This window comes from Stegastes partitus, unplaced genomic scaffold (assembly GCF_000690725.1).
Source record: "Stegastes partitus isolate 25-593 unplaced genomic scaffold, Stegastes_partitus-1.0.2 Scaffold710, whole genome shotgun sequence".
Lineage (NCBI taxonomy): Eukaryota > Metazoa > Chordata > Actinopteri > Pomacentridae > Stegastes > Stegastes partitus.
Window position 1 is genome coordinate 133,148 of NW_007578441.1, and position 64,651 is coordinate 197,798.

Here is a 64,651-nt window from a genome sequence, read left to right on the forward strand (position 1 = left end):
GCAGCTAAGATCCATCCATCCATTATCTGTCCATCCATCCATCCATTATCTATACACCACTTAATCCTCACGAGGAGTCTATCCCAGCTGACTTAGGGCGAAGGCAGTGGACACCCTGGACAGCTCGCCAGTCTATCACAGGGCTACACTTTGCAGCTAAGATGACCTACTGAATATCTGTATATGGGCATAAAAGCTACTAACTAATTTTAAAAAAGCCTGCCCCACTGGGAAAATTTTCAAACTTTCCGATGTATTTTGCGTCTGACGTACAATTTTGTGTTTTGATGGAAGAGCACCTCCCTGCTGTTACAACTAATTTTCTAACTTAACATTAGGAAACAGAAGAGCCAAAGAAAAAGAAAGACACACGTACAGTAAGGGTAAAATTCTGAAAATGCAGCCTACAAGGCAGCCTCTGTCTTTCACACACACACACACACACACACACACACACACACACACACACACACACACACACACACAGACACTCACCACAGCGGCGGCATCAGCCACTCCGAAGGCGGCCTTCTGTCTCCGTCCTGTGATGTAGCTGCTGTTCTCCTGTACCTTCTCCAACAGCTGGCGCACCGGCTTGGAGTAATTGGCCACTTTGCATTCCTTCAGGAATGCTTTCAGCTGCAGGAACATGGAGGGGTGGGGGCATGAGAAAAGAAGGAAACAGCAAAAAGGATGATCCTGTCCGCCCATGTGATGCATTCAGGCAGAGCAGGAGGGGGTTTGTGGTCGTTTCCCCTGAGGGAAGCGGATTTAGCGACATCCACACTAGAACGTTTTCATTTTAGATGTAATTTTGCTATGTTTATGCCTAGAATCCACTCTAACCAGGCGACTGAGGACCCTTAAACAGAGACTTCTGGAAACACTGCTGACCACATTTAAGGTGGAAATTGCATTTTAGTCTGGACAGACAGAAACTGTGACTTTTGGAAATGATGACGCAAACACCCACATTCTCTTCCTGATTGGATTGTATTAGTCTAACTGTCCTTCCGTGATTGACCACATCCCTATTACACAACCACGACTCTCAGTCTGTTCCCTCTTGTCGTCAGTCCAAGCAAAGAAATTTCTGGTCTTACTTATTGCCATCAGTGTTTTCCTTCAAGAGTATTTTCTATGTTCTGTTTATGTAAATGGTTGTGTGACATGCATAATCAGGTGTGTTGGTATGGACAGAATGTATTTCAGACATAAAGCGCCCATCTAGATGAAGATCGCTTTTACATTCAAATGGTGTTTTAAAACAAAAATGTACTCATGCGAACATAATCTGAGTCTAGCAAATCCTGAATCATCTGTTCAGGATTTAAACTCTGGGATTGAGTGTCACTGATTCTTTATTTTACCTCTGCACCAGTCAGTCAATTTAATTCCAACAATTGCGTTTATCCTGTAAAATTTTAGCGATACGATGAAGCTCAAGTAATTTAATTTCTACAGGTCTAAAACACTTGAGTCCATTCCCAGATCAGCTTAATGGTTGCATTACCTGAATAATGGTGGGCAGAGCGAGTTCAGGGAAGCCGATGGAGTTGGCCTGAGTGTGGAAGTATTCGAGTATCAGGTCATACAGCTGGTCGATCAATCCGTCCTAAAATGCGGCAGAACAGCAAGATTTACAAACAACGTTCACACATTACACTGATGTCTAAAAGCCAGGTTATCGTTTTCCTTTTTGCTGAATTAAGAGACCAGTGCACATCAAGGACAACAACTGCAGCAACATCTAGCTTGGTAACAGCTTAGGAGAGCCTGCTACAGACATCTGAATCTCTGCTAGGGATTAATATATTATCAGCTATTTTAATTCATGTATGATTTCGGTCCATGCGTCAGATTTGGGGAAAAAATGTACAATTAACAGCCACAGCAAAGTCTGCATACACCGATAATGGCATTTCTGGGACGGACACATTACTTGCTACTTATGGTCAAAAACAAAATAAAATAACTCTTGGTCCCAAACACTTGTGTTAAATGATGTCAAACTAAATGAATGAAGAGAAACAAAAAGGGAAATTCAGTGTGATTACTAGACTAAGGTTAGTCTCGCTAAACAGGTGATTCATAGACGACAAAGTCAAACTCAGGCCTGGTAAACATTCTACACCCAAAACCTCACTTTTCTTTAATTCCCTCCACGGTATAATATCTATCAACAAACATTAAAAGAACACTGTGGTGCCAACTAAGGATGTATTTATACAGCCAAAACACATAGTACAAGTACCACAACTTGGCAGTATATAACAGTAATTGGCAGTATTAGAACGGTGCAATTTAACCCTTAATATAAATGTAATTAAAAAAAAACAAAAACCCATTGGCCAGAAGAAGTGAACGTGCCATGTACAGTGCTAGGAATTCAGCTGCCTCTCTTCGTCAGTACAAATGCAAACTTTTCTAGCCTCTGTGAACTAATAAGTGTTCAGGTTTCAGGCAGATCAGTCGGTTGGGCCTGCAGAGACTTTACGAGGCAGGGGATCATGGCAGCTGCCCAGGTGACAGCAGTGAAAACAGTCCTAGCGAGCGGAGTGCGGGGGATAATCCCAGAGAGCCGTGCTACAATCCTCTTGGCTGCAGCACTGAGCGTGGCGACTCAGGGCCAGTTTTAGAGTCCCGACAAGGGGCTTTCAGCGCTGCCCTCAATCCCCTTATGCACACACGCCAGCTAACGCACAGTGTCACAGGGCGCCATGAAAATAACTAAGACTTGAACCACTCATCTGATCAGCTGCTCCTTCTCAGTGCAATAAAGACACAAACAGCAGTACACACCATGTGCTCTTTTCCCAGCTCGAAAGGAAATCATCTACACCTACACCAATGTTCACGGTGAAACGTACCTTGTAAGCTTTCTCCATAAGGTTGACCTTGTTGAGCTTCAGGATGACCGCAAAGTTGATGGGTTTCTTGCTCATCCGTCCAGGTTTCTTGTTGAAGTCCACCTGCTGGAAGATCTGTAAAAGAGAGGCATAAAATGGCAACGCTGAACTCTGATCCTATTGGTGCAACAGTGCAATATTATTCAAAACACCAGAACGGTAGATGGAGCAGAACTCAAAGCAAGTTAAAATGGTTATTTATTAATAATATATCAACAATATTTTATATCTTATTAAATTTTTTTATTTTTTTGGTTTGCATTTAACCCTCTGAACCCCAAAGCGATGCCTGAGGGATTTTTGCTCCCGTCACTTTTTTTCTCAATGTGGGCTAATATTTTAACTGCTATATGAACTCGTGCACTTCTATGGAAGCAGCACAACCTTCGCTAAAAGTAGAGGGAACTCAAAAACGCCTCATGTTCAATATAATGAAGCTAGAATGCCATATATCAATTAAAAAAGAAAAAAAAAAAAGTTGAATTTCTTTGATTATTCATTCTACAAAAATTTAAAACATCATGTGCAAGTGTTACAACTACAGAAAAAAAAGGGGACTCTACATACTATAGATATTTCACAACTTAGATTTTTAATTAATTCCCATGCTTGTCTCCTATCTGCTCTACGTAAACACAGCCTGCAGTTCAGCCTAAAAGTGAAGTTAAAAGTCTCTAAATTGTTGTTACATGACTGTTAGTGACAGCTGAGTTAGTCATGGCTTCACATTTGTGCTGAAAAACACTGAATTTAAGACTGATTGATTTATTTTTACAAAATCTGATTTAAGTAAATGGTTAATTTTTTGGCAAATATTTAAATTATGTGATTTAGATGAAATATACTGACTTTAAGTGTCGATCTGGTTAACCTTCCCTGTGGAAAAGTCGGTCACAGGTCATTACTTCAAGGACTATCTTTCTGATTTTACAGCTTCTGGCCCTGATACATAGTGGGATTATGGTGATTTATTTATTTATTTATTTTACAAATAACATGCCTTGCAAACCTGCTTGCAGTGTTTGGGTTTCAGAGGGTTAAGAAGAGCTAGTTTTTTGGATGAAAGTCATTACCATCTACCTGTTGCCCAATTATCACATCAAAACACACCCCATACTGGTGGAATCTACAAAAAAAAAGGTCAAGCTGATGGTCTACAAATGCCAAAACCCATCAGTAGGTAACAAGCTATCTAATTAACAAACTTTTGCATCAAATCTGTTGCCTATATGCGAGTGTCTTATGTTGTATTTTGTATACATTGAATTATTCTATATCCATCTTCCTAATTCTTCAAAGACTTCACAGCCACAGAACACATTTCATCTGCCAAACGTTGACAGTGTTTTGACAATTACCATTAGACACAGCTCATTTTAAATACTGCAGTGCTACTGAGATGACACATTTCTATCTTAGTCTGTGAAAGTACATTCTAGCCAACGTGTGGGCTATTTGTCTACAAGCTTTAGCTTTCACATCTGCCCACAGTGCGCAAGTGAATTTCTGCCTTGTATTTGTGTATCAAGCTATTTCTGACTCTCCGTATCTCTGTGCGTTTGTGCGTGTGTGTGTGTGTGTGTGTGTGTGTGTGTGTGTGTGTGTGTGTGTGTGTGTGTGTGTGGTCGTTAATGTTCTCTGTGTGCGAAGCTCAGCAACGCTCCTGGCCGGTGCTGTCTGTACAAACATAGGATGTGGTGGCGGTCTGTGGGGGAGCCAGGGGGAAGTGGGAAGGCATGGGCCAACCCTGGTGCGCACACACACGCTCGCTCGCTCGCTCGCTCGCACACACACACACACACACAACATGCACAGCTACTGAAGCAGGAAGCTCCAAATCATACACCCCCCTCGGAGATACGAGAACACACACAGGCACAGACACACAGGAGGAAGGGGCTGTTTCTGCCGCTCTAATTAAAACAGTAGCAGCGTACCTCAGCCTGCCTTTAACAAGAGGAACAGTAAAGGAGAAAAAACACAGGAAGTATTGTGCGTCACAAATAAACACAGCTTGCTGTTGGGGGTTCGGGGGAGGGGGCTCACAGTGGGGAAAAATAAAAAAAATTTTTTAAAAAAGAGGTGGGGAGTGGGCCATAGGCAGAGAGGATGTGGTCTGCACAGCGTGTTAGGACCAGAGTGTAAACCACAACCGTGCCTTTATCGCTTTGGTCAAACTGCTGCAAGCACACGCAAACACACACACACACACACACACACATATATATATATATATAAACACATGCATGCACTGGCCACTCCCAGCCGGCCGAACCAGTCGCTGTCGCCAGCACAATGCTCTCCTCCAGCAAACCACAACAAAGCCGCACAGCATGCATAAACACTTGCACACGTTCACACATAAAAGACACACAAACACACAGACTGCACAAACACGTGATTAACACCTGACCCAGAGTAAATGTTGTCAGTTGGTGACCTGTGATTGGTCTGATAACAAAAAGGTGTCTCTCGCACACCCTTCGATATGTTTCCTCCTGAGCTCCTACAGTTGTGGCCGTTGAGACCAAAATGCATCTCATGTGCCACTGATGTTTTTCCACAGCAAACCACCGACGGAACATTTCATCACATCTACCTTTGCGCCGTTTCCATTTGTGGCGAAGTCAACCAACTGACTGTTGTTTGCAGAAATTTTTAAACTATTTGAGGGCTTCCAGCTGTGTGCATTGGTGTGAAAGATTTCAGATTGCAGCTGCTGGAAACTTAACTCTCTTCTAGCTGCACTGATTCCGTCAGCGCGACATGGTGGTAACTCGAGATGACACCAAGTCTTACCTCCACGAGGAAGGGCAGAACAGGGACAAATGTTTTGGTGCTGCTAGACAGCAGGGTGAGGGCTCTGCAACAGTGCATCCTCAGAGGGTAGTATCTTGCTGTGGGCACCAATCTGAAAGACAAAACAGTGGTCAATGTCTCCACCTGCTGTTGGTAACATGCACCGCGTCGTGGTTCGTTTCACACAAATACACACAATGTTAGAAAGCACATTCTAAAACAAATGCCAACTAGCAACCTCAACTTTCTCTGAAGCTGGTTTGGAAGGTAACAAATCATAAACAACTGAATGATTCAGATTTTTTGTTCATAACACCACAACCATTAATTCAGAATCCAAAGATTCAGGTAACTACATACAGCAATGCCCAACATGTGTTTTAAATACAGCCAGCAGCTATGCAAATTTTAGCAATCATATAAAAATGAGTGGTAATGTAGTTACAACAGTATAGCGATAAAGACATGCACTGCAGGTTCAGTCCTATTATTTTTTTTGTATACCAGACAAATAACTTTGTAGATAAAGTTCTATATTACTTAAAAGCTCTTTTTCCAGCTTTCTGTTCTCTATAATGCATTTTTAATATGTCATACTCTTACTCAGCATCGATATATCTGCTTACTTTTATCATCATCTACTCCAATCGACCAACTCTTAGCACTGCTGCAGTCCTGAGTGTGCAACATCTTATTTGTCACCTTTTGCCACCACTCCTTATGTCATTTAAATTGTGTTGTTAAAACATGAGACCCATTATTCTCAATTCTTCTCAGTCCATTTGACAGTTCAGACCAAAAACATCTGTTTTAAAAAGCACTTTCACTGCCAACAAGATCTTCTAATGTCACTAAACCTGACCGATTTAAGCTTTTAAAACTTTGATTTTGTAGAAGGAGGTACAGGAGGAACTGATGTCATAACATTAAATCGATAGGTATACTTTGCCTTTCAAATGAACTTGCATCTTTATCACAATAACCCTCAACTTATTAATATTAATTACTGTAAATGTAGAACTTTCAATCAAAAACTGCATTACCAGACAGCCCGGTACCAGACGTCATGGTAAATACTTTGTAATGGATTATGTGCCTGAGGTGGTAGAAGGATGAACCAAGAATCTGAAATTTTTGTACATTTTTCCTGCATGTGGTCCAACATGTGCTGAAAGTTACGTAATAAAAATTGCACACTCACTTGATAGTGCCAATTATAACTTGGCAGAGCGGATAGATCAGAGGTTGGAGTACATCACTCGGGTGCAGGGTGCTGAGGACTCGACACCACAGGTACAGACAGTGGATGTACTGCCAGTTATACACCGACTGGTATGTTTCCTATCAGCAATCAAGCACAACACAAATTATATATAATCAAACAAGCATCAGGCTGGTGTACTGAAAACTCAGGTATCAGCTTTGTGCTGTATTTTAACTTTAGTGGCACAGCCACTATAGATGTTAAGGTCAATTTTAGCTATGCAAAAAAATACTCCTTTTGTTATTCAAATAACAAGCATTAAGTGTATAAAATTATTGTCTTCTATTTATCCAGTCATATATCCCAGCCGCCTCTGCATGTACACCCATAAAGCAAACATCCACTTATATTTTACATAATTAAGAGAACAGTCCTTGAAATTAAAAAGCAAAATAAGCACACAGTATTCCAACAGCTGTCTCCCCATCCATTTATTTGTATGCCTCTTTAAAAGCACATAAGAAGGTCATGTCTGTAAGCAAATACACTTAGTCAAACACCAACCTTTTTCTTCATTGTCATGGCATTTCTGAGGTGGATGGCGAGCTGTCGGATGTACATGAAGGAGTGCTGATAAGTGGCCTGTGTGTCCAGCGCGTACATCTCTGAGAGAGTTCTCTGCATGAAGTTGATCATGGGCAGCACGTTGGGAGATGTGAACTTGCAGTTCTGCACGTAGGAAATGTACATTTGCTGCAAACAGAAAGAAAATCAGTCGTAAAAGAGGAGCACAATGCTGTAGAGAAAAGCAACTTGGTGTTGTCTATATAGGCTGGATGTGGATTTGAATGACCAATACAAAAAAGCTGTTACACTCCAGCTCCTTGTGCGATTGTGATTTGACTTAACCAAGCAAATACCCTCTTCTATTCAATTTTACATCCAGGTTCTACTCTTTCATTCAAGCAGCTCACCTTGAGAATAGGGTTAAGATACGTTTCCTGCTTGTGTCTGCAGATTTTGTTGAGGGCCAAGAAGGCGAGAACCCGACTTGTCTCTTCCCCTGTGCTCCACTGCTTCAGAAGTTGCTAGACACAAAAATATGAAGAGCGTTATTAAAAAAAGACTCGCACTAACACGGCCTCTTTATTCCATGATGTTATTTTGGATTCAGATCTTACCTTTACCAGGTGACGACACTGTTTGGGTAGACAAAGGTAATAAGGTACAAGCTGGTTGGTGTGCTGCAGGACGGCGGTGATGACTGTAGCTTCTGTTAGACAGGATAACAGCTACAGGTGGAGAGGATTGTATTCAGGATGAAAAGATGGAAGAGGAAGAAAACGTTAGGGCAGCTCTCTCAAAGAGAAAACATCTGTATTATAATTACTGTGTCTCATGATATCTGCTTCGTAAGGAAACACAAAGTACAGAGACAGAAAACCAACCTGAACAACTCCACTGAGATACATCTTTATGTCAAGCTGATTCCTCTGCCATTTTGGACTCGATGAAGGGAACACCAATCTGAGATCAAAGCAGAGGAAGTAACAAGCAGGGAGTGAACAGATTGAAGACAGCTACACTGAAACTATGAGCAAGAGATGAGACCTGCCGATAAAATGTTGATTTCATACTTTTTCTGGTCTTTATCCGGCTTCAGGTTGAGCATCCTCTGCATGGTCACATGAATATCTCTGATACAGAACAGGACCAAAGCGTTGAACACTGCACAAAGGACAGAAAACAAAAGATTTAGGTATATTCACAAAGAGTGCAACTTGCTGCAATACATCTTACATGATATTGTGTATAATATCATATTACAAAGTTTTCATACAAAAAACCAAAACCCCCCAAAATATTTACTGGAAAGATTCGATCTTTTCTGTAACATATATCAGATTCTATATTTGTGAGTTTGTAAGTCACTTTTGTAACTTATATTCTTTTATTTGTCATTATTATGAGGCACACAGAGAAGTGATAGTTTAAAACAATAACAAAACCTTTTTTGGATTAAAAAAAAAAATAAAATAAATGTTCCTTTTAGTTGAAAGATTCCCTGTTGTTTTTTTTTTGTAAAACATCTTCACAGTCAGTGTTACTCACCAAAACATTTTTTTTGTGTATATTTGAGATTTAACAAACATGCTGAACTTTTAGTTAATTAATGGTATTACATTTATATTGTAATAATTATTAGTATCAGTATTAGTATTAGTAATTATTAGTAACATGAAACTGGCCAAAACCTTACTGTTTTTTCAGTTTATATCAAGGATTATCACGTATAATAGCCTTTTTTTTCTTCAATCAATCCAGTCGAAAAGTCAGGAAATACTGAATGCCTCTGATAGTTTCTCTAAAGTCAAAGTGATGTCCTTGAATTGTTCGATTTGTCCAAACCACAGTCAAAAACCTCCAAATAATCAATTCACAGTGAAAAATAAAAGCACATGGCAAATCCTCACAATTTAAAAGCTGGAATCAGAGAACATTTAGCCTGTCTGGGTTTATCCTGGATCAGAATGGTTCTTTGGGAGTGACTACATTAAATAGTGAGATCAGTTAATGCCTAGCAAAGGCATTGAGTGTATTATTTGTTTTTATTTGGTGCTGCCTAAAAGCTCTGGGGGGCACCAAAAACTGTTCTATGTAGGATGTTTTTGTTTGTTTTGATAAAGTAGTATTTGGCTAACTAACTGATAAATCAATTTACCATTAGAGCATTAGGATGACGTACTGGAAACTACAATCAAGTATCTGGCCAGATTTATGATGATGTTGTCTCACATCTTAGCTATCATTTCTCTGTACCATTTTATTTAGCCAAATTGTCTGTATGGTTGCTTGCATTTACACAAAGTAACACACAGCAACTATGTCTCTTTGTGAATAAAATGTATAAAGAAAAAGTTTTGTAGAGAAACCTGCAGGGATATCTTAAAAGGCAGATGTACCCAAATACAATGCAAGCAGAGAGCTAGGTGAATAAATTACCATCAGCTCTCTAAACATACACATAACACCTTTGTCACCAAACAAATTAGGTACTACAATCATACTAGAATTGAACATTTTCAGACAATATCCTTTTCCCAAAAGACACAAATATGTGACAAAAAAACATGTGTAAATGATAAAATTACCAATGGCAAATATTATTCTACTGTCACACTGTAATAGCCTCCTGGGATACTTCAATAGAACAGAGCCATTGTTACTGTTACTACTAACACCTGTGTTGTTGTTTTTTTTTTTTACTGGAACAAGCCATTAAAAGTCAACAACACGTTGTGGCTAAGATATAAGCTATGCCCTGAACATTGCAGCTGAAAAATTACAACACCTTTAAGTAAAATGCCAAAAAAAACAGCACAGTGCCAATATGACACTAAATAAAACCACGATGTGCTCTCATTTAATTCAGTTTAGATTTTAAACATTCATATACAGCAAAAGCAATGGCAACTTAATTCTTCCATCAGAATGGTAACGACTGAACACATGTAAACACCTAACAAGTCTGGCTCATGAGATGTAGACTGCAGGTACAAGCTTACCATTTCACTCGACTCTCTACACGCCTCTGGCTATGTGCATGTTACCGTTTTCAAAAACAGCTTCACTAATGAAGCAACAACAACCACCAAGCTACTAACCCACCACACTCAAGAGTTCATGTTTTGCCAAAGCATGATGTTACATGCAAATATTCCACCAAAACAATTCCCCCGTCACCAGCACTGCATCCTTTGCTTGGCTCCACTAAACACAACTGTCACTTGTTCAAAGAAATAGAAACAAACCAAGCTTTTCCCCACTATAGCAGAATGATAATAAGGTGCAGCCGGACCATTGTGCACAGTGCCGTGTCTGTGAGAGAGGACGGTCTGTCTAAGTGAGACCAGGACCTACCTGAACTGTCAGCTACTTTGTATCGACACTGACCACCGCCTTCCCCCTTCGTCGTGGCGACAGCAGCCTTAAAGGCCTGAGTGACTTCTCTGAAGAGACGAGGAGTGGGCTCTTTCTTCAAAGCAGTTTTCCAGTCTTCAATCATTTTTTCCGTGACTTTGATAGCCTCCACTGCCTGCTTGGATTTCTTCGAACTTTTCTGACCGTCTTCATCATCGTCGTCATCATCATCGTCACCAGAGCTGGGCTCCTATATGCAAACCATTTGAGCATTTACATCTTCATGTTCCAACAGGACTAATTATGAACACACACACCGGCAGCCGTCTTACCTCCAGTGTAGATGGTAATTTGTGGTATCTTTTCTCATCCTCATCCTCAGAGCTGTCGGTGTCGTCGAAATTTAGCAGCGTTTGGTCGTTGGCTTGCAGAAACTTGTAGAACTCTGGATCTTTGCTCTTTAATCTGGACAGCTGCTCCTTGTGCTCAGAGGCCTTGCCTTTCTTCTTATCCTCTCTATAAATAAAAACATACACAAGAGTTACAATTCTGTCCTTGAGAGGTTTGGTGTCAATATCATCATCATCATCATCATCACCACAACAGCAAAGTGTGTTGTTATCCAGTAACAAAGGACTCACATTTGAGAAGCTGCAGAGTCCAACTTTTTCTTGTTCTTGGGCCCCTTCTGTTTGGGAGTCTCTTCTTCAGATTCACCTTCATCTGCAGAGTCAAACCCTGAGAGAAGGAACTCATCGACACTGAGTTCTTCTAGTTTCCTACAAAAAAAGGCAACAGTTCAACAGTTGAAATAAGTTAGCCAACATGTGTGTGGTCAACATGTTCTACAATACACAGCATTACCTCAAACGTGTAACTGTTTAGCTCCCTGCTTAGCTGCAAATATCTCATTTAACAATTGTAAACAGTAGGTTTATGACGGACAGAAAACAAACTTAATATGTAGTTGGCGTTTAAGTTAGCATTCGGCTCCATGCTAACACCATAGTTAATATACAATCACACCACTTTTATAATTGTCTTACGAACCCCGCAAATTTCACGACGAAGCTTGACAACTCTATAACTTTTAAAAACAACGTCAAACAACAGTTTAATCTCATATTATACAGCTAAATATAAAGAAACTAGCAACATACCTTTTCTGTTTCGCTGCCATGCTGGATTCAAAACGTGACACTATTCCTCACTACCCACAATGCCCCGCTGCACAACGAAAGAATTGGTTTTATGTTTCATGGCTATTGAACGGCCTGAGCGACTTTTATTGTTCTCACAAAAAGAAGCTCAATGATTTTGATCTAGCACTGAACGCATATGCTGGATTAGTATTTGACATAAGATCGAACCACCAACATTGCTCATATATAACGACTAATCCAATAAATATCAAGACATTTTAAAATCCACTGTGGCGTTCAAGACAACCTCGAAATTTTCACTGTCAACGCTGTGGGTACCAGAACAAGCAGTGTTTTGATGCTACACGTGAGCTTTAAATTAAATGATCGGCTGCATTCACGGGACACAGGGAGCTGCAGACCTGGGGATTTTTCCGTTTTCATTTTTTTGTTACTTGACGCAACCACAAAGCTGGGCAAGCTTACAAACCGGAGGAAATCACTGCTGTCAAATCGACACCGACGACGGCTGGTGGTAGGTGCTGTCTGGTTTGAATTTTCCTCAGACTTAGCTACCGTTAGCTAGTTTGGCTAATTTGCACGGAACTACTCAACTGTGACAACTATGACACTTATTTTACTTAAGTATTAGACATACATGCTCAATATCCACTGGTATACCTCGTCAGTATAGAAAAATAACAACAGGATTTATATTTTATTGAATGGAGTTGCAGACGGTGGCTGTTTGATTTATTGTCCGGGTTAACCGAAGAGGAGTACGGTTCGGGTTTTGACCAATCAAAGCAGTTTTATCAGAAACCCCGCCCTCCACGGTACGACAGACGAATTTATCGAACACACTTCCGCACTCCAGCCAGACAAAAGCGGTCGCTTAAGGTCGTGTGTGTCACTTCAAATAATAAACGAAATTACATTGCAGCTGTTAACATTTTGCGCATATGAAGTAACTTCCAGTGTATTCCACATTTGTCTCGACCTTTCCACAGTTTAAAATTTTCACAATGTGAGCAGCGTTGCTACTTCCCCCTCCGGCAGTTGCAGCTCCACCTTAACAGCCCGATGTCAGCTTTCATGCAGGCTTTTTTTTTGCATTGACGTCAACTGCATACAGCACAAAACAGAGGCTTTCTTCATATTTCGTATGCTTGAGTCAGAATATGGACAGATAGCCGGACGATGGTACCAATTTTAAACCAATCTGACTGCGACAGCTGTTGAATTATCTGCCGTCACTTCGAGGAAGACACTGTGTCCAAGGATAACCGCAACACAACCACCGGTAAAGAAATTACACATTCATCCTTTCTATTGCCGCTGCTGCAGCTGATAGCTACTGTTATTCAAAATAGATGGAGTGGGGGTTGGGGTTTCCTCTCATCACACCAGGAGTCTGATAAATGAAAAGGAGCGTCCTTCTGCCCCAAAACATTTGTGTGTCCAAGATGATTGTGTATGTACTGCTGTCCAGGAGCCACAGAGCCTTGGTGTGGATGCCAGCCAGGATTCTGAGCCAGAGACAGGAGAGGAGACACAGGCTTGGGATGAAGTGCTTTCCTCTGTTAGTTTTAACGGTGCCAATTGTGTTGACACATCTGTCTCAACCTCCTGTGTATCCATGTCTCAATTTGCAGCATTGTCTCATGTTATTCCCTTGGGAAGGAGAGCAGATTGTTCCCTCATACAGGGACATGGCTGGTGTGTTTTTATGGTCCATTGTGTTGTGGAAAATGGGACCCAAAGCTAGTCGCCAGGCAGCTGGGATGACATTTGAGATGGTGCTCAGTGGGACAGTGGAGACTGTGTATTTGAAAGAGAGCCTCGGAGCAGATGACAACGCTGTCATGATGCACTGATACTCTGTGAATTGTGTATTCGACTGACATGAGAAACTTAACTTCATCAGGATCAATAACACCTTGTTGTGTTTCACTTTTGAGTGTTGGACTTCAAACAGGTCAATATTCTCCGCTGATGAGATGCTGGTGGTTCCCTATTTGTTCTAATAGCCTTAAGCTTGTGTTATTTTCACATAAACCTGTCTTTACATTTACAAGCATGAAACAATTATTCAAAATGACAATCAAGCATCACTACAGGGTGTAAGATTTTTCTTACAACCCACTGTAGTACACAGTCACTCCAATTGCAGGCTACATGTTATGGAACAGTAATTATATTTATTTACCCAGTTAAGGGTGTTTAAAACAGCACATTTTATTGTGGGGGCTCTCCATTGGATGGTTCCTTGCTTTAGAGGACACTTTTCAAACCGTCTTTCTATTTAAAAAAATATCTTCTTATGGAGTTTTTTTTTTCTAACAAAAGACAAATTAGACTTTATTGATCCATCACTGAAGAAATTAACATGTTACAACCACTAGATACAGACGAGGCATGGAAGAAGCAAGACAAGAAATGCAAAAGTACAAAATGTACAGGGAACTTTGCGAACATGAAGAGAAAAATGAATCGACAACAATGAAACGTACAAGTGTGTAGATGCCGTATGCATGTGTCAGTTTAGGATGAGCGTTGCACACGTGTGGATTGTTCAGTACATTAAATGGGAACCCGAAGGTACGTGTGTTTGTGAGTGTGGTGTGAAGCTGTTATGTATGGCATGTGGTGAGTTTGTTTCAGGTCACCCGCCACAGAGACATGATGTATAGAGTGAAAGCAGCGGAGGCGGCCAAAGAGTAGCTCTTTTGTTGGATCTGCTGCCATATTTAACTGCCCTCATGATCTGGGCATCTTTCCTGGTAATTAAGGTTATAATGTTGAGCGGTTTCTCCCCTCCAGTCAGCTTCTGCTCAGATGCCTGTTTCTCTCAAATTTAGCATTTGTGATTAAAATTCCTGTCGTCTGTTTTTGGCCTCTTCTAAATTTGTTTTAGTCTGGTTTGCCTCATTCAGTAGTTTCTTAATGAATCCCAAATATTCATCAGACAACTTCTAAGACGCTGCATGACGAAGGTTATGCAACATTCTGAAGGGTGTTCTTTCAAGAGCAGGGTGAGGGGAGTTCACAGCTAATCTTAGTGCAATTAAAGTCGGTAGTCAGGAGAAATTGCAATTAGAAAAATCAAGACCATCCAATAGATGAAATTACCTGCCACGATCTGATTCTTCTTTAATTAATAATGTTCATTTTTTGACTCTATCTAATTGTCATAGTGACATCTAATCAGTCTTGACACTGAATGTCAAATAATGAGGCCAGCCATCCTACTACGCTTTCTAACTGTAATCAGATTACTGTCATGCTGGTAGGGCTTCCTGTCACAGCTGACAGGATGGCTGCTATCACTGGAACAATAAATACAATGATTGCTGAGGACACCTGTCATAACACCTGCCTTCTTAAAGCTAAACTTTGCTCTTGAGACTTTTCTGAGGACAAAAAAAAAAGATTTTTACAGCACGATGACATTGGTATTAACTGACATCAAAATGGGTTTTCTTTGTGTTTCAGTTGCCCAGAGTGCGGCCCAGGCAAGAGGCCACGACCGCCACATCAGGCACCATGATGGAAGGGGGCATGCAGCTGCTCAACCGTGATGGCCACAGCATCTCGCATAACTCAAAGCGGCACTACCACGACTCGTTCGTGTCCATGAACAGGATGCGACAGCGTGGTCTGCTGTGTGACATTGTGCTTCATGTCTCCAACAAAGAAATCAAGGCGCACAAAGTGGTGCTGGCGTCTTGCAGCCCTTACTTCCATGCTATGTTTACCAGTAAGTTCAGTTCCGGTCGTCCAATTAAGTGTCACACATTCTGCCTGTTTTCATGCCTGGTATCCACAGAAATCAGCATGGGGTATGTCTCAGATGTTTTAAGCTCTGACTTCAGACTGCACATTATTTTGTTGATTTGATGACACAAGAACTTGTGCGTGCACATTGAATGCCACTTCATCCTTTCAACATCATTGCTTCCTTCCTCTTATTCCTCTCTGGGGCACAGGTGGTCATACGAGGTGTGTGAGTCTCACATTTCCTCCCAACACTGGATCTTTGTGAGGGTACAATGTGTCTCCAGACAGTCGGTTAACTGGAGGCTCAGCTGCCGGACTTCCTCTCGCCTGGCCCAGTCACTAATTAGCTTATTTTAACAGACAAGATCAGTAGATGTGTTTGAGTTTGATATCTAATAGCAGATGAAACATTTGACCATCAAAACGCAGAACTGCGGGAATCAGAGCGGGCAAGTGTGTATGAATTCAGGAATTTCAAAGATCTCACACAGTTAAAACAACTGATTAAATGGACGGCAACAAACGAGCTGTGCTGACATTTGGCAGCGGTGTTGTATATATAAGGAGATGCTGCGTGTCAGGATGATTGAACAGGGAGGCAGTTTTATCAGGCAAAGTTTGATTGGTTATAACTTGTACGAAAAATGCAACTGCTCTCATTCTTTGCGGTCATGCAGATGAGATGTCTGAGAGTCGGCAGACCCATGTGACTCTTCACGACATCGATCCTCAAGCTTTGGAGCAGTTGGTCCAGTACGCCTACACAGCAGAGATCGTGGTCGGGGAAGGCAACGTGCAGGTATGTTGGACGTTTTCACATTCGCAAGCACGACTATTAAATTAAGCTTGAAATTTGACCCCTAGAAAGCACAAAGACACACCAGACTCAGTGCAGTTCCACCTGTAATTGCCCCTCCTCGTAGACGTTGCTCCCAGCAGCGAGCCTGCTGCAGCTCAATGGGGTGCGGGACGCCTGCTGTAAGTTCCTCCTCAGCCAGCTGGACCCTTCCAACTGCTTGGGCATCAGAGGCTTCGCTGACACACACTCCTGCAGCGACCTGCTCAAGTCAGCACACAAGTATGTCCTGCAGCACTTTGTGGAAGTGTCCAAGACAGAGGAGTTCATGCTGCTGCCACTGAAACAGGTAGGGGTGATGCTTTTTGTGTCTCCTGCTGTGTCCTCTGCAAACTGGTGCTTTTACAGAAGGCGGCATATTCATGGCGGGAAGTAGTTGATAAACCTGTTGGTCAGTCATACTGGTCATTTGTTTACCATGAAATAGGAAGTTACCATGTGTAAGTTTGTGCATGAAAGCCACCGGCATGTAGACATTTCCTGATTTGGCCGAGTCTTAGATTACTTTGTGACAAATGGTCAGAGTCATGTAGCTTTAGATTGTTGTTTATTCCAAATTCATAATGTACAGTTTTTAAATAAAAGCTTTGTATTTGTTACACTTGATTAATCCACCCAATTGCTTAGAAATATACCAAAACATAAAGAACATAAAATGGTGTTCCTACATATTGTTTATGACCTTTTCCCCATTAATATGAGCTCAACTGTCAGTGTCCCGAAGGGAAGTGCTCATAGGCTCATTGTTGTGTTTTGAACACAAAACCTCTCCTCTTTCCCTGCTTGTTGCATCAATCACCGTCTCTTGTGGTTTTATCATTCCACTGTGCAGCCATGAACTACTTTATCTGGCACATCGACTTAGCCAGACCATCACTTATTCATCAGCTGGGCTCAGCAGTGGCAACACTGTGGTTCCTGTCCTGAAAGTGGTAATTAGGCAGAGCTGGTGACATTTCCACAGCTGCTGCACTGTTTATAGAGCGAACAGCACTGTTTACTGCTCTGAGGTATCAATAAGGATCACTGTCTTAGTTTGAATTTTTTCACTGTTGCCAATGTACCAATGCCAAGGTTTTCTGGGGAAATTTATCTTAGATTTATTCATCCATCCATCCGCCCGCCGCTATATCCATTTATCCTCTTAGAGGGTCGTGGGAGGCCTGAAGTTTGAGATAAGTGTCAGACTCAGATCATCTAAGACACGTTTGCTCTCTGTTCCCGGCGTTAAAACTTAGCACAGAGAAGCAGCCTTTACTTTTTATGCTCCACATATCTGGCACAAACTCCCAGAAGGCTTGAGGTCTGCTCCAACTCTTAGTTGTTTTCTTGTTGCTTTTCTGTTCGCCACTGCCTTTTACTACATCACATTTGGGACTATTTATTCATATTTTTATTACACTGAAGCTGCACTCTAAATTTATTCTCATGTTTGTTTGTTTTTTGGGTTTTTTTAACCCTGTTTTTTTATTCTTGATTTTGTGACTTATTTCCATTCTACTTGAATCCCTTTTAGCATAATATCTTGTTTCCTTTTACACCATCCTTTAATCCCTTTTATGTAAAGCACTCTGAATTGCCATCATTGAAAGGTGCTACTCAAAAAAGCTTTGCTTCGCCTTTGCTAGTTTGACTCCCAAATTGTCAGGTTAACCAGCTTTTATTGGGCTCTTTTCAGCAAACTAATGAAAGTCTCACATGTCCTCTGAATGTGTCATTCAAATCTTGGAAGCCTATCTAGCTGTGTCGTCTCCACACAGATGTCAAGTAAACAGCTTCTACTTGACATCTCCAAGTTTATAACAGCCAAAAAACACAATGAAAATATATCTTTTTACCATACAGGACCTTTAAGCAAAGTACTTAACAGGAATCAGTGGAGCTGCTCAGTAGCCAACTGATCAGACTGTTGGTTATAGTGGCTGTATCTGAGCATGAATGTGTGTGGTGACCATGACGTTCCCAAAAAAGATGGCATTATTCTAAACGGTGCTTTTCCACTTTCAAGAACTGTAATTTCCCAAGAACTAATGTGTAGACCACATCAATGGGAAGATTAAGCAAGGTAGTCCACTGACTTAAACAGCCGTGATGATCTCAAAGGCTCGATCCCCAATCTCCACTGTAGGAGACTCATGGACTTCGAGGCACATTCACGTTTATTGAGAGAGGGCTTAGGGCTGGTCTGCTATCTAATTGTTATGTGCATAAGGACACTGATGCAGACTTTTTAACGCTATTAGGCATCAAACAGCCATCCAAATTCACTTTTGTTTTTTCTTTTTAATGGCAATGCGTTATTTTAAAGCAATGGGTGCTGTCACAATGGTCTGTCTCCCTCACTCCTTTTTTCTATCATTTCAAGCCCTCATGAACTCGCACATCCAGCACTGCAGCTCTGACGTCAGTTAAGTCTGTGAGGGTTTAGTGATTGAGACTGGGACTGGGCCAAATTCCCTTTGAATGTCATCCTTTGCAAAAATTGGGGAACAAACCTTGGGGATTCATCAGTCGTAAAATCTCTTAGACTAATCCTTCCTGATTTTTGTCGGGCACAAACTAGAAGCAAACCAAAATGTTTGCAACTGCAGTTTTTTCAACATACTGGGTGTATACCTACAAATAAGGTTAGCACTACAAACTCCACCCTGTGGGTATAATACTGTGTTCAGCTGACCTCAGAAGTCGGAGCTGGGAATGACATCCAACGTAAGTTGACGGTGTTCCAATACAACAAGTAGGGAAATCAGGATATAGACCTCCAGGAAAACCTTTGTATTCAGGTCAGGCATTGTTAACAACATTAGTGGATAACAACACATCATGTGGTATTTTGCACATACAAACACTGTAGCAACATGTCTGTGGATAAATGTTGCAATTGATTTAATGTGACACACATAAGACAGAAGTGCTCATAAACAATACATTACAACAGCTTTCACGGCTGTTGATGTGCATAACAGCCATCTTGGATTTTGAGGTCAGGGTTGGTAATGCTCCACCGAACTTTCTGAGTTGGAAATCCAACTACAGGGGGTGTTTGAGTTGAAATTTCCAACTGAGAAATTGAAAGTTCCCAGATTCCATTTCAACTAGAATGCACCATAAAACCATCTGCCTGGAACATAATTTCAACTTTAATTCAAAATGATGTTGTTCCCTGAGGAAAGCTCCTGCAGTGTGAACATGTGTAAAGAAACGGCCCCATAACTGCGTATTTTGTTATATGAAATGACATCTTTTTCAAGCAAATGCCTGTAGAGCCTTACCAGGTGACAGTGAATTAAACGGGCAATGAAGAGAAGTGACAAACAGCTGCCAGCATCACTTTCCCATTATCTTTGCACCTCTCTGAAGAGCAATTCCCACAGCACTAAAGTGATGGTGCTCCATGAGAATAAAACACTAAGCTTTCCTCATTCTGTGGCCTTCAAAGCCCTGAGACTGAGTCTGCAATGTGAGTGTGTGGGCACAGTCCATTAAAACAGTGGAAGTTAAGCTGCATAAAGGCAGATTAAAAATAGACAATTTTCTTCATTTCCATTCTTCTCTCTCTGTCTTTCCTTTGGCTTACCACCCCATTCTGTGTGCAGCTGTCCTGTGCCTGTCATAAATCTGCACCCGATCTGGATTTATGCACTGACTGCTCTAAAGGATTCGGAGATCACAGAGCTGTAAAATATGCCCCATATTTCTTTTCATGTTCTGTGAAGGAAGTGGCAAGATTGTGACTAGCCGTCGTTGGTGATCTTTTACTTATGCAGCATCACATGCATGACATTTTGGAGACAACGCTCGATGGATGCATCTTAATTACTATGTGTATTGAGACATCCTGACATAGCTGAAACCCTTGTCATTCATATTTCCCTCATTCTTGCTCCGTGCTATAGTACGAGGACAGTTAAAGCACTCCTAAACACAGCCAGTTTTCTTCTACATTTCCTCTACACACTTCTGGTAGAGATGATTTGATGCAGTGTGTGCATGCAGAAGTAAGAGGGACTGCAGGGTGGGGTAACAGCAGTATTTCTCTGTGTGGCTGTGGATTAGTAGAAGCTGTTCCTGGGAGGCTGCTAACTGTTGCCCTGATCTGGCCAGGCAAGACAGCAGCAGCAGCAGCAGCAGCAGCAGCAGCAGCAGCAGCAGCTGGTTTCTCTGGCCCCACCCAGCCCTGCCAGCTTTGGGTTGAGCTGGGAACAGTGCCAGCCAGCCACTCAGACTGCAGCATTCATTGTTGCACAGATATACTCATGCACAAGTAGTGGTTACTGAAATATATCAAAGCACAATCACTCATACAGAGACTGTAAGATCACACCACAAGCATTTATGTGTACGTGCGTGTGTGCATTATCAGAATTACTCTTTGAGTTGGTTATTTGTATTTAAGTGTCATTTTAAAATGATGCCAACAAATCAAGCAAAACAAATCAAGAGAGACAGACAAGAAGAGGGAGAAAGTTAAGCAACAGTTCAGCAGGCAGTCAGGTACAACATACAGCAACTTTGGCCAATGCAATTTACTTCCTATGTGTTGACATACTAGGCCAGAAAGCCTGTACTGCCATATTTGTCGTTCTTTTTCAGCAACAAATGCTTCTGCAAGTGCTGTGTGATGGTCAACGTTAAATTAAATGCACTGTCATACTGAATTTCAAAAGATTTCTCTTGTAAGTCACAGTATGAAATGACTCAGCCTGTGTGCTTTGTCCTCTCTGTCCAGGTCCTGGATTTGATCTCCAGTGACAATCTCAATGTGCCATCTGAAGAAGAAGTGTACCGAGCCGTGTTGAGTTGGGTGAAACATGATATAGATGGACGCAGGCAACATGTACCTTGGGTAGGTCTTTCCTTGTGTCACCTGAGCAGAATTCTCAGCTCACGTTGTTTAGTTTTGACTTTGGACAGCATCTCTGTCACTGTTTCTTTATTCCCTTTGACCCCAACTCACCGCCTGGCTTTCCTCTGTCCCCGTCAGCTGATGAAGTGCGTGCGGCTGCCACTGCTTAGGCGAGACTTTCTGATGAGCAACGTTGATACGGAGCTGCTGGTGCGTCACCACTCGGAGTGCAAGGACCTGCTGATCGAGGCTCTCAAGTATCACCTGATGCCTGAGCAGAGGGGAGTCCTGAGCAACAGCCGGACGCGCCCTCGACGCTGTGAGGGCGCCAGTCCTGTGCTCTTCGCGGTTGGTCAGTGTCCTCCGAAAGGTACCCATTAGGGTACACTTAGACCACACATCAATTATATTAAGACTTTATGTGTGATTTATGGTCTGTCTGAACTGCATGTTTGATGGTCAGAAAGTGCTGGAACAACTCCCCACAAACCTTTCGAACAGGACAGTGGGGCTTTGTTTCAACCTTTAGCTGTAGCTTTCCAAAACCAACAATGTGACATTCACACCAGCCTTACTCTGTTGCCCTTTAATAAATTAAATTGCGTCTCCTCCCTCTCAGTGGCAGCCAGCTTTTCACTCTGCCTCCAGCATGGTCGTTTGGAAGGACTATAAACACATTTTATTTTCGATGTCTAGAACCCCACAAAATGGGAAAATTCCTTTTAAGTAATGGCTTTCTTTGACCAAAATCACTATGTTCCTTATACTATTTGCATTTCTGCTATAAATTAAACTATTATCTAATCCATTTTTCTTGTTTTTTGTGTGTGTGTCTCAGGTGGTGGCAGCCTGTTTGCCATCCATGGAGACTGTGAGGCGTATGACACCAGGACAGACCGCTGGCACATGGTAGCATCCATGTCCACTCGGCGGGCACGGGTGGGCGTGGCAGCCATTGGGAACAGACTCTATGCTGTTGGAGGGTGAGTGATGATGACCATAGTCTTGCTATGCCAGCCCACTCTATAGATTGGTCTGGCTGCACCACACTATCATTCTGCTATAGGGGGAAAAAAACTCTGGTATGTTTTGTATTTTGTTAAACCAGTCGCAGTGGCTTTGGTCGTAAAAAAGCAAACAATGCGGATACTGTATTCACTCAGAATAGTGACGGGTGGAATTTTTTAGGTGGAACATTTGCAAATGTGAAGCTGAGCACTAACTAAAATAAACGATCCACCGAACATAAACTAGCAGGGCTGCCTTACTGCATGATCCTAATCCTCGGCAAAACTATGCTAGCCCCGAAGTTGTGGTTGTTTCCCGTAGCAAAGAAAATGATAATGCGCAGATAGGACGAGGAAAGAACAAAGCTGCCTGAAAATAAGTGGCTAATGGCAGTTTTAAACCCACATCCTACATCCAGTGAGTCAGACTATGATAAACAAAGTGCCCTTGAAAGTGAACCTTAGCTGATACCACCTCATCTCTTCCTCAGTCATTACATTGTGTGGTTTAAACTACACTTGAGGAGAAGCTTTTTGTAGCTGCAACATTAAAATAATGTACATGTAAAATCACCTTGAGTGAAGCAAAAACTAACATTTCTATACTTCTAATAAGCTTTTAAAGGTTTTCCTGAATGCAAAATGCCTTCTTAACCTGCCTATTTGCTATGGGTTGCATATTTATTGATAATTCAAGGTAACAAGCTTCAATTCAAACCTTTTCTGAGTCATTTTAATCCACATCTCTCCAGCTATGATGGCACCTCCGACCTTGCAACTGTGGAGTCTTATGATCCCATCACTAACTCCTGGCAACCAGAGGTTTCTATGGGAACACGGCGAAGCTGTTTGGGTGTAGCTGTCCTGCACGGCCTGCTGTACGCTGCTGGAGGTTATGATGGAGCTTCCTGTCTCAATAGGTACACAGAGATGAACATTTTTCTGATGAATGCGGAACACCTGATCCTTTTAAGCTAAATCTATCATTGCTGTATCTTGTTGCACTGTATTTGATCACCTCAATGCCGTTTTCCAGGCCAGTCTGAGTACCAGCCTCGCAGGGTCATTACTGTGAATACAAGTCTCTTTTTTATCATTCAGTGCAGAGCGTTACGACCCTCTGACCAGCACGTGGACCTCAATTGCTGCCATGAGCACCCGTAGGAGATATGTACGAGTTGCAACTCTGGGTAGGAACTTGTAAAAAAAAAAAAAAAATGATGTTATAAACAAGCTGTTCTGCAAAATATTTACTTTTCACTGTCTGCATTTTAATAACTGAAATCAAGAGGGAGGTACCACCTTGGTGTGCAACTGCTAATATTTACATTCTCAGTGTTTACTCCCTTTTTCCCCTCCAGATGGCAGCTTGTATGCAGTGGGAGGTTACGACAGCTCCTCGCATCTCGCAACAGTGGAGAAATACGACCCCCAGGTAAACTGCTGTTAAATTTATCATCGGAATCTGTTTCCGTGTTTAGATGGACTGAATGTTGCAGTCAAAACCACAGGGTGTGAACGTATGACCAATGCTCCGTCTCTTGATTGGACAAACAGAGCAACACATGGACGGCCATCGCCAACATGCTGAGTCGGCGCAGCAGTGCCGGGGTGGCCGTGCTGGACGGCATGCTGTACGTCGCAGGAGGCAACGACGGCACCAGCTGCCTGAACTCTGTGGAGAGGTTCAACCCCAAGACCAACACCTGGGAGGGGGTCGCCCCCATGAACATACGCAGGTTAGCCTGTCGCCAGAAGTCAAATTAGTACTAGCAGAGCAGGCCATTTGGGTCCAGTGACTTTAATAGCATTTCTAGTGTGACAAAAAAAGAAGTGAAGTTAGCCCGGCCACTGGGGAATACACTTGTAACTGTAGCAACAACAAACAACAGATACGAGCTCTGCAGAAATAAATACTTGATCTGCAGGACCTTCTTGTTTAGAAGAGTGCCACCAGAGCACCTTAGAAACTAGTTGCCAAATGTAATTCTGTTTTTTTTTTTAATATTACATAGCTAGATGTTTCCTTAAGTCAAATGCTCAAGAACATGTGATTATGATGTTACATTAACCATTTCATCTGTTAAAGAGCACTACTACAAAACATACATCCATTAGCTATACCTGCTTTATTTGCTAGAGGGTTGCCGGGTGGCCGGATCCTAGCCGAGGCAATCAGTTACTCTTGCATTTTCTTTTTTGGTGCAGTTAAGAGACAAAGAAAATACAATAGAGAAGACGACAATTGACCTGGGTTGGCTCCAGGGAATTTAATTAAATGAGGCACACCTTTTAACCAACTAAGCCTTCAGGATGACCCAGTTCTAGTCTTCCATTTGCAGAGGTTCAACTCAGGGTAATGACATGCTGAAATTGCCTGAATATTTTAAAAGACTTTCCAGATTTTATTCTTCTTTTTGTGCTTCCTAACAGAGAAGAATATGAACTCAGCTGGTCTTTATTTAAGAAGGAGCAGTTTTTGCATCCTGTGCACATTTGCATCCACCGGGCAGAAGGGAAGGCATGGAGATAGAGGAGAAAAATGTGGAGTGAGAGGTTGGGGGACGATAAATCTGGCACGTGCATGGTCTAAAATCACCTTATTTCAATAGCTTAAAAAAAAAAAAAAAAGGGTACCCCGCTGTAATTATTTTGCTCTGTGGAAAATCTTCACTGTTCAAAGCGAAGGATTCAGGGCATTAGGATGTCTTCTTTACTGGCTAAACCTTCTTAAGGCATAAACATCAAATGACCTATTTTCCAAACCAGTCGCTGCTTTTTTTTATTTCTTAAAAGATGAAAGCTGAAACTTGTATTGCAAGTCATTATCAAAGCAGGTATGCACACACACATTCTCGCCATTGTATTGTTACAGAATCTGCATCAGGGAGGGAGATTTATTTAGCGATGTAGCAGCCTCGGATTTGTGATCACATCAGCAGATTCACTGTGTTCCCAGGGCTCCTAGAGACACACACACACACACACACACACACACTTGGCTGTCTGTGAGTCAGTATGTTGTAGGAGCAGGAAAACCTGACAAGAGTTGACTGTGCAGCTCCATGAATAACTCATGGCATTAATCAGCTGTGTGGCTCTGAGTGCTTTTCTTATTCAGTTGCTGAGAGACTCCATTTACATGGTGCAAGATATCACACTGTATTGACCGCTCATCTGTGACTCGTCCAGAGCTACTTAACACATGTGGGGCTGAGAAAATATTGGTAGATTCACTGTGTTGGCGAAAATAGTCTCCTTATGTCGTGATCATGATTGCAACCTTTACGAATGAGCGTTCAAGCAATTTTGATTCTGTCTCTCTGACTCTTTTTAATGTCTCTCCCAACAAACCATTAACTTTTCCACTGCTTCTCTGATAAGATGAATAACTGCATAAAACTGGAACTTCCTTCCAAACTATGTAGGACATGAGGAATTTATTGTTTTGTTCAGTTAGTTGTTGTAATAATAATAATAGTCTTTGGTCAGTCATAGCAGTTATTGGCCCATCCAGAAGCTGCTTACATCTCATCTCTGTTGACATCTTTCAGTTGTTTTTCATCCAATCACTGACAATGTTCATAGTGTGGCCTTATATATTTTGTGATTATAATACAAAGACCACACTGGATCCAATTAGGGCTGCCACCATTATGACGCGATCGTCTGATTGCAATTATTTTAGGCGACTGTAGTCTTTTTTCCTCATCGTTACAATTGTTTCCATTTGGCCGCATGAAACTAACAGAAACGTCATGTTTCAATCACTATTTCTACGTTGTTTCCCCCATTTTCACCCCCGTCTTCTGCTTTGGTTTAATGACACCAACTGTTTATCTCAAGGCGCTTAACTTGTAATATTCCACCAACTGCATTTCAATGAGCATTTATTGACATAAAATTGGATTTAACTGCAAAGCCAAACACCACAGCAGCCCTGTGGGCATGTTTTGGTTTTAGCTTAATAACTTGAAGGAGGCAATTTGGCGGATTTGCAGCAAATATGTGACGGTCAAAGATGCTAATACCGTTAATGTGAAACTAATACATGGCATGAAATAAACAGAAAAATGCAGTTAAGTTGTTAGTAGTCATCTACATTTTCATGATTCGACAGCCCGAGATTCCGTTTAAATGAACAGGTGCTGGATTTTATTTGCACTCTGTTCATGCAGAAGGCCTAGAGATTATTATTCTCTCCAGAAACAAAATGGAAAAATGAATCTTAATATGTTGTATTAAAAATATGGCAGCAAAGCACACACAGAATTTAGATGCTGAATTAGATTATTTTTTTTCTCTCTCCAGGAGCACTCACGATCTGGTGGCTATGGATGGCTGGTTGTACGCAGTGGGAGGTAACGATGGCAGCTCCAGTCTCAACTCCATTGAGAAGTACAACCCACGCAGCAACAAATGGGTCGCAGCCTCCTGCATGTTCACGCGGCGGAGCAGCGTAGGCGTGGCCGTGCTGGAGCTTCTGAACTTCCCGCCGCCCTCCTCGCCCACCCTCTCGGTTTCCTCCACCAGCCTTTGACACGGGGTCACCGTTTGGCTGACCTCAGCCTCTGCTGCTACAGCCCAGACTGGCTCTGGGAAGAGACGCAACTGCTCGGTTTGAGACGGTGAGGAGGAGGAAGAGTGTTGGGAGTGGACAGGTAAATGTATGAAGAAAGGCGGATGTGAATGAGGCTCCTGGTTTGACACAGTGAAATTCAGAATTAGTGGCACTTATGGTGAAATTTAGCAAACCACACTATAACCACAATATCTGAAACGATATTGCACAAGTAACTTCTCTTTCCTTTTTCTTTGCACCAGCAACAAGCCAGATGGTTCTTAAAAAAAAATCAACGTAGCTTTCAATTTCGGCGCAATTGCAGCCTCAAGTAGAATTACTATTGGTGTAGAAATAATGATGGATACCCTGAAAGTGAGGTTATATGGAAAAAGGTTGGCTTCTCCTGCTTTATTGATTATTTTTTTGTAAAAGGCCAACAATCCCTTTAAAAATTCTAATATTCTCATTATCGTGTAACAATCTGGCTTCCATTTAGCATATTGCCATTAATTCTGAACTTCCCTATATCTGATCTGGAGGCCTCAAACTCCACTGTAAAGCTCCACCGTACAGATACCAGCTCCCACTCTCTTCGAGATATTTCCTGGAAAAGGATGTGTGAACATTGAGCAGTCTTTCCTCAAACCCCACTTTTTTTTTTTTCCACCACTCCAGTGTTTGACACACTTATCGTGAAACATGGTGGGCCTTTAAATTCTGTCATGTGTGATGTAAATGTTTTCGGTTTGATGTTGTCCTCTGCAAGGTTTTTCTTTGATGTCAGGAGTTTTTTTTTTTGCAATAATGTATAAAAAAAAAGAGAAACAGAATGATTTTACTTTTGGAATGTAGCTTTTTAGTGGTTGTACCATGCATGTTTACGTATTGGCACCGATTCCCCAAAAAGATGTTAAAAAAAAAAAACAACAAAAAAACGTCGTAGTGCTGCTGTGCCACACTAGGTGGCAGTAACAAGCAATGCTATAAACCCTTCTCACACCGCAAGAAAGCATGGACACCAACAACGTAGAAAAGCTCGGCCCTCAGAACTGCAAAGAGTTTGGATCCTTTTTATATATATATAAAAATATATATATAAAAAATATATATAAGAACAGAAAGTTATGTTGAACTATATGTATTTATAAAATGTATAAATTCTAATATATTCTGTTTTAAAGATGCTTAAAGAAGGAAACAGATCTGACCTATGCCTATTTAAGAGTGTTTTTAATATATTTATTTAGATGTGATGTGCATATCGTCAATGGAAATGACAAAGAGAATGTCTCAGTGTGAGAGCGCTAGCTGTTGAGTTTGTGTGCATTCAGAGTTTCTCCTGGTTAAGAGGACTGTTGCATTTTGATATGCAGCATTTCATTTGCATTTCTTAATGTTTCTTCACTGCCACAAGCATGACCTCACATGACACTGTACCTTACGTCCGCTACATTGATGAAAACTGCTTTAGTCTCTCGCCAACCCGTTGAGCTGTTAATGAAAGGATGCTATACTGTCTTTAACTCTACTTCTTGATCATAAAAAGAGTCGGAGGTGGATGTAATCCTTTTCACACATTATGGCTTACCATTACATTAAAGCAGCAATTACTAGTTTACCTTGAATATACCAACACATGACACTAATGAGTATTGTTGCTGACACTTGGTGCTGTCATCGTCCCGACCACACATAAACTGTTGTCTCGTTTTATTACCTCATCGTTGAAATTGATCCAGCTCCATTTCAATAAAGTTAAAATAGAAACAACTAACCACAAACATACTGGCTTTAGAACCTGTGGTGAGTGAATTGGGAACATCGCCAGTGAACCCGCTTTGTCGAAAATAAAAGGATCGCTTTGAATCTTTTTTTCGGCTCAATTATGAGTCAGTACCTGGGTTCACTTTAGTTCATGTGTAGTGCAGTGATACCATTCCAAACTTCTGAGAAGTTGCCTTTTCTCCTTATTTTGAAGGATTTTGTTGATCCGGTTCTGTTTATCTAAAACTACCTTATGTTTCATTTATGTGTAAGAGATGACGCAGTAGAATTGGAGCTGTGATGGCCTTAAGAAGATGCTTTTAAACTGTAAAGTCGATGTGAGTCAGGGATAGACTTTAAGACAAAGGCGCACATAACCACATAAGACTTTGGCCTCCGTTCTGTGGATCGAAATGTAAATAAAAGAAAAAAGAAGAGCTCAAGCTATCTTAAATCCATTTGTGCAATTTCAATGTGACTGTAGCTTTTTTTTTTTTTTTAGTTTGTGTTTAATGTTGTGATAATTGTTTATTTATGTTTCTTATTTATGACGAACTTTAAAATGTTGAATTTTGCACTATTGCGCAATGGAGCAATACTATACACTTTAAAAAAACAAAAAACAAAATAAAGATGTTTTCAGATGTGATAACCGTCCTGGTGTGTTTGAACACATGCAGACATGCTTAAAACATATCCTCTTACTGAAAAGATGCAGGTTTTATCTCTGCATCTGCAAATTCTATGTTAATCTCACGCTCACTACATGACACTGCGGTTGAGCGAAGCAACTAAAGTCCCTGTAAAAATGCATACAGACACATACACACATACTAAAGTTTGTGTTGCTAACAAAGTCTGTTGCTATGCTCACTAGACACAGTTCCTTGGTACCTTCCCAACATGCTCCTCTTTCACTGTGATCTAAGCAGACAGCTGAACACTCTCACTTTACCCTTCTTGACCTCAGTCACATGGCATTCACACCTGTGGCTGCCTCTGCACTCACTCAGCCCCATGAACTCCTGCTCTCTCAAAACACCTACAAACACAGGCCACATTTGCACAATGCAAAACGCCAACAGCTTTGAATGAGAGCAACAAAGGCTACAACTGCACATGGAGCTGGTTTAACAGTATGTTCTAAGGACGACGCAGGAAGAAACATCTGTGCTGAGGCTTGACTGTACTTGTGGCTTAATACTGTAAAAACTGAACGGTATCGGGGTTTTAAATATGCTCAGCACTGTTTATACAGTGTCAGATGTTCAGCATTTGCACAAAACCTCAAATATTCAGAACTGTATAGGAAAAGTTCGACACTTAAGTAAACATGCTTATTTGTATAAATAGATTGATGCTAACACTGCACTGTAAGAGAAAAAGAAAAAGAAAGATAAAGAAAAAATTTAATATTTAAGCAGAAAATACAACAACAGCAACAGAAAATAGCCATCTCATAACAATACAGTATTTTACATAAATAAAATTCATTTTATGGCCTTAATTTTCCATTATATTGTGTATTTTGGGGGCTTTTTGATGTTTAATCAAGGTTATTTACTCATATAAAAACAATGAAATGACCTATAATATATAAATACAGATGAGTTTAAGGCTAGATAAAATAATAAATGTAATGATAAAAACTGCATTTGCCAGATTACAGATGCTTATAGATATCATACACGTTCACTCTATACTCTGCATTTAAACAATATTCCTCATTTACCCAACAGATCCATGTAAATTACAGAACTAACACTTTTTTATTAATTGTATATAATTTTTGAAACATATTTACAGCATTGGACTTGAATTTAAGAGTTACATCTATTCAATAAAAAAAGGCACATTTGAAAAATTAAAATGTAGATTCTGATTCCTATTTACAGTTAGGTTTTTATTTTACATTAGATGTGCAAATTTAGTGTATTTTTGTCATTCTAATAATGTGTGTATATAGATATAATGTGTAAAAAATAACAAGTGACAGTAAACCAAGCTAAACATCTTGTACTTATATATTAAATGAATACATATATGGTTACAAGCTGGTTTATCTTTAGAAATACCATAATTTGGGAAGACAACATGACTAAGTAGAGACATATATAGTGGAATGTTCAGGTAATTCTCTGGATAACAGTATTTCCTACAGTTTTTGAGAGAAAATTTAGAAGTGTATATTTTTAAAGAAAACTATCCAACCTTTGCGTTGGATTGACACGTAACCCAAATAAAACACATCTGTAGGCCTGAAAGGTGGCTTCAAAAGGCTGTATTCTTGTCTTTAAGAAAACAGCATCAAATCATACTGGCTCACCGGATGCTATGGGTGACAACTAACATGAGACAACGTTCCTGAGGTCATCTGCAGTTTCCCGTCAAAGGCTGGGGCTGTTATATAAGCATTTATTTAACATTTATCACTGACGTGGCTGCTGACATACTTTTGGTGTTCTCACAAGTGTTGATCATGCAACCAGGAAGTGATGCATCTAATCGTAAAAATACTTTGGACCGTAAACAGGAGCCGGATGGTCAACTGAGGAACTCTGAATAATGCAGAGGGAATTTCTATAGACCGGAGGTTTTAAAAACGGAGGGAGCACCAGTTAAAGGAAGCACAGAGGAAGAGGAGTGAAGCATGAGTCGCAATTTGCATAAATGTTCATCCTTCTTCCCTGTCAGAATCACACTTAGTCAAATCTGAGCAACTGACACAATCATTTTAGGATCCAGTATGGACTTGACTTTCGGTGGAAATGACCTCTTATGTCAAATAAATTTCCAAGAAGAAGAAAAAAAAAATCACAGTAAAAAGATCAGCGTCATAAATTTTTTCTTCAGCATCAACATGACCCACTGACACTGATGTATATTCAGTAGTACACTGCAAACAGCAGTAACACCATTATTATTTATTTTCATTTATTTAATTGAGTTTAATGGTGACAATTTGTCAAACCCTAAGCAAATACAGGGCTAAAGAAAACAGGAGTCAAGTTATAACCCACACTAACACCATGGCAACACTACTGCTCTGTTTACATTCCCTAAAGCCCCTAAATATGGAAACTGTTCTAACGCTTAGAGCATGATTATGCTTGGTAATACTACTGCCAGTCACTACTTCTTTACAAAACCCAGCTTTGGGCTCTGACATTATGCTTGTTCGCTCTTATCTAAAAAAGAAAATTCTGTTCACCCTTCAAGACCCACAGCGGGTAACTTTAAATAAAATACTGGACCAGAGTATCACTCATATGTCTGTGCAGGTGCACGCTGTAGGATTTGATTGATACATGGAAAGTTGTATTTGTATCTCTGACCGACTGCTGTAGGTATCGGTCACCTCCGCTGCTATGAAGATGCTGATGAGTTTACAACCTGTCTACATGAATGTGCTCACTGTGGAAGAGCTGCTGCAGCTGATCTGGGGGCCGACCTGTCTTCCCCGCATTCCTACCGCTGCAGCCTCTCCTCTTTCCCCCGGTGTCAGCCTCTGCACAGCCCTTATCAGGCCATGGAGATGCTGTCACCCTCTCTGTAAGTGTCAACTGGACCACTGTGCCTGCAGTGAAAGGTCCATACACTTTTTTGACTCGCGACGTACGATCTAAAAATCGTACAAATCTGTCAACACCTTCAAAACTATTTATAAGCGTGACTTACAGACACTGACAGCAACTACTGTAGATCACAATTCAAAGGGAAGCTTCACATACACGACATAAATCACAGTTCCAGCTGATGGAAAGTGGTTTAACAATCCTTATAAAAGCATCCTTATAAAATCAGATTTCCAAATCTAAGGTCACCTACAGAAAGACACAGAGACCAGATAGGTACAGAAAAGAGGGTCAAGACCAAAAAACAGGAAAATGAAGGAGCTGATGAGCAAAATGAGTGTAAAAAATATAAGATTAGTAAAAAGATAAAATACATTTTAACTGATTTACGGCAAGGCCAATGTAGGGTTTTATATGTTTCTTTACATACCATTTATTCTATTGATTATCCATCATATTTATTAATGTATTCAATTATATTTATTACTTTCCTGATACTTTTTTTTAATATATATATAATACTTTGCCAGTTTCAGGGCTCTTTAAGATAGTAACTCCCTGTTGGAGTCACAAACACAGCGAGCACCTTTAAATAGAAAAACCTCAACAATTTGTGGTATTTGCTTGGCAAAACTACAACTCCTCTAACGGTCACCACAAAACTGGTTTTTAATCATGACGGTGTTACCACTGCACATTACTTTGTCTTATTTAGATATAGTATATAATTTCTTATTTATACAAGATATGCATTCTTTTGGCAGTATGATGGATTTGATGGATTAGATTTATAAAATGGCAGCTCAGTGCCTGTAGTAGATCTATCTGGGTCACAGCTCCAAGTTGTGCCCAAAGGCGTTACAGGTGGGCACCTTGGCAGCTTCTCAGAGATTCTTTAACATGCCAACAGTTCCAAGGAAATTATAAAAGGTGTTCAAACATGTCATTGTGACTGTCTGTTTTCTCCCCCCACAAAGTTAAAGAAAATTATCTTTTCTAAAAATAGGAAATGATCAAATTAAATATCAAATCAAAGAGTGAACGCCAGTTTTCACACTGTGTATTTATTTCTATTTTGTTACTAAAGAATAAAAACAGTCCTGTTTATCATGACAAAATAGGGATCTACTTAAGTTAGAAATCGAAACTGTTGGTCTGACGTTGACAGATCTTGCCTTCAAAGGAGGGCCACGGTCCAATTAAGATTCCTGAATGGTGGTCGTGTGTGAGAACTTTAGCACGTCAGATTTTCTGTTGGACACCTGATGTTGGGGGCCTCATATCCAGACTCCGTTTTAGTGGCCTGAGGTGTGACTTTAGCACCGTTGCTGACACCCGCTGAGTCTGGATAAACACAAATGAGTGACTTCTTGGGGAGAGCCAAAGTTCAACCCACCACACATGGAGGGAACTCGACATTAGGGAAATGGAATTTACGTTTGGTTTCTGTTGTTGAGCAGATGTGACACATGTACTAAAATAAAACCCAGATTAGGTATAATAAAGAGAGGAGATTTGTGTTACATAATGCTTGATAAGCACACACGGAAAAAACATATTAAATAATAAAATTATGACTTTGAGTAACTACATGACCTATTGATGGGAAACCACTTATCTAGAAGCTGTGAACCTCGCCATGTGAAAGATAGTGGGAAATATGAATCGACTGTTTGTCTTTCTTGATGTAATGTTTCTTTTGGCAAAGCACCCGGTATTTCCTCTTTCCACTCAGCAATGTGACACAACGTGTAGGAGTAAGACATTCTGTAGTCAATTCAAAATACTCACAAAGTGGCTGCTACGAAAACTAAGTGCTATAGCCACACATGTCCTGTAATTGTTACCTAAAACAAGCGAGCTAGGTCACATACCAGGGGTTTTCCTGGCTTAAAACACACATTTATGGGATGACTACACACAGCAAAAAAACATGATCAGTCTACATACAGTAAAGGCAATAAGTCTGTGTCACCTTATTTGATAAATCTATGCATTTTCCGGTTAATTTAACTATTTGATAAACTAAAATCTCTAATATGCTGGAGTAAAAGAACCTCATTTAAGAAAATTGGTTAAAATTTTGATTGTAGTCTCAATTCTTCTCATTTTGACGTGAGGGATTTTCTTCTGGGAAAGACAAAATATTCTTTGAGGATGCCAAAAACTCCTCTGTGTGGGAAAAACCCTGCATACATTTTCTAGCCATGTCTAACACAAGAGTTTTACGTGCTGCCTCTCACACAGTGAACATTAAAATTAGCATAACAGCACAGTTTGTACCAGTTTCTCCTCAAAGGTACTACTCATGTCGGATTTGGTTCTACAAAACTAATGAAAGTCGTAGTGAATCACATGTGATCAGCTTGTTGGAGTGTTAGAAATTTACAAGAATGCTGAAACACACCAGTTTTGCTGTTGGCAGTCAGGCATGAAGCCTACTGACACCGTAAGACTGCAACCCTCTTTACACAGCTACCAAAACTGAAATTGTTAGATGATCAACATATGGAGATTCAAATCTATTTTATCATAGTGGGATGAAGTATTTGGCCTGAGCGCTGACCCAAGTTGAACATTATGCTTCCTTTAAATTAAATGAGCTTGTGTTTTCAAAATGCCAAATTAATAAAAAATATATATATATAATTAGTAGTTATACAGTTTGCCTGATCAAAAGGAGTTTTTCATATTCACAGACAACAAAAGAAAGATATTAGTATCAATTATTTAAATTAATATTTTGAAACTGTAGTGCATAATAACAAAGATTTAAAAATATTAATGTGATAGTGCTTTATAAAATGAGAACTTACAAAGTAAACATGGTAAACATGCATCATTAGCTTGTAAAGTGTATACTCTGTTAGCATGTTACAAGCTAATGTCTAGCAAACGCTTACTGTTTTAATTTACTATCATTGTGATAACAAGCAAACAGTTGTCAGGTTACATGCTAAAATAAGTAATGAGTCTAGTATTATGATGCAAAATTCTATTGTGAGTTATGACGTTAGCATGATAACATTTAACAAGCTATTACTTTTGTTCCCATGATATGCTAGTATGTTAAAAACCCAACAGTTGTCACTTTGCATGACAATGTGTAGTAGATTAGCAAGCAGTTAGCACATTCTTTCACTAACAGTCTTAGTACATTAACATAAGGTGGTAGCATGCTTCTGTAAAGTTTTGGCTACTTTCTAACGTTTATCGTGTTGATATCTTTGGCATAAAATTACAGTTGAAAGTAAATTCAGTCATTATTTTTAGAGGTTTCCTGAATTAAAACATTAACTGTGTTTAGATGGACCCAAATATTTCACTAATAATCCAAAGAATAGCCAAATATTTTATATTTTCAGAACGAGAAGGATGGTGTTAACCTTCTGATGATCTGTTTAATAGGGAAATATCAGAGCCTTATAACCATGTAAATGCTTCATCTAATCATTTCTTTCTGCTTGGAATAAATACATTCTTTCTGCCTTTGCCTCCATTCAAATTTTGCTACAGACTTTATTCAACTCATGGTACTTAGGCTGATGATTGCAGGAGAATTATGCACTTCTAAGATTGTTGCTTAATTAGGATTACAGCAAAAATTATGTCCAGGACATTGTAGGTGTATGTTGGTCATTTTGAAGGAAGAAAAAAAAACAAAAACATGCCACAGGTCATATTTCTGACAGCAGACAGAACCACTTAATGCATGTAAACAAAGTTAAGATCTAATTAAATACTTCAGGGCTTTAGGTCACATCTTATCAGATCACTTCATTAAGCATCTACTCAAACTGTTAAGTTGGAATTTTTAATCAAAATGATTTCAGCCAGGTTGAAGAAGTATTGACCCAGTAACTGCAGCCATGGTTGAGTTAAGCAGTTTCTGGTCTGGGATAGAACCACAGTCTTGAAACTTTGAATGTCTTTGTACACGTTTACGTTTCTGGAGAAATCAGGGCAACGCATTAATTATTACTGAGAAATGTGAGGTAGTCTCGTCACCCTGTGTTTATGCGGTACCCTCGTTGTGCAATAGATGGTGAAATTCTTGGGTGGCTAAAACAAACATTTTATTGTACTGTGAAACACAGTGAAAAAAAAAAAAATCCCCTTTTTCTCTGGTGAGAAAGGTGAGTCACTTTACTGACAGTGAACCTTATCAAGTACATCTCGATTTTCCACGACTGAAACATTCAATAAAGGTACTTTCGTGTAGATATAAACGATGATGAAAAATGGGGATTTGAAGGGTAACGATCGAGATATAGATATGCTTACAATCCAAAATATCTAAAAAATATGTTGTCATTTTCCTTTGGCTCCTTTTGAACTGGTTCTGATCGAATTTTATTGAACAAATGTATCACTAAAAATGGGAAGCGTGTTTAAAATACATAAGAAATAGAACCTAAATTGTTTGTACTCATATACATACTGGTACAGATTCATGCTCCTCCATAGCCTTTGAAAATAAAATGTTAAACAACCAACCCCCAAAAGAAATCAAGTGTCATTTGATGTTTTGCCTCGTGATACATACCTACCCATACATACCCATAGCATACCTAGCGGGGAAGGGAATGTGTTAAGGGAATGCGGCTCAGCAACTGCTACCCAAACCCAACTTCATATTGCCTAAAACTGCTCGTCCTGACATCCATTTTTGTTCCAGGTAAAGTATGTCCTTATCTGAACCCCCCCCCTCTTATCTGGTCTCCTTCATATCGTTAGCTGTCTCGCACCAAGATGTTATTATGAACTTCATTCGCATTCACTCTAGTTCATTCTTTGTTGATTAAATTAGTCGACCACTCAAACAGGGTTTTAGCAAACAATGTCGGAGGCTGGAAGTGACAACAGCTCTACAGTGAAATGGCTGATGACTGTTGGTGCCTCAGGTGTATCCGTCTAACAACCGGTTCAACAGGTTGGGATTAACTGACAAACCGCAGCAGCACACATCTTATTTCACGACGAGAGCGCAGCAGCTCACCACAGACAATGATCTAATTAATGAGCCAGCATAACGTGATCACGAGGGCTTGACTCCTGCGTCTGATTGATATGACCGCTTCTCACCGTCCACTCAAAGAAGACCAACTCTGGAAAATTACATGTTTTATCACATGAGTCACAAGTATTGCAACCTAAAACCGACTATTATCAACCTAATTCCTAAATGTATGAATGGGAAAGTAAAAAGGCCAATGTGACTGATTGACTCCAGTGTTAATGTGTTTTTTGTTTTTTTTTAAATGGAAGCCTCATTCTGTTATAATACATGTTAAAATATGTGAGGAGGAGACAAGCTGATTTTAAAACTGCATGGTTTATTTAAGCCTTGTGCTTACTTTCAGGTGGTGGATATTTCATTTAGGAAGAACTACCTAAAATGCAAATAAGATATGTTTGCATAGTCTTCTTGCCTTATGAAAATTTTAGCCTTTGAGAAGCATCCTGTTTAAACTCTTTATATCTCACCGACAGGCGGAAGGTCGTGTTTGAAAACAATGTGACATCAGATACATTCACCTGCTCAGGTTAAGTATATGAAACACATCTGCATTGTGTTTCATTTCATTTCAACCACGACACAGAAACAACAGGCGTGCTTACTGTAATACAACACTTCCCAGATACTTAAGTTTCGAAATGTGTTGAAAGTACGAAGACCAGTAATAAATAGAATACTTAAGTGTGGAGGCATTTTCATGTCTGGGCATGTCAGTAGAAGTTCCCATCTTCCCTTGTGATTGACACACACCATCCAGTGTGTTTAGTGACCACTGATTGCATTTGGGACCATACAATGAGCTCCATTTGGCTCCTGGAAGGTGTGAAATGGCACACTTCAGCCTGAACCCCCTGCCTTTGTTGTTGGGATTGATTTAGCAGACAGAGGCAACTCAGAGGGAGTGAGTCCTGCTGCTTATTCACCACACACACTGTGACGCAGCCCCAAACTCCACCCCTTTTACGCAGACACACTCTCACAGTCTGACTCTACAGCCTTCACCCTGCCCACTTCTCACTCAGTACAAGTCAGGCTTGAGCAGGGAGCACACTGCACTCTTGGATTTACACTCAACCATCACAGAGGGACTACACTTTATTCTACAGAAGAGCGCAAAGCCCCACAGAGCCCAGCAGCATGGGGAGCAGCATGTCATGTGTCCCCCAGCACAACTTCAGGTTCTCCAGCAAGAGTTTCATTCGCAGAAACAGGTAAGAGCAACTCAACCTGTCCAGGTATTCACACTGTACTTCTGTTAGTGTGTACACAGAGCACATGTCATGGCCTTGGCTGCAGTTAGTTATTTTAGACGGCGTGTTTCAGCTGGAAGGAATTGTTGGTATTTCTTCTGGGTTTGAGCAGTGGGGTTAAACAGAGGCTGTGAATTTTGTGAGGCCGGGGTAAGGATCATATGGTAATAGAGGAAATTCCCGAAGTCGTGCCTGAGTGGTGCCCGTCTGGCCAACGGTGTCAATGATCCAGTTACCATTTGCCTCCTCTTTGCATCTCTGTGAAGACGATCTGCCAGCTGTCAGTGAATCTGGTTTCCCTCCAAAAAAATCCGGACCTGACCCCATTCATTATCATGATCACAATTACCGTTATTAAAAGATAAGCTCTGGTTCGTGACTGCTGATATGTAAGTTAATGGCTTGTACTGATCTGACTTGGAGGCTTTGAACATGAACACAGGAAATGTCTGACATGATTGCGTTATACTTGGGTTTTCTCTCCATTTTTCTTTAATCCTCTGGGATTATATGCCTGGGCATGTTACACTTGGTACAGCCAACTCTACTGGACCAACACATCTGATTCTAATTAGCCTCACCTCCACTCTTCTGTCCTGTGCTGTGTAATGACTCGGGGCCTGGTTTTGTCAAACATGCCATGCACCTTTTAGTTTTCACATAAAAACAGAGTCAAGGCAACAATAGGAAAACAAAAAACAAACGACAGGTTTCAAAACTTAACGGCTGAAGCTTGAACACTGATATACCTTCCAAGTCGGATTGATGGTTCCGCTTGAACAATACATTCAGTGTTCCTGTTTCATGTGTACCCTACTAAGTCTTTGTGTTGGTGAATCAGGCCAAGCTCAGGTATTCCCCACAGAGAAGGGGAATGAGAGGCGCTGAATGCCAGAGCAGTGACTTGGAGAATGCTGGGTGTGCAAATCCACTACCTGTCTATTATCTACAACACATTCCTCTCTCACATTGTATCTGCAAATTGCATGGGAGTGTGTGGTTATTATATTTCTCTGTGTATGAATACATTTTACAAAGGGATTTAATGGAATACCAGCATTTACCAGACACTAATTAGTGATTAATGCTGAACATGTACTTCCTGAATAGACAGTCCTTGATTCCCACCGTGAAAACAAAAGCCTGCGTTGTTGCACCGAGGACTGGCACACATATGTACAGATAAGCAGATAAACTACAAGCTGTGCTTGTAAAAGCAGCCTCCAAGCCTTATCTCTGCAGTAAGGGAGCTTCCTCATAAAGATGTGACACTAATGGTAACAGATGAGGGTCATGCAAAACAAAGAGGTACATTCAATGCTGATTTTCCTATGCATATCCTCACTATCAGGAAGACAAGACCTGGTTGTTCTTATCATTAAATGGCTAGCATTGATGAAAAAAGGACAAAGGAAGGGCCTTGGATTTAGTTTTTATGAGGGGACACAAGTTGATTAAAAGTCAATCTGCTGAGAAAATTCTTCTCTGAATTTAAAGTGCAAAAATTTATTTAGGTCATCTCTCCATCTGACAACAGTAGACAAGAGTGAACTCCCATAAACAGGAAAAGGTTCTCGTTGACACTGCAGTTGGGAAGTTAGCTAAACAGCAAACATGGAATAGATGGTAAACAATGGAGAGTGAGGAGTAACACATGGCTGTCTTCTATCACTTGCAGCAGTCGCCTGTTTCGCAAGAAGAATCCCCAAGAGGGACAGGAGAAGTCCAACAGCATCATCAATATCCTGTGCACAGTCACCCCCAGGAAGGTAAGAAACTCCATCAGCTGGTAGGACACGGTGATAACATGAAACTCAGTCATCTGCATACCAAACAGAACTGCTCTCCTGTGATTGTCCACATGTGCCGTTAGATTTTTATTGCAGCTTCTCTGACTGACTTTAACACCAGGCCTCAAGGGGTTATTCATCATCTTTACTAACAATATGACCGGTTGCAGGAAATGTCCTCCAAAGATCTACAGACGATAGAGAACATAAAATGGGATCCTCCGTTTCCCTACGACCCGGCCAGCGGCTGGAAAAAGAGCAGCATCAATGTGAAGAATTACGGACGGATGATTCACAGCTCCAAAGTTCGTTTCCGTTTCCTCCACTGCCAGGTGAGTGAAGCAAAACAACTTCTGACTGAATGTGTGTTGAAATCTCAGGAAAGCAACAATAAAAGACAACAATGATAAAGCCGCAGAATCCTTTTTGTGGTTACTGAGGTCTCAAACAATGACCAAGCCTACAGTGACACATCATGCCAGTCATCAATGTGAACTGTGTGTCAAAACCAAAAAAAAAAAACAGGTGGAGAGTAACAGGATGTTGCTCTGCAGCCACCAAACACTGAAACTGGCTGCTGGCTTTGACGTGGTGGCTGCCTGTGAATAATCCAATCGGTTTTCCACAATGCGGACCGCAGCCTGTGTTTGGACATGCTTGCTTCTGCTGCGGTTGCGAAACGTCTCCGAGAGAAAACCTCAGGGTAGAGAGAGTTCCTCTGATCCCACGTACTGATAGAGGACATGCCGGCTCCACATGATGGGAAAAGCAATTTATCAAAGCTGTGACACAACAGCTCTGTCAAAAAGTGGAGAGAAAACATTGATAGATTGAGTGACATCATGACGGCTATAGGACATATTACATTATAAAAGAAAGTAAAGCCGCAAAATCAAATTTCCGGTAGGTGCTCACTCAGTGAATCAGCAGATAGTACAAGAACAAGATGTTATAGTACAAAAAAACTGACAAACATAATTCCCGGCTGAGGTTTAAATAATGATTAATCTTCAGATTACAGTGAGGTTGCATTATTTGACTCTTCTCCATGGACGGAAACATCAGAAAAGACGTTAGACATGAGGATCTCCACATGTCTGTATGTGCATGTAAAGTTTCAGTACATCAACACTCAGCCAGCAGGTTTTACAGATTCTAAATGTAAATTTGTATCGCATGGCATTTCTAACACACCACTCACCTTCTCCTACTTTCTCTGCAGGATATACATGACTGCTATCTGGATCTGTTCGAGACACACCTTCATTTTGTCTCCAACAACACAACTGGATTAACATACCAGGTACGATTTTCTAAACTCAACACAGTCACGTCTCTTCTTTCAAATCCATGATTCCTCACTATCTCGGGGTTGATTTTCTTTTTTATAGGATTTACGTTATGTCAGCATAATGTCTGACAGGCGTACCCTGCCAACCAGCACTATGTTGGTAAACACAAAGTATGATTCTCTTACCTCACTTGTCTCATAAAGCATGAGCAGCCATTAATCATCGCTTCACTGCGCCTGCTGAAAACTCAGCTCCACGTCAAAAAGAGACCACTAAGCACCTGTATACAGTATTAGTCAGACTATCGGTGGTGGTAAATGGAGGGCAGACATGAATACATCATTGGCTTACAAGGCTGACCTCAGTGTCAGAGTGAATAATTTTTCAATAAATTTAAGAGCTTGAGAGTCATCTCAAATGGAGAACAATACAGCACTGCATTCAGTCGATCTAATAAGAGAATGTGTTGGTCTGCAGAAGTGTGGTTGAACTTTTGTGTTGTTTTGTGTGTAGGGGACTCTTCCGTTGAAAGAACTCACCATCTGCAACCTGCAACAGAACTGCAATCACAGCCAACCCCAGGAATTTGCCTTTCAAATAAACGGTAAGTTTAACTTCTAGAGAGAACGCATTGGCCCTGTGCCCTGGTATGTCTTAATAATCTGTTTTGTTTTATTGGCTGCATTGAATTGAGCTAATCAATCACTCAGACTGAATACGGCAGGAGGTTTTAAACCAGTGGGTCAAAAACGGTGGCTAAACTAGAGAAGGAGCGAGAAACGTATTTATTTAAGTCAGTTTAATGCTCAGAATCATCTGTCACTATTTTAATTTTTTCTCTCTACTGGTGGCCTTATCTGCTCCTCTCATCAGTTATGGATCAAAGTAGAAATTCTTCTCACTTAAAAAACCGCCAAGAAAACCACACACTATTTTCAGGCTGCAGCATTTCCTATGTTGTCACATTCCAGTGATACAAAGGTGCCGCGACCGGCCCCCTCACCTCTTCACCTCCACTCAAACCCAAGACTAACTAGAGCTGGGCCCCCTTCACCCTCGGTCAGAGGGCCAAATCAGCCTTAAAGGCCCTGCTTGTTAGACAACAGGTGCACTTCAGTCAGTCCAGCTGTCGTGCAGGAAAGCCCAGCTACCGCTCTTAGCCTTGTCACTGCATATAATCTATGGTCACATTCCAAAAACTGCTCAGGTTAATGCCTGTTAGAAATGGCACTTAGCTTTCGAACTCTGAATAGAAAAGAAAAAAAAAAAAGTTTTTTCATTAAGAAGACATAAGCTGCTCTAATGGCTAAATGGCTTACTCCTTGCGTGGGAAACAAAACCAACAAAGTCTGGGATTAACGTAAAATTACTGAGCAATAAAACAATCCAACATGTGAAAACTCCATCCCATTCACAAAGGTGTAAAGTTACTGTGTTTATATGTCTTATCTTCCCAAAATCTCTGCTGTCACAATATTGAGACTCTATGGTTGTTTTCTCATAAAATTGATTCAGCAATTTCCCAGATCGGGTTTGCTATTTCGGGGTATTATATTTCAGTTACAGTCATTGTTCAGTGCGAACCTTTATTTACCTTACGGGAGGCATCACTGACAGGAAACATGCGGAAGAAGCGTGACGAAATTGTGAGTCAAGTGAGAGATGTGATGCAGAGATTTTCCTCTGCGAGCCCAGCGCCGTCCTCTCACCGAGCCAAAAAATGTGGCGTTGGTGAGTTAGAGGGTGACGAAGCAAATACAGCACGAGAGGATGTGTAAAAATTCCTGGAAGCGTGGAGTGGTCTGAATTGATGTGGCTGTGAAAGTTGGATAATGATGGATAATTACTTTAAACAATAGTTAATGGCCACCGTAAAGCGACTGTAACTTAGAAAGAGAGACGTTTCGCAATGCTCGCCTCGCTTGAACTATGAAAAAAACACTTTTATAGGGAGTTCATAAACAGAACTTTGTGAGGGAGTGCTACGGTCAAGGTCTACATTAAGAGCGGGAATGAAAAGAAAAGTCAACAGATGAGGCCACAGTAGGCATGATTAAGAAGCAGTCTACGGGCCATGATTCCAGACAATTACAGTACAAAGCCACAGGGCTGGGATGAAATAGACTATCAGTGGTGGTTATCTGTGGTATGTGTGGGACTGATAGGTAGAGGGAGATTCCAGCTCTATTCATCCAAGGCCCTGTTCATTCCTCCTGGGTTAGCAGTTTGTGGGAGGGAGAGTCTCCTACAATCTTTAAATGCCAAACACAGCAGGTCAAGGGGCTTTTCCTTAATAGGTCTTAAATGTGGTTTCCTGTCCTGAACATATGTTAACGTTTGTTGTATTTATTGCATAACTTCCAAGACTGAGAGCTGTAAGGAAAAAAAGGAGAAAAAAAAGCTCAGAAAGAGAAATCTGGGTGACACTTTCTCTTACTGACCTTGTGACCTTTACCCCCTGCAGGCGTCAGTCTTAACCCCATCATCGTCTACTGTGCCAATCAAAAAGAAATGGACCTTTGGTTTGGCCTGCTGAAAGAAAATATTGAGGCTAATGGAGGCACAGCAATCGCACCTGAAAACTACACCAGAGTGAAAGTAAGTTCAGCAACACTTTTTTTGGTGTTTGAGAAGAGTTATAATATATCAAGTTGCATTAAAAAAAAAAAAGGCTTGTGTCTTTTTGTTTCTAAATTTGAACTTGATTTTCGTTTTTTTTTTTTTTTAATCCACCTGGTGGATTAGTCATAAATACGCTTTGGCTTCAACCATTTCTGATAAAGCAGGATGTGTGAGAGTGTATAAATTTGGTGAGTCAAGCAGGCCACTGCTGCCTCTCCCTGAGGCCTGGATATTAGGGAGCGGCCTTGACCTCATCCTGGGCTGCTTCAAACTAACCCTCACATCTGCACAGAGTTAAAGTGCTGACTCTACACCCACAGGTGGGGAGATGGTTGATGAAACACATGAACCTAGATGTGTCACGAGAGAAGAAAACAAATGAGCTGCTGATTCCTTTATAAGCCTCGGCTTAGAAGCATTTTCGATGTAGAAACATTAGTGACATTCCAGGGAAAGAAGCCAAATCAGCATGTTTAAATTGACTTAAGGGCAGAGCTCTGTTCATATTTACTTTGCGATGATTCTGACTAACTCCTGTAACCCTCTTTGTGCTTACTGTAGCTAAACAAGAACGAGGCTCCTGAGGGAAGAGAGGAACTGAGAAACTCTGTCAACAGAGAACCCATCTACGAGTGGGAGGGTTCTCAGCGGGACAGCCTGGGCCCCATCACCTATGTGACTAAAGTCCGACTGCAGCACCTACCTTGTCAGGTACGACATAGCCACAACTTATCAAGACTGAATCATTATCCCTCATCACTTGACCATTTATGGAAATGTACAGTACAGCAGACGAACCCATGATACATACATGTTTGCAAACCCTGGGAATTTTCGACATGGTGAATAAAAGCAGAGCATCAACAGCTCTAAATCCAGGTGACTCACACATAGTTTTCTAATTGGGCAATACGCATTACCTCAACACAATGTAAGGAGTGAGTGACGAGGGCGGAGGCCATGTTTTGGCAAATTGCACATCTCCTATTATCTGTATTTTTCTGTCAAGGTATACAACAGTGTCAGATACCTGCAACCACCTGATGAAAAATTGAACTCAACGCAAACCATATCAGACATGAACACAAACAAATAACGCTATTTTAGCTTCATGTTGCAGCCCATTAAAACAGTAGTCATGACACAGCTTGCATAGATATCTGTAATTAATTCACTGTGGGAAATGGCGGCAGCCCGATTGAAGTGTGTGAGATTTAGGGCTTGGGTGTGTGAGAGGCATTTGCTCGGCTCACGCAGTGACTCGACTCACCTCACAGCTGGAATGTCAGCTGTCTGTCCGGACACACCCTCCCAAGAGAGAGAGGAAACATAAACTCTGAGTCTGCCGCACCTTTAAATGCCCCGCTAACTGGTTTGACTGAAGTTCTTAGTGGGATTTAAAGCATGCGTCCCAACACAGTATTAAAGGATAACACTGGCATTTTTGTTTCAAGTTTGCACCAGGTCCCACGCTTACCTTTGTACCTTGGGCTATTCATAGTCTTATCTCTGCTGGAGTTATCAGCGGTGGCTTTTCTTACCTTTAGATGTTTGGTGCCTGTTCGTCTTGTACAGTATCTACACTTGCAAACAGCGTGACAAACAGACCCTTAACGAGGAACTAATAACTCATGCAGCCCTTAAAAATTCAGGCTTTAACAGATTACTTTTTACTATGACTTTTAACAGAATAGAAATAGAATAGAATAGAACTTTATTGATCCCTTTGGTGGAAACCTCAGGGAAATTGCTGAAATTACTAACACTACAATGATGAAAAAAAATAGATGGTAGAAATATAAACTAGATACACAAAGCTGGCAAACTGGATTTAGTGTGACACATACTGCATAAAGCTAACTGTAATCATATTTCCACAGGAACAGAGCGACAGACTACTGGTGATGTATCCATCAACCCTGATCATCCTATCAGAGGAAAATGATGGGCTCTTCTATAAGGTACTGTACTTCTAGCATATCCTGAGTTGTGTGCATCCAGTAAATTGAGTGTTTGCATCAAGGAGTTGTGCTAATGAGTCATTATGATTTCAGGGAAAACTTCCGCTCAACATGATAACGGTGACCACGCCCTGTCAAGACGTCAAGCCCAACACCTTTAAGATTGAAGGTAAATAAACCGATTCAGTCTCTTTGCTACGCCGTCATTTAAATGGACATGTTAAAGGGATTTTAATGAGTGTACATTCTTGCGCATGTTTGATGCAAAGTGGCCTTTTCCATGACTCTGCTCGCGTCACGGAGTGTAACCCCTCCATGAATGAGCTGGTTTTATCCCTGCTGAATAACAATCTTGCTATAGCACATTCCAGTGAGCAAGTGGACCAAATGACGGCCTTTGTCCTCCCCTCTTCTCTTCCCAGGGAAGCTGATCAACCCCATAGTGGTGTCCTGTCTGGATAGGACCGAGTTCTGCGACTGGATCCAGCATTTCAAAGCTGCTGACGTACCCGTTCTCAGCCCCCCGCCCCCCGTGTATGACATCATCTACACCCCGACCAACACGGAGGTGAGGCTTGCTCTGCCGTTTACAGCAGGAAATGATTACGTTACTCACAGCTGCTAATGATCCGTAGCTATTGAGAGACCTATCTTTTGTGAACCTGCGGTTGGTGTGATGTGAACTATATGGAAATGTGATAACGGAGACTGACAGCTAACTTGGCCTCGCCTCCTTTGTAAATTTACACGGGTGATGACTATGAACTGATTTCCTCCACCTCTACTACAATTACCGGTTCAATTAAAGTCTAAAAAAAGACTTGGTTCACAGCCATATTTAATCTAATTTTTGTGTCCTTCTATCTCCAGGCCCCAAAGTTTGACAGATGGAGTGGACAGAGTCAAGGAAAGATAGAGCATCACAAATTCAGTCAGTCAACAAGTGGACATGGGTCCCTGAACCTTCAGTTACCAGTTCATGGGGAAAACCCTCTCTCCCCAGGATACTCTGAGCCCCTCTGTGTAAGTCAGCTGTTTATATATTCTTGAAATAATAAACCTAATCAAGCACACTAACACTACAATATTGACCTAGATATAAATGTGGTAGCAGTTGATTATACGTTGTCATAAAAGACTCGTGTTTGTTTTGGCGGAGCTGAGCAGCAACACCTTTCTTTAGCGCAGTTAATTATTAAGCAATGTCTACAGACGAAAGCACTCCTGTTACACATGCTCAGGTGTTGATCCTCAGGCTCATATTTTGCAAAACATTTATCCATCCAAACAAGTTTTAAATGCAGAGAAATAAGACACCCTGAGATCCTGCTTCAGGAGTGAAAAGTTTGCTTGTTAAGTTCAGACTCTTTGAGAAGTACTGGAGCACTCAGCATTATCAGGACATCTGACCAAACTCCCCCAGGAGATGGGCCATGCAGGCCGCCTGCCCATCCAATTAGCTTAAAGTGGAGAGGGCTGAGTGCCCAGAAGAAATGTTGCTGTTCACCTTCAGATCTACCACTCTCCCAATTAAATTAATGGAAGTTTTTTTTTTTTTTGTCTCACACTCTGTTCACTAAAAAATACAAGATAATACAGAAAACTAATGCTGAAGAGACAGTTGATAGTGTTTATTCAACAAGGACTCAGGTGTCAAAGTCTCTGATGCAACACATGTCATAAAACCACAACTCTCGGCTGACTTCTTCCCTGGGTGTGTTTGTTTCTCTCTACAGTACAGCTCCAGCCGTCCCTCTTCGACTGAGACTGCCCGGCTGGGCAGCAGAAACAACAGCATGTCCTCCCACACCAGGCCTGAGCGCGACCACCGACCTTTGTCGCAGCGCTACTCGTCCCCCCAGCACGGCTCCTACCTGCAGCCTGCAGAGAGCTCGGTGCTGTCGCAGATCTACAGCACGCCTTACTCTGGCCTACATCGTATCAGCCCACAGCGGCTGGAGAAGGCCCCACTTGTCAAGGTAATTCAGTCTGGCGTCTTAACTTGATAACCGAATATTCCCTTTGAGACTGTTGACTTATTTTACATGTCATGTGCACAGCAACTAAAATAGACACGGCGAGCAGTAGGCTGGAGGGGTCATCATGTGTATGGTGTTAACAAATGGAGTTACGTTGGCATTTATGTAAACTGAGGTTGAAAGATCGAACTACTTAACGGTGCAAAGAATTAAATCTCTATTATAAAAACGTTTACTATATTTAGCGCCTATCTCTACTGCTCCACTGTTCTGGCAGTAATCCAAAACCTAATTTAGTAATCAGATCATAAAGCCCAATACTATTTGTGGATTATGTAATTGTTTACTGTGTCTATCACTTGAAGTGTGACAAATAGAAAGACGGAAGGAAACTATGATTGATTTGTCTTTCCTCGCGTGGTGTAAACTAACTCTCGGTTCTGTCTGAACCCTCAGTCTAACAGCTGGAGCACTCCACAGACGTCCCTGAGCTACTCCCTGCACACCCCCCAGCGCCACTCAGACATGTGCGCCCCACGACAACCCTTGTCGCCTCTGTATGATGAGCCCTGCAGCCCTGAAATCTACTCGCTGGATGAGGCTAGGCCGATGGTAAGTGGGTCAACGATACTGGATCCATTGCTTCAATTTACACCTGCACAGCCTGTGTGATATCAAGCAGTGCAAACACACAAACACGTACACACATACGGCTTTGGTCAAGGTGATAGATGCTTTTTGTCTGTCAAATCTTCCACTTTTTTTTATTTTTTTTGGTAAAATCACATCAAAGCAGCCCCATTACAAAACATGCATTGCCAAATTTTGCCATACATGGGTGAAACCTAAACTCCTGCTTTACAAGCTTATAGCTGCCCTTCTCTGACGTGTCCCATTCTGTTCTTTTAGCAGCAGAGCTGGCACGAACCCATCCACCTCCAACACCACCAGCAGGAACTCCTGCCCTCCTCCTTCCAGCTCCACACCCCTCCAATGGGCAGACGCTGCAGGAGAAGCCTGGTCCTGACCAACTCCCAGGGTCAGGCTCTGGGCCTGGAGATGGAGATGCCTCAAAACCAAGTAGAGCAGAGAGCCGAAGCCGTGGCAAGGCTAAAGCTGCTGCCTCTGCCCAGCCAAGTGCCAGAGCAGGTGAGAAGCACAGATATGCTCATGTCTCAGGACACTCCGGTTTCTTGGAATGCTGTGGTACAAAGTGAAATGCTACATGGTGGTAGAGCGAGTATATATACTTGTGCTGCAGGTGATATTTGAACAGGTGCTTCAGATGAAACACATATTTTAGGAAACTTGAGAGTGTTTGTTGTAGTTGATCGTGGGATGTAACTTTCTCTGTTTTCACATGTGTTGACAGATACTTCTCCCGTCGAGCTCTGCGAGGTTGAACGCTCAGATGCCATACGGTTACTCACCAGGTAAGAATTGAAAGCATGTGTTCACAAACCTGATGAAACATTTCTCTGTATATGTAGCGTGTGCCTGTGTGTGGTGTTCAAGTGTGTTCAAGCCCTAATAAAAACGTCTTTACCTTAAAGATGTTTGATCTTGTCACAAGCACAGTGTTATTTTCCTGGCAGAGCTGGATAAATTTATAGTTCTATGAAGCAACAATGGGCACTCTTTCAAATCTTAAACACTACAGGATCATATGTCCACAGAAGTGTGAGTTATGAAAGTCAGCACAGTGAGCTGCCTTCCTAAATACCACCAAGGACACAGAGCATTGCTTGCTCTCCATTACACCATAAATCTAACACTGCATGCACTTTGGATTGACTGAACTCTTCAGTCTGTCAGCAGGTAGACAGAAGGTCAAAGGTTACAGAATTGAAGGTGCAGCAAACGTGACAATGAAATGCAGCTTAGTGCAGCTTTGAAAGCCACTTGTGCAGACGTCCTCAGTGTAAGAGAACACTGTTCCACAGACCGGATTCACTCCTCTGCTGTGATCGACAGCACACAACTGCACACCTGAATCTAAAGGCGCTTTTATCGCATATAAAACAACGCCTGTCTTTATCTATTTGCAGATTATTTTTTAAATGTGCGATAAGATTGCGATTTCACTTGACAGGCTGCACGTTTTTATACTATCTGAATACAAATAGCAGGTGAAGGTGTGGTAGCAGTGGCATGCTACACTACTGGTTGTACAGTAACAGATTATATTTTGGGACAATGCAAATCACACTATGATTACTGTGGGACTGTGTCCAAGTTTATTCAGTCAGGGCGAGGTTTGTCTTTCACAGCTTGAAACTTAAAGCCTGGGAATCTTCTTTCGTCCTATAGATCACCATTCGTACCTTGAACCCACAGAACCAGATGACCAGGAAATGGACTATGATAACATTTGGGACTACGACTGTGATAGTGGAATGATTCAGCCAACGTCTGGAATTTCGACACACTGGACGGGATTAGACTTTGGGGCCAGAGGCCTTGGTGCCATGGCAACCCAGCAGAGATGGTCATAAAACAAAACAATAGCGCCGGCACCCGTCTGGACGTGTGCAAACAACAGATCTCTATCAGAGGGATAATAAAAGCCAACAAGCACAGCCGGTGTTGCTGCTGTTGTGTACAGTATGAACGGACAAATCCCAGGAACTGCTTTGTTAGGTGTGAGGTAGTGGAGCAGAGAATGCAGGTATGAAAGAAAATAGCAAGTAGCAAAACAATATGAAAGTGAAAAACAAAAAAATGTAGCATTCAAGAAGAAGACAGTAGAGCTTTAAGGTTATTTTTTTAATGTATTATACAACCGCACTGTTAAATATGTAGTATCTCTGATTTTCTAAGATGTAAAGGATTTTCTAACAGGTTGTCCATTTTACCTACTGTTATACACTTCCTTTTGTTTCAGATTAAAGCTATAAAAAGCATTCCATCAGGGCTTGTTATAGTAAAGAATGGATGTATATTTTTGTAAATGTTGTACATTTGTTGTGTTACACTAAAAGGCAAATAGATGTGGATTTAACTGACTGCCTTAAAGGTGCTAATATTACGATTAATACTGTACAGTACTGAAACCTGTGTGACTTTTTCCTTTTTTGTTTGAGGTGTTTATTTATATTTGAAAATAAAACTGTAAAAATATATCAACAAGTTTGTGTCTGCTGAGTTTTGTTCTAAATACAGTCTTGATACGAGTATGCATGGGAATAATGAACACCATAATGTATGTGTTTATTATTGCTATTATTCAGCTTTGCCTTTACTTTCTTTTTATTTGTCTGTTTCCCCAAAGTCAGTTAAGTTTTCCTTAATCCAGTGAATCATTGTGTAATCTTGCTCAAACCAGTTACTGTTAAAAATATCCAACCATGCCATTAAGTGTAATAATTACACAAATTGCGGACGCCACAGGCGGCAACATGCCTCTTTCCTCCATGTGTACAGAAAAATGTCAAAATCTGGTGTGATATTATTCAATATATGCACATATGCACCAGTTTGCCTATGGCTGTTAGACATGCTGCATTACTGCCCAGTTTTAAACGCAAACCAAAGATCCTTTTAATCGGTCAAGCATTACTTTTAAATCTATGTAGGATCTAGCACTGGTGTTTTAATACGTATTTAAATATTCATATGCACATACGGAAATGCATCAAAATCCAAGTGGGTGTTTGTGCTGTGAGGAGTAATGTCTGTTCCATTATACAACTCAACTTTGCCATCTGCTGGAGAAAAAAAAAGATCCTTCAAGAGAAATTCTTTGCAGTTTCTAATCTGAATACTTGGCAATAAAGTCACATAAGGACATTTTAATAATTTATTATGTTAATTAGTGGCCTGAACTAAAAGTCTAGGTCTACACTTACGTTTTTAGAATAAACAGTTTGTGTGAATCATTTGAAAACTGCAGCTTACACAGCTGTGGCTCTCCAGTTCAGGTTCTTACATTTACATTTAGTTTGTCGCCCCCTAGTGTTTAAAGGGTATGAGTGCGTTTTAAATAACAGACTCACAACACACAAGTCACAGACACAGTTTACTGTAGTTAATCTGAGAGACACAAACATCTCTGTGCAACCTACACGACAATAATGAACAGTCATCTATAAATGATCTATATGAAAATAAAATGCCCTGCACGGATACTGGCACAGAATACTGTCCCCGAAATATATGATATGTTTTTAAGGGAGTGTTGTTGAATTGCAATGCTAAATATTGCACCTGTGCAATACATTTGTGAAATAATTGCTAGAAAGAAACTTTGGATTTAAGAATCTGCAATAAAAAATTAACATAATGGAAACAAACAAGCTCATCAAGCACAGTCCTACATTCTGCCATTGCCTCAAGTTATTCCATTTATCACACACCCATCTATCATCTCAAGTCTGTACAGCTCTGAGTAAACCTGCCTCTAATCTCCCTCAAGCACATACTGGAACATTATTTACAGATATCTAAAGTCTTCTTTCACATAAATAAACATGTCTCATCTTGCCTTTGGTCATTTTATATATTATATGAATGCTTTCAGATGTTAAGGGGTCAAAGTAAAATAATTGAAATGGAGGTAAAAATGTTTATCTGAAGTTCAGGAGCAGCACCACACCTCAAACTCTGCCCTTCTTGCCTTATGCCCAAAAAAGCCTACCTATCCTGCACACCTGTTTGTTCTTGCCATGCCCCACCCTACATCCTTTTTCTTCTTCTGCCTCTCTCCTGTTTCTTTAAGGTGGGGGTCTGCCACTGATTTCTAAGGAAACCTTTCCACACTGCAACCGCTTATCTTACTTCTCACTTAAAAACAATCATGCACATCTGACTGATGATATGGTCCTTGCTCATGAACAAGAAGTCAAACAACTGTTATTAGGATGAATAAAGCTTAAGAGTGCCAACATGTAACAACACATCAAAATTCCATGAAGCACTCATGTCCTGCAACGGCTCATTTCAGGTCTTCGTGGAAAATTGAATCATTCCAATCATGACGTATTCAGAGCCAGAAGGAATCGGATCAAGAATTAGAAAGTGCAGCTTGGTGCAGTTTCGTCTCACTGGCCGCTGCCTTCACTTTGACGTACTTACGCAGGTATCGGATGGCTGACAGAGCGCTTACATTCGCGAGCAGAACTGTGATGACACAAACAAAAGTCATCACATTACTGACAAGACTTGAACTTCTTCTGATTTTTTTTATTGATGCATGGGTTTCTCTTCCTGAAGATGATGACTTTATTCTAGTGTTTTGGGAATTTTAGGCCACTATTTACTGATTTTGCATGCCTTACAGCCTGATCCTTGGAGTCCTGAAATGAACTCAAATGAATGGATTTCAATATCAAATTGAATTGCACGGCTAAAAACTGAAGTAGTGATCGAATAAACAGCTGCTTTGTAATTTCAGTTTTCAAAAAGCAAAATTTGCAGGTTTACTAATGTATTGAGGTACATGAATACAACAGATTATCACACATACCAGCCTTCCAGGCATCTCCAACTTGTGGGTTTGCAGTCTTCAGCACCCATGACGCAAATGCAATACAAACCAGACACATATCTGACTGTTTAAGGGGCAGCAGCGAGGCATCCAACCCTGCACAGACAGAAAACATCTTCAATCATTAAGCTGTTTACTAAAACACAACACACAAGATGATAACTATTCACAGATCTACGGAGAAGCCCACTGGGAGGTCAGGGAAATTATAATCAGTAATGAAATACCAACAGCTGTAGACAAGCTCCCAGTAATATGGTGGGACTTCCTCTTTTGTCGCACTGTGACCTGGCTACTGCCTGCACAGCTTAAACTTCTGCAAACAAACAAGGCTGCTTGATGCCACTGGTGTTTGAAATTGTGACTCTTGTGGCCTTAAAAATAATCCTTAACGATAAGCTCTCAACATTAGATGTCATATTTATGAGGTACTTTCTTATTAAAGTGTACTGGAGTTGGAAGAAGAGGAATTTACATATGCATAAAGTGTCTTCAAGACAAGGTAATTTAATTTTCCTTCACAGCCTAACATAAATTAGTGTGCCCTCCTGGCAGCTTAGACAAGACGCTCATTGAGAGAAGTCGAGTTATCACGTACTACCATTCCTCTTGGCTTCATCTCTACGTGCTCGCAGTCAGTCAGTGTCGTCTGACAGCTGAGGAAAGAGAATCCGTCCCGGTCATGACTGTAACAGCTGACTGACTAACATGTCCTACACTATAACTAACCACATGTGAGGAAAACAAAAAATGTGACATGCATTGTCTTAAAGGAAGTAATATATACCTAACAAGCGACTGGTTTAACGAAGACGCTGTGTGTTAGAGTTAAACCAAACCTTTTTTCTTGTTTGGTTTTACAGTCATCTCATTAAAATTAGGGTAGTAAGGGAAATTAGAGTTGCACAAAGTGACTCAGAAATGTAAAGCTTAAAATGGTCTAAACAATAATAGTAATCACCTGATGCTGACGAAATGTAATAGGTGGTTTGTTTTTCACCATTTCAACAGGTTGTAAAGCACCTGAAGACTGCTTCAGATTTGACAGTTTTGTGCAACAGAAGATTTAAACATCTTACTGAAATCTGACTGTCTATGTAAAACCAAATGGGATTGTCTCACCTCATCCAGCACATACGAGAATAGGCTTGATCAGAATTAGTGGGTATCAAGACAGGATCAAGGCATAAACAGCATTTTGTGTGTGTGTTCAAATCTAAATCTTGTGTTTTGAGTTTTAGTGACTGTTTTTGTTTCTGTTTTTTATGTGCACCACAAACATCTTGGTTTTAATTTGCAGATAGTATTACTGATTATTTCAGGACTTGGGACTATTTGGGACTGTGTATTGATTCATGCAAACATAGAAAGAGCTCAGAGGATTAGGTGTCTACAAACCAACCAAAACAGATCATATCTAACTTAACTGAAGTAAGGGAGACCTGAAGACTTATTTCACCACCGAATATTGCAATTACTGTGGTAAAAGCTAGTAGTAGCCCAACCATAGTTACAGTTTGCAACATTACCTTAAACAGGACTTACTTGGATTTGAAACAGTCGTCTGTAAGTCTTCATATGTGAAAGGCTGCTGTGTTAGTTGTCTGGAGATTCTTTCTTCCAAGTGGTAAAGCAGCGGGTCTGGAAACATCACATCTTGATTTCCAAGTACATTAAGTGGAGAAACAGTCCTCTGAAGGGATCTGCCACTTGGCTTTACAGGTACAGGAGACAGAGAGGTTGACCTTGGCTTCTGGACTGTAGATGCTGTAAAATTAATGTTCCTGAAGGACAGTGTTGTTTTCCAGAAGAAATTCTGTCTCAGGTCATTATCTGTGAAAAAATTCTCATATATGTCCGTAGAAATCGGCCTTGACTCGTGGCTGAACCGGGACACCACCCTCACGGGGCTGCATGTATCTTCATCATCAGATTCCACGGAAGAATCATCCGATGATGATGATGCGAAGAAATAATCATAAGCCTCTGGGAACTGCAGATTTCTATTAGCTGAGCGAGAGTAGGAAAAGATGGGAACTGGCTTGTCTTGGGCCTTATCTTCAGCTGTGATGAGAGGGTAGAAGAAAGTTTCTGTATCAAACTCAGAGAAAAAGTGATCATATGTTTCAGGGACAGAATCTCCATCAGTGTAGAAGGCGGTCATGTTATCTGTCGCTGATTGACTGGGGGCGGATTGTTTTCCTCCGAAGAAGTACTGAAATATATCTATGAGAGAGATGCTGTATGTGTCTGACAAGGAGGCAGCGTCTCTTCCTTGCTTAGGCACAAATCCCTCAGAGAAATACTCTGATTCTCCTTCATCTAAGGTTTGCAAAGTGTCACCTTTCCTTCTGTAGCTGAAAGAGTCAGATTCCAGGGCATGTAAATTTTGCACGCTGACATTTTTGTAAATCTTTCTGAGGCCCTGCTGAGCCGTTTCAGAGATGACAGTTTGGGAAGTGTCAGCCACGGATGTCAACATCATATTCTCCGGGTAAATATCGGCCTCTCTGCTCACGGAGACAAGTTCACTCTCCCACATCACACTTCTTGAAGGGGAAGAATGTAAACTTGATTCTACAGAATCAAGAACGCTGGATGTTTCCTCGTTGGTTTGCTCAAGTTTGGACTCATCCACTTGAGTAAAAAAGCCGGAATCAGTCATTGCAAACAGGTTTGTTTCCTCACTTTCCTGCAGAGGCGGGAGGGCTCTTTTGTTGGTCATTCGCAAACCCAAAATGTCATTTATTGTCAGCTTCTCCATCTCTCTCCAAAAAGAAGACATGGCAAACACAGAATTTGGTTCCTTTTCAGGTCTGCGTTCAGCTTTGCATGCTGTGAGGGTATCCACTGTTCCACCCAGTAAGTCGCATTCTGATCCTGGTTTGCTTTTGAGTTCAGACGTAACATCTTCTTCCTTGTGTTTTGCCAAGATTAGTGTCTTTTTTTCTCCTTGACATTCAGAATCATGCTCACTGACAGATGAACAAGAACTAACTGACATGTCAGTGATACTTTCATTTGAGAGCGACGTGAGAGATTCTATGTCCAGAGTACAGCAGGAAGATACATGTGTGATTTCTGAAGGACTTGTCAGTAAGTCTTCAGACAAGGACGATTTGGTTTCTGTCTGACTGTTACTTGTTAAAACCTGTATTTGTGATGCTGCGAACTGAGCACTATCCTCTTTAGAGTTTATCTCTGATAAAACATCGCATTTGGACAAAGGTTGAACCTCTGCACAAGAATCTATTTGATCTACTGTATTATTTGTATCTAAACTTGAGGGACTTTTAGACAGACAGCTTTTATCAGGCAAAGCATTAATACAATCTGAAGTCAAATTAGTGGAAGTTACTTTATTGGAAACCTCATCTCGGAATGGACACGCTCCGGTTTCAAACTGTTGAGGTTTTGTATTAAGAGCGTGAGAAATAATCCCAGCAGTTGCAGACGCAGAAAACTGAGTCTTTTCCAGCGGGGTGCTATATTGGTCTGTGTTGTGACAGTCCATTTCCAGCTGTTGTTGGGGCTCAGCCTCCTTTTGACACAGTGTGTGCTCTTCTCTGCCAGAATTTCCAGCCTCTCCGGCCAGGACTGTCATAGCAGCGGATAGTTTGTCATTTTGGCTGACTTCCACAGCAGGAGCATTTGACTCTGCACGCGGTAAAAGACTGCGAGCTGCTGATTCGACCTCTGCTGGAGAACATTTTGGATTTTGTTCCTTTTCACAACCAGTGACAGAATGTTCTCTTTCATCAGACTGCTGGAGAGCCCCTGTGTTTTCATTCTTGCTTTGATTTTCTCCAGCCATGCCTGATTTACCAGTTACACCGCCAGCAATTGAAACTGGGCGCCCAGAATATGCATTCGGTCCAGCAGATTCTTCTACCTGTAACTTGCTGCGAGGCTGTGAATTTGTTGTTACATTGGCACTGCTGTTTGGCACAGACATCAAACTGTGATCAGTTTGACTTAGTGGGGTTACTGACCTATTGCTAGCTGAAATGTTTTCAGCGGAGCCTGTTACTGTACACCTTTTCTGTCTAACTACGCTTTCTGGCAAATACTGGTACTGACTGTCATGTGGAAGAACAGAGTGGGAAAGATCACTTACTTTTACATTTTTAGCAGATATATTTAGCGGGAAATTGTTGGTAACTGAATATGGAGTAAAGGGTATTTTTTGTGGTTCATTTAAATAAAATGAATTAAAATCCTCAGATACACACTGACCTGCTCCTCGTCTCAAAGCATACCGCTCCTCTTCTGAATCACTCTGCTTAACCGAACCCTGCCTCTCATAAATATTCCCCCCCTCACTCTGCTCCACACTGAGTCGTCTCTTCTTTCTCTTTTTCCTTTTGATGGAGGCAGATGGAGATGATTCTTGGCTCGCTGCTTTGTTTGTACTTCCTGTATCTGACTGTAAAACATTAAATGTTTGGTCTTCCCTCCATTTAACATTTTCTAAAGTGAGAGGTGCCAACAAACCTTCCTGCTTTACGTCATCCAGAGGTGTGCGCGTTTCCACATTGTAAGCGTGAGCCGTTGTTTCTGAGCAGACGTCTGGTGAGTCATGAGACTGATGTATTACCTCATTTACTTTGGTTTCTGCGCAGGTTTCCTCTCTGATGAATAACTCTATTGCAGCTGATTTGTTAGTCTTGAGCTCTGAGTTATCGACTGTGGGTTCTGGAGAAATGTTGGACTCAGCCTCGACTTTTTTCATTGTGTTTATGTTCCTGATGGTGTCGAGAGGCCTCGCCGTCTCTTTGCCAACTGCTGCTTCACCCCTGGCAGGCAGAGAGTTTAACTTGGGGATGTTTTCTGGCAGAGCACTTTCACTGGCATGTTGCCCATCACTACAGCGCTCCTCCTCTCTGATTTTTCCATCTCTCTCTTGGCTTGGCTCTGAGGGCTGCTCAGCCTCTGTGAGACTTTTCAGCTTTTCAAAGAAAATATTGACAGACTGCAGGTGTAAGTCCTCCTCGCTGCCCGAGAGGACGCTCTCCATTCCACTGGTGCTGTGTTTGCTGAGGTAATGCTCCACAGGAGAGCCCTCGCAGTGTGGGGGTCCATCAATGGGGCGGTCAGCTTCTGAAAAGCCTGCTGTTAGCTCCACTCTCTGAGCTCTTCTAGCAAGAATGGCTCCTGTATCATCAATGTCACTCATCCCTGAATCATCCACACCTGCTAATGAAGGAGGAAGCAGATTACACTCCTCGCATTCTGCAAAGAAGCGTTCCCAGTCACGGTCACAGATCTCCACGCTGTATTCAAAGTCATCCATTTTTGACTCGGGCTCAAAACAATCTGCAGAAAATAGAATAAAGCAGCTTTAATATAAAATGAATCACTTTTAAAAGTAGATGTATTACTTTCAGGTAGTTTTAGCATCATAGAGTTCTTAATGCAAATGCAGTGAATATCAAAATCAATCAAAAAACAGAAGTGAAACCTTCATTATCCTTTTTTTTAAATTACTTCACAATTGTCCCTCTATTTACTGTTAATTGTTCGGGTTTGGGTTGTTATTTGAGAATATGATTTCTAAACAAAAATTTTAAAAAATACTCAATATTGTAAGGTTCAATTTAGAATATATTTGGTGCTTCTGGTTGCATTGTACCATTCACAGCTGGGGGAGTCAGTACAGCCAGCTAAAGGCTCAGTCGCACAACCAGTAATTTAACAACTACACTATGTTAGGCATTAATAAAATGCTAGGAACAATACATCCATTATCTATACACCACTTAATCCTCACTAGGGTCGTGGGGGGCTGGAGTCTATCCCAGTTGACTCAGGGTGAAGGCAGGGGACATCCTGGACAGGTCACCAGTCTATCACAGGGCTACACTTAGAGACACAGAATCGAGCACATTCACATTCACACCTACGATTTAGAATCACCAATTAGCCTCAACATGTTTTTGGACTGTGTGGGAGGAAGCTGGAGAACCTGGAGAGAACCCACGCCCACGAGAGAGAACATGCAAACTCTACACAGAAAGGTTCAGGATCTTCTAGCTGCGAGGCAACTGTGCTAACCACTGAGACACCTTGCAGCCCAACAATACATCATCTATAATATTATTATAATGATGTTGTCTTTCTTTACTGTAATTGTTAAATTCATTCGATTCTGTTCAGTTGAAACAAAAGGCTCCAGTCTGTGAGCAAAGTTCACTTATGTCTCCAAACCCCACTAAAATGTAGTAGCACATAAATTGTTGCATGGTCAGATGTGCTACGTAGATAATGTGACTGCACCACTGGGTCCGTGGCTGGCTGTGGACTTCACCCTAATGGCGCTGTCCAATCACAAAACCAAAACAAAATTTTAATATGAAGTAATTTTTTATTTATTCCTGAAGCAACAACCACAATGTGAATTAAAAATTGAACTGTGAGACAATTATGCATTTGCGAGATAATTAAAAAATTGATAATGAAAGTTTCAGACTAATTTTTCTGCAAAACATTACATGAGCTTTATTACAAGCATGGATGCTAAACCCTAGAGTTGAATAAGTAAACTAAATCAACAAATTAATAAAGCCACTAATGCAATTAAATAACACATATCGATTTTACCAGTGCGTTATTGTAGCACAATTTAAATGATGTAACTTATATAAATATAATGCAACAACTTGCTACAATATCTAGCAATGTAGCACAATACAGTATAATATAGCATAGTGTGAATGTCTTTTTGTTTCCCTATTGCTAATTAAACTAACTTAAAATATTTAGAATGAAAACAGATAGTAATAGTATTATATATACACCCACACATATAAAGAAAGTATTAGGTTCTTTTGTATTTTTACCCGCCTTATTGTGCTTGTACATCCAAACATGCTTCCTACCTGTTCTGCTTCAGCTGTGGTCCTGGTCTGTAGGAGATGAAGGTCAGTGTCCCACCAAGCACCATGCTGTATGCTCTTTGGTGGGCGTGCTTGTGCGTGCAGCACGGCATGCCCCATGATTTGATAAATATAGAGTGGTACTTCTGATCACGTAATACACACAGTGTTCTTACAGCAGCAGACTCCGACAGAGGTATAACATTTCAGAACTTTAAATAGTTTCTCCACTAGGAAACTGCTAAACTGGTTACACTGTAGTTTTAGTTTTACTATTGTTGGGTTCGGAAGCATATTGCTGAAATCTGTGTTAAAAGATATCTACATGTTTGTTGTGGTTCAGTTTTATTTATCAGGATTTGTGATCAAATAATCAAGAGCTCTAAACCCAGCATTGGCTACAGTAACATTTCTGGCAGCAGCTACAACAGTAGTGCCTCAGCAGATATGGGTGTCATGTGAGGTGTATGTCAGTCAGCTGATACCTCACTGGTGCGTCATTATGGGATGACAGAGGAGCTGAATCTTTCCCATGGCGGAGAGATTCCAGACACTGCAGGACAGCCTTAGAGGAGAAACTGGAGCTCACATGAGACTTGTGACTCTTCTGAACCTGAACAGCAGAAATAAAGACAATAAATAAATAAATGAATCATGTTTATCCCATTTGAGAGGGTAGAAATTTTGATCTTTCTAAAAAGACAAACTTAGTTTTTCTCATTGCTCATAAAACAAACAAAACAAAACTTGGATCACCTCCATTATTGGTGTGTCTTGATAATTTAAGCTGTTAGTCTAAAAATTTTAATCATGTCAATTTTTTAAAAATATTTTAATGAACATTTCAGTTTGTGATGGAGGTTAAATGGTCGAGCAAAGTGTACAGAAATGTGTGGGATTTTGGCACACAAATCGACTTTGTGCTCTGTGATGTTTTTGGACCAGTTTTGATGCAAAAATGTGGAAAAGGTATTCCCTAAATCAATTCAGACAGTTTAAAGTACAGTTACCTGTGTGTGCCTATCTGTTCATGTGAAGGAGCATTTCAGACTTGTGCCACAAAGCACATGAACTCACAGTGAATTCAAAAACACGGTTTCTAATTCACCAAAAAAATGACAAAATTACAAAAACCAATGCTAAATTCCGGCCAATGAAAGAGATCAAAAGAACAGAACTTAACTAAGGCTATGAGCCACAACATAACTAGTCACCAGCTGCACTGTTCCAATGAACTCTTAATGAAAGGGGATATATATATATAGTGGCTGATCAGACCAGGGGGCTGCAAGGTGGCGCAGTTGGTAGCACTGTTGCCTCGCAGCAAGAAGGTTGCCGGTTCGCGTCCCGGTGGGGGCACCGGAATCTTTCTGCGTGGAGTTTGCATGTTCTCCTCGTGCAGCGTGGGTTCTCTCCGGGTTCTCCGGCTTCCTCCCACACAGTCCAAAAACATGTTCAGGTTAATTGGTGATTCTAAATTGTCCGTAGGTGTGAATGTGAGTGTGCTTGGTTGTCTGTCTCTAAGTGTGGCCCTGCGATGGACTGGTGACCTGTCCAGGGTGTCCCCTGCCTTCACCCTAAGTCGGCTGGGATAGGCTCCAGCCCCCCCGCGACCCTAGTGAGGATTAAGCGGAGTATAGAAAATGGATGGATGGATGATCAGACCAGTTACACACAACAGGGGAAACACAAAACGCCAACACCTAAACTAACAACAAACAGCACAAAAAAGTACAAGTGTTCTACCTACTCAAACAAATCATTATAACCAAACCCAAAATATATCTAATCACCCAACACAAATCAAATGAATAACGTAATATTTAAATCAAATAAATCCTGTCCACCCCTTGCAGTGGCAGACATTTGGTGTGGTCTGATTGGCAGCTCTGGTATAAAAGCATGCTGCTCCCCTGGTATAATCTTTTGCCTGAATCCAGTCAGATGACCTCAGCCACAAACGACCAGATACTCCAGCACCGGTAACACAAATCAAAGATTAGCACAACTTAAAATAAACAATGCTGAACATACAACAGTTAACTAAATGTGCAAACTACAAATACAACTGAAGTACTTCTCCAAAGGCTAAATAAACTGAGTGTGTCTGATATTGTAAATTATGAGTTATTTGTGTTTTTGTATGTGCAATATGAGTGTAAAGTGTTTCAACTCAAACTAAAGTTGCTAGTTGGGGTACAAACTCTCATGGCTGGGATGCCTGCAAGTGCGGCCGTCATAGCCGTGTTCATGGATACATGAAGTCCTTGCGGATCTCAAAGGACACCTTTTGGTCGCCAGATCATAGACAAACCTCAAGTCTACAACTATAAATATTAGTGAGCCTTTAAAGAAGGCTTTTACTACAGCAAGGCACCAAATATGGAACTTGAAGTGTTTAAATGCCTTTAACTAATGGATTTTGGCCCAGTGGTGTAGCTCTTTTCTGGAAGTTAGTGCTTTAAGTGTCCTGATGGTTTCAAGAGTGAAGGATGTACCATTCAAATGAAGGTTTTCGCAATCTGGCAACCCAAAAAACTTACATTTTGCAATTGAATTGCTGTCTTAAGAAAACTTAAATTATGCAAGAATAGAAAGCAGCACCCAATATTCTGATGTGTTTTGCAGCTTTAACTTTACTGGACTTGTCCTGATATGTTCCTACTACTCATTTACATTTGCTATGACAAAGCAGTTAAAAGGAACATTCTGGGGAGCACTGAGACACATTTAAAGTCTTAGGCAGCTGAATTTACAGCACAGATGTCAGGATAAAACCAGAGTGCATTTTCTACATGAATGTGAAATCTGCCATTAGGGAGGGTGGCTTATCTGAGGAAGGCTTGAGCCTTTGTTTACAGCTATCAGTAAGAATTAGTAAAGACAATGTGATTACGGGGCCATCCTTGTTGTCGAAATGTCACTGACACTAAAAGACACCAAGATAACAATCAGCCCTGAGCTCATTATCAGCTGTTAAACTGCACTTAACAGATGCCTAATAGGCCTTAATTGCAGTTGAATGTACTAATTAATGATAAGTCCTTACTGGTAATTTAGAAAAAGCCGCTTGTTGACAGTGCTGGTATAAATAAACTAAAATAAAGTCTGTTTTTTCATCTATAGTAGGAATTTCGAAAACTTCAGCCAGCTCTTCCCCCCACAGTGTCACTCTGCAGAACTTGCGGTCAGCAGAATTTGCATCTCACACTTTCACAGGCTGTAACTGCAGCCTTTATTTGCCTAATTTTCATCACTATAGATATTTCTGAGAAAACAGACCCTCTAATTAGCCAAACCACAGCCTGGGCTGCATGCCCAAGAGGGTCCTCTCAATTCATCAGCTGTAATAAAGGGAGACAAGCCAGGGCCTGTGTGGCTGCTGCACCTGGGGCAGCGGGCCGCTTTGACACGGGTGGGATTCTGTTTCCATCAACAGGATTAGGCTCTTATGAGTCAGTTTTGTGGAGTTAAGATTGGAATCTTTCACAGCCGCTAATGCGACAGAATATCTCCCTAATTGTTTACCACGTCAGCTTTGGCAATTCAGCGTTAATTAAGCAAAGTCCTGTAAACAGAAGCATTCAGCAGCAGCAGCAGCAGCTCGGTGGCATGATGTTTAAACAGAGGAGTTTGTCCCGTCACCAGCCATCCTTGGTTGGTGGCATCTTTTGTGTCAAACAGGGGTGCAAAGTCTTAATTACAGCAAAGCGTAGAAAACCGAAGACAAAGATTTGTGTTTTGGACCTCAGGAGAATGTTTAGAAGGCATACAGGCTGTTTAGCAATTTACCACACAGGTTGATGGAGCTGCTTAAAGCAGGGCTTGACTGAAGAGTTAGAAATGAGTAAACAATGTGGGGTAATGAGAGAAAACAGTTCAATTAAACAATACATGAGTAAAAGAATGAACTAATTCTTAGAAAGCAGGTAGTGTTTAGCGATGTTGGCAATCATTCTCCAGCTTAGGTACTATACACCATTTAAGAAGCTGATTTAACAAGCTCCTGT

At 41.0% G+C, this 64,651-nt stretch overlaps 5 protein-coding genes across 5 annotated transcripts in view; 2 read left to right on the top strand and 3 right to left on the bottom strand.

Annotated features, from left to right (window-relative positions):
* Positions 1-12,069, bottom strand: part of noc2l (NOC2-like nucleolar associated transcriptional repressor) — a 22,331-nt gene extending 10,262 nt beyond the window's left edge. Inside the window, exons 1-14 of the mRNA XM_008291026.1 lie at positions 11,994-12,069; positions 11,475-11,612; positions 11,166-11,349; positions 10,834-11,083; positions 8,550-8,640; positions 8,361-8,439; positions 8,094-8,204; positions 7,887-8,000; positions 7,477-7,665; positions 6,910-7,049; positions 5,709-5,820; positions 2,871-2,984; positions 1,514-1,615; positions 496-639 (exon numbers count right to left, since the gene is read on the bottom strand). Coding sequence (XP_008289248.1) covers positions 496-639; positions 1,514-1,615; positions 2,871-2,984; positions 5,709-5,820; positions 6,910-7,049; positions 7,477-7,665; positions 7,887-8,000; positions 8,094-8,204; positions 8,361-8,439; positions 8,550-8,640; positions 10,834-11,083; positions 11,166-11,349; positions 11,475-11,612; positions 11,994-12,013 — 1,788 coding nt within the window. The 5' untranslated portion in view covers positions 12,014-12,069. The remainder of the gene's footprint in view (positions 1-495; positions 640-1,513; positions 1,616-2,870; positions 2,985-5,708; positions 5,821-6,909; positions 7,050-7,476; positions 7,666-7,886; positions 8,001-8,093; positions 8,205-8,360; positions 8,440-8,549; positions 8,641-10,833; positions 11,084-11,165; positions 11,350-11,474; positions 11,613-11,993) is intronic.
* Positions 12,070-15,483: 3,414 nt separating this feature from the next.
* klhl17 (kelch-like family member 17) lies at positions 15,484-29,441 on the top strand. Its single transcript, XM_008291027.1, has 11 exons — positions 15,484-15,735; positions 16,433-16,554; positions 16,679-16,900; positions 21,341-21,457; positions 21,596-21,809; positions 22,296-22,440; positions 23,217-23,384; positions 23,566-23,654; positions 23,826-23,899; positions 24,022-24,203; positions 26,776-29,441. The coding sequence occupies exons 1-11, from the start codon at positions 15,522-15,524 to the stop codon at positions 27,002-27,004; spliced, it is 1,776 nt and encodes a 591-aa protein (XP_008289249.1). The 5' UTR covers positions 15,484-15,521; the 3' UTR covers positions 27,005-29,441.
* Positions 29,442-38,411: 8,970 nt separating this feature from the next.
* On the top strand, positions 38,412-51,410 carry plekhn1 (pleckstrin homology domain containing, family N member 1). The gene is made up of 16 exons (XM_008291029.1): positions 38,412-38,598; positions 40,316-40,406; positions 40,598-40,759; positions 41,650-41,730; positions 42,233-42,323; positions 44,184-44,317; positions 44,903-45,052; positions 46,222-46,302; positions 46,396-46,471; positions 46,725-46,870; positions 47,173-47,325; positions 48,039-48,281; positions 48,738-48,893; positions 49,191-49,430; positions 49,654-49,714; positions 50,592-51,410. The coding sequence occupies exons 1-16, from the start codon at positions 38,525-38,527 to the stop codon at positions 50,774-50,776; spliced, it is 2,124 nt and encodes a 707-aa protein (XP_008289251.1). The 5' UTR covers positions 38,412-38,524; the 3' UTR covers positions 50,777-51,410.
* An 876-nt stretch (positions 51,411-52,286) lies between these two features.
* LOC103364029 (PGC-1 and ERR-induced regulator in muscle protein 1-like) lies at positions 52,287-55,834 on the bottom strand. Its single transcript, XM_008291028.1, has 3 exons — positions 55,312-55,834; positions 53,746-53,862; positions 52,287-53,399 (listed from the first exon to the last, which is right to left on the bottom strand). The coding sequence occupies exons 1-3, from the start codon at positions 55,415-55,417 to the stop codon at positions 53,284-53,286; spliced, it is 339 nt and encodes a 112-aa protein (XP_008289250.1). The 5' UTR covers positions 55,418-55,834; the 3' UTR covers positions 52,287-53,283.
* On the bottom strand, positions 55,440-60,723 carry perm1a (PPARGC1 and ESRR induced regulator, muscle 1a). The gene is made up of 3 exons (XM_008291034.1): positions 60,645-60,723; positions 55,644-59,082; positions 55,440-55,533 (listed from the first exon to the last, which is right to left on the bottom strand). Exons 2-3 carry the CDS (start codon positions 59,057-59,059, stop codon positions 55,440-55,442), a joined length of 3,510 nt encoding a protein of 1,169 aa, XP_008289256.1. The 5' UTR covers positions 59,060-59,082; positions 60,645-60,723.
* Between the last annotated feature and the right edge of the window lie 3,928 nt (positions 60,724-64,651).

What these genes read in the sequence shown, in the direction of transcription:
- perm1a (XM_008291034.1), bottom strand. Translation starts at nt 59,059, where the DNA reads ATGGATGACTTTGAATACAGCGTGGAGATCTGTGACCGTGACTGGGAA. An exon ending in GTGTCCCGGTTCAGCCACGA is followed by an intron (nt 55,534 to 55,643) that starts GTCAAGGCCGAT and finishes TTAATTTTACAG; the next exon opens with CATCTACAGTCCAGAAGCCA.
- klhl17 (XM_008291027.1), top strand. Translation starts at nt 15,522, where the DNA reads ATGATGGAAGGGGGCATGCAGCTGCTCAACCGTGATGGCCACAGCATC. An exon ending in TCGGGGAAGGCAACGTGCAG is followed by an intron (nt 16,555 to 16,678) that starts GTATGTTGGACG and finishes CCCTCCTCGTAG; the next exon opens with ACGTTGCTCCCAGCAGCGAG. An exon ending in TGCTGCTGCCACTGAAACAG is followed by an intron (nt 16,901 to 21,340) that starts GTAGGGGTGATG and finishes CTCTCTGTCCAG; the next exon opens with GTCCTGGATTTGATCTCCAG.
- LOC103364029 (XM_008291028.1), bottom strand. Translation starts at nt 55,417, where the DNA reads ATGTTTCCAGACCCGCTGCTTTACCACTTGGAAGAAAGAATCTCCAGA. An exon ending in GACGACTGTTTCAAATCCAA is followed by an intron (nt 53,863 to 55,311) that starts GTAAGTCCTGTT and finishes CTGTCTGTGCAG; the next exon opens with GGTTGGATGCCTCGCTGCTG. An exon ending in TGGAGATGCCTGGAAGGCTG is followed by an intron (nt 53,400 to 53,745) that starts GTATGTGTGATA and finishes GTGTCATCACAG; the next exon opens with TTCTGCTCGCGAATGTAAGC.
- plekhn1 (XM_008291029.1), top strand. Translation starts at nt 38,525, where the DNA reads ATGGGGAGCAGCATGTCATGTGTCCCCCAGCACAACTTCAGGTTCTCC. An exon ending in AAAACTACACCAGAGTGAAA is followed by an intron (nt 44,318 to 44,902) that starts GTAAGTTCAGCA and finishes TGCTTACTGTAG; the next exon opens with CTAAACAAGAACGAGGCTCC. An exon ending in ACACCCCGACCAACACGGAG is followed by an intron (nt 46,871 to 47,172) that starts GTGAGGCTTGCT and finishes TTCTATCTCCAG; the next exon opens with GCCCCAAAGTTTGACAGATG.